The 60948-nt window shown below is 46.9% G+C and overlaps 1 protein-coding gene across 1 annotated transcript; it reads left to right on the top strand.

The window, feature by feature from the left end:
• The first annotated feature begins 229 nt into the window (after positions 1-229).
• On the top strand, positions 230-44980 carry AGTRAP (angiotensin II receptor associated protein). The gene is made up of 5 exons (XM_086921298.1): positions 230-440; positions 21925-21959; positions 40024-40132; positions 41766-41982; positions 44056-44980. The coding sequence occupies exons 1-5, from the start codon at positions 414-416 to the stop codon at positions 44154-44156; spliced, it is 489 nt and encodes a 162-aa protein (XP_086777424.1). The 5' UTR covers positions 230-413; the 3' UTR covers positions 44157-44980.
• Positions 44981-60948: the final 15968 nt, after the last annotated feature.

The raw sequence follows: 60948 nt of genomic DNA, 5'->3' as shown, positions 1-60948 counted from the left end.
GAGACCCCCCAGCTTGTTCATCCCACTTAAAGCCCAGCTCTTAAGATTGTTTATCCTCCATTGATTTCAATTTGCTCACCGGACAACCTCATAAATAGCGATCTTCATCCTCATTCACCAAACCTGGAGTTGACAGGTCGGGTTGTCATTTGCGTGGTCAGAGTGCCCTCTAGTGACAACTCTGTGTAGTTACAGGCTTACTATATTGCCAGTCCAGGAAGCATTCGCCACAGCGAAAAACTTTTGCTTCCTTTCACGCGGTTTGGGCGCCTCTCTTAGGAACGCCACAGAAACAGGATTTCTACCCTCGTACGAGCCACGTGATTGGGCATCATTCCTCCCCTGATCACATGACGACCCCGCCCTTAACTGTCACGTGAAATTTGGAGTTCAGTGAAAGCAACAGACAAACCATGGAGCTGCCGGCGGTGAACCTGAAGGTACAAGGAGTGTGTGTGACTGAAGGGGCCACCTGGCGCAAGGGTCGGGAGATAAGAGGGCGCAGGGAAGAACCGATACGGTGGCGTCCTAAGTGGCGAGACTTGCAAGTAGTCACGGCGGGAGAAAGTGGGGGATACCAATGGGTGTAAGAGATGGGAGTCTAGTTAGCTGTACCCGAGGGGCCCGGGAGACCTGGCACTGTCTGTGGAGTGGTAAGTGCAAATGGCCTCTAAAGATGCATGGCAGGTGGACGTCGTCGGCTTCCTGCACCCTCACCAATGCATTATTTTTAAAGTTTTCATCAAGCAGTAAAAGGTTCAAAAAGTGCCCCCTGGTGGCAGTCTTTCACACCGGTACCCAATGCCGCTTCTCACACAACCCACTGGTGCCATTGGCCGCATCTCTTCATACTACCGGTGTCCGCACCGCACTCTGCCCGCTGATGCCACTGCCAGTTTTTACACTGCCCTCTGGTGCTATTGACAGCATCTCATAGTGCCTAGAGGTGTCGGCCTCTCATACTGCCCTGTAGTGCTACTTACAGCATCTCATACTACCCCCTGGTGCCACTTACAGAATCTCATACTGCCCACTGGTGCTATTGACAGGTTCAAATATTGCCTACGGGTGTCAGCCTCGTACTGCCCTGCGGTGCCACTTACAGCATCTCATACTGCCCACTGGTGCTATTAACAGGTTCTCATACTGCCTACAGGTGTCAGCCTCTCATACTGCCCTGTGGTGCCATTTACAGCATCTCCTAGTGCCCACCAGTGTGCGATTCGTGACCTGCTCGCTGGCACCAGCATTGCATACTGCCCACTGGCTTCAAATACTGCCTGCCGTGGTCTTGCAACGCTCATAGTGCTAGCTCCTTGCACTGTTCAAACGTGTGATCGACGTGTATGGTCGCTCACCAGTGTGTCCTCTGCTTCTGCCCCGTTCCAGTGTCTCGTGCTGTGCACAGTGCAAGAGTATCGTGCGGCTCACATTTCCTTCCCCCTTGTGTGTGGCACTGCATCCCGCGTAAACACCTTAGATCGCCCAACCGTAGCAGCTTCACGAGTCACCTGCTTCCCACGTGCCCCACGGGTTGCCCCTCTGTGCCACTGCCTTGCCGGGGGTGTTCCTGACGTATTTCACCCGTGTCCTGCCCATGAAGCGCTCCCACCATTAGCATCACACGAGCTTAGGAAGAGGACTACAGACCCCGTGCCCAGTCAATGCATGACCTCTTCGCTGAGAGTGCAACAGCACTAGCAGGTAGCAAATTGTAACTATAGTGGCCATAGTGAAATACGTGTAGGATTACCACTTATCAATATATTTAGCAAAAAATGTGGTTGGGCCAATGGTGAGAAAGCTGGGGGCAGAGGTGCCACTGATATAGTGGGGTGGAACTTAAAAAAACGGCAAAGGGGGGGGGGGGGGGGGGGGCTGGTGGCCTGCTTTCTAAACCGAGTCTGTGTCCCCCTTGGTGTGTGTAAATGGGGGTCTCCATACCCACTAAGCCAATGCCCCTAGCTTTAGCGGCCTTAGCGGGTAGGAAGACACATGGTTAGAGGGGCTCAGGCCCTTCAGGCAGAGGTGATCTAGTGCTGCAGCTGGACCAGGGCAAAAATAACAATTGATGGACAGAATGCAGGACAATGTCATACATTCACCCCAGTACAGAGATCTGGGCCTAAATCCATTGCTTTTTTTGCTCACCATGCCATTCCAGTTTGGACCCAGCCCTGTGCAAATCAGTCTTTACCCTGCGCCCAATAGGAAGAGTCCAGCCCAAACTGCCAGGCCAGGTCCTCCCTGGGCTGGAAACAAGCATCCTAGGACCGGTTTCGGGATTTCAGCTCTCATCAGCCAGGATAGCTTGATTCCAGTGGCATGGAGAGCACAGGACCCACGTCTGGGCACACCCGTCCCACTCAGGGGGACAAATGCAAAAAGAACAATTGATGGACAGAATGCAGAACAAGGTCATACTGGACTAGGGCACCTTCCATAGCAGGGCATAGCTGGGCGCACTGAAGGTCGGGCAGTGTCCACTCAGCGTTGGGGGTTGATGTGCCTATCTGTCCTGTCCTTCTGGGGCCGGCCCGGTATGTCCTTAGGAGCCTGGTGTTGCAGAGGGCATGCAAAGTGAGCGCAGGACACCAGGCGAGGATAAAAGGATGCGGAACCTTCCTTGTGACATGGACGGAACGTGCGCTACTACATCCCGGCGGGGACGGGGGGTTGGGGGTAGGGGGCAGTAGTTATATGCTTTTTGAGAAGTTGCAACAAAACTTGTAAACCTACTTGACACCAGAGTGCAAGGCGGTTCCTAAAGATCACATTGGGGAGAGTTGGGGGGTGGGAGGGAAGTCTGGTCTGCAGCGCAGAGAGACAGGTGGGTTGAAACACACACTTGCTGTCCGTGGGGTAAGCTGGGGTGGTCTTTAAAGGTACGAGTTTTATTTTTTTTTAAAATGATGTCGCTGACCAGTCTTGGAAGTCGCTTTGAGCTCTTGGATGCACCGTGAGGTGTTCCCCGGATGCTTTTTCACATCTCCCCACCCTCAGATGCCTTCACACGCCCGCGAAATGTCTCTTGCTGTGGAGAATCCCTCCCCCTCCAGGACATAGTTCTCCCTGTTGCCCTTCATGGGAGGGTCTTCAGGAGATGAACTCGCCCCTTCCAAGGAACCGTTTCTCACCGGGCTTTTATTGTGAGGGGTTCAGCAGAACCCCCACATCGGAGACTTGTACTCACCATTAAGGGCGTGACGAGAACCCCACGCTCTACGGGGGTTGTCTCTCCTTCTCCCCTCGGGTGTCTGTCTTCACCTCACCCCCCCTTCCTCCTGATATGTTCTCGGCGCAGCTCATCATGTGAGGGTCTCGGGCTCCTCCCGTGAAAGGGCTCTCTTTCATCCCAAGTGTCTCACATGATTTTGGGCCTCACGAGGAGACCGCCGCTGCTTTTCCTGCTTAATGTTATCTAGATTTATGCCCTTCTTAACTACCCCCGACACCTCTTAAACACCCCCCCCCAACAAACACACACACACACACTTCACAAGCTGTTTACCATTCCTGCTTCTGTGTGACAGTTTTGAGGCCGCGCTTCCGGGACGTTGCACAAACACAGGCTTCACTGTTTCCTAACAGGCCGCTTCCTCGGTGCAAACTGTGTTTAAGGTCCCCGGCGACTCACGTATGCCACAGATATTCATGGCACGGGGGCTCAGAAGCCCGTGTCACGCCCTCACAGTCCAGACAATAGACTGTCGGTGTGTTTTTCACGGTTCCCGATAAGTTTCGGGTGAGAGGGTGCAGAGTGACCAGGCCAGTTTTAAGAGCAAATGGACACTTTATTAGTACTGGTGTGCTGCTGAGACTTATATACGTTGCAACATATGTCAAACCATCCCACCTCAATAATATAATGTTCAAACAAGCCCCCCCTCACCGTTAAGCCTCAGTCTCAACAGGAACCAATCCCAAACAAGCCATCCAAACCGCCCTCACCATCCCCCGTCATTTAATTCTTACATCTTTAACACATGCCCCAACCATCGCTTCATGACACCCTCTCTGCCAACGCCTGCCCTGCCAGGCCCCAACCCTCCCAGCCCATTTTGTGATCCTTATTCTGTTCTGCCACTTGTCCTCAGCGACAAACTAAAGCCTCAGCTTCACCCATAACAACAAATAAAACAAGCCAACTCAATGTTACCTAAAAAAAACAACAACATGGGGGTGGGAGGGAGCAAAGAACTGACCGGCCTATCAGGACCACAGTGCTCTATCCCTTTGTCCCCAATCTCCTGCTAAGACCCTGTCACCAGAGCCACTCCCTTGGCACCCATCAGCCAATCCAAGTACTGGAAACCACCGTCTCAAATTAAGAGCTTGTGCCACCTGGGCATGGACTGCACCACCTGCCTGAGACATCCCGGAAGTGGACATACAATAGATGCCACCCTTGGGAGCCCACATCAGGTGAGACTGCGCAGAATGACAAGGCCAATTTTAAAGAGGAAAAGACTGCTTTATTAGGACAGGTATGCAGCTGAAAGTTATAAACATCTCCCCGTATCTCAAACTACGCCATCTCATTAATGCATTGTAAAAACCATCCAAACATTTGTCACCACCCCTTATTTCATTCACTGACCTCTCACACATGCCCCAGCCTTTGCTCTCCTGTACTTTATCTGTAATGCTGGGCCCGACCCTTCTGGTCCATTTCGTGAACCCTATGCTTCTCTGCTACCTTGGAAAAACACCCTGAACAGGCGTTGGCCCCTCCTGAATAATTTCTGTATTACAGCTGTTGTCCTAACAGCCCCCAACATTGCACGACGAATAAGATGTCGCCATAACAGCCATAAACTCAATAGGTCCAGCGCGACACTGCCAACTTCTTTGCCAAGCAATCTAGTAACTCCAGCAAATATGACTCATTCCCCATGAAGGACAAATGCACCTCACCGTGTTGATAATACATGAAATCCTCCTTCTTAATGTCTCCATGCTCTACCACCCCAGGTCCATGCCTGGCAAAAACCTAGCATTTCTTTACGAATTTTCTGCCTGGCTCTTTCCACTGCACTGTATTCCATTGCCCCACGCCAAACTCGCTTTGTGTTCAAGGCTGTCCAAAACATATAAGTCCCGACCACCCCCTTCCAGTCATATCCAAATATTTTTTCATTTTTTTCAACAACCCCAAACCAGGTAGCTGCACTAAATAATTTTCCCCAAATGAATTAGCAGAGCATCAGGGCACGGTCTCGCACTCGCTAATTTAGATAAACACGGGAACAATTGCCCCCACCTCACCATACCATTCAGTCTTAATCTCTGATAATCATATCCTAAAATTTTCCCAAAAGGACCAGCTTCAGCTTGCTTAGTCACCCGTTTAATAAATGAATGGCTGAAAATCCAAATTGAAAAAATCGCCGTGCTGGGTCCCGCTACACAACCTGGAATCAAAACGAAACGTGTTTACAAACTGAACTCAGTACAACCGTTTAATATCCCTAATATAATGCAAACAACATCCGGGTGATCATCTATTCAGCCTTATAACTTCTCCTATTGATTGAATATCCTAATCTATTAGCTTTTGGTTCTTCACTAATCCTAAATGAATGGGTACCAAACTCCTATTGGTTCTCTCCCATGCGTGTCAACGCTTTCTGCATGACCACTAGCACCTGTGAAGCTGATAACCTTTTCCCATCTTTGTGACAAATTAGAATCCGCCCTAACTCTCCTGCCTCCCTGAACATCTGCCTAGCTTCTACCGGGCACACACACACACACACACTGTCCTGTATGTTTTGTCAGATTTGATCTGTTTTAGATTTTCTCAAATACAGATCCAACTGATTAAAAAAAAAAAAAAAATTAGATTGGCATCTTCCACCCTCAAACCCCCCCCCCCTTCCTGAGACCCCACCCAACAACTTTGAAATTTGAAAGGCTCCAAAAAATAACCAAACAACTTAGTTTCAAAAGAAGACAACACTCATCCTTTAGATCTCTTTCCAAACAAATCAACCTCTGCGTTGTCATAGGTTCCTGTTGAGTCCTCCTTCTCTTTTACCCACCCATGTAGCAGCTGCTGACCCATTTCCCCTGCAGTGAGTTCATATCCTCAGATTTTTTTCCCCATTAAAACGTATCCGGGTCCATTTCCATGCAATTGTGGCTGGGACTCCCCTGTCGATGTTCCTCATGATGAAACGCTACGTCCTCTTTACTAGGTGCCATATCTTTTGCGCCCTGCCCTCTTCTACTGGCCCCACTGACCACACATTCCTACCAAGCGTGCCTGTAAGCTGTTATGGTCCTATGAGCAATTACGTTCTCTGTCCATACCAAGACCCTCAATTTCCCAGATTGCCCTCAGTACCTTGGTTATCTGCAGATCTGCTCCGGGCTCCAAACCATGGAATCTGTGCCACTCTGCCTCAGTGAAAGGAAGCTGTTTTTATTAGCCTACTGGGGGGGCACATTTTCCGCACTTGCACTAGAGCCATTGACTCACTTTCATTGCCACAGACTAATACACTGTTACAGAGATAGGCAGAGGGAGAGACGGCGCTGGGCAGAGATAGATGGATCAGTGTTGGTAGAGGTGTGAGCGAGGGAGCGAGGGAGGGAGGTATAGAGGTAGAGACATCTAACAGTAAGTGGATATAAAGATGTAGATAAACGTACATCTTTTTTGTTTCTCTATTGCATCCTATCATTCTCTTTCCTTGTCTATCTCTCCTCCTCCTGACCGTCTTTTTCTTTTTAATCTATTTGGCTTTATTTAATGCAATTTCTATATAGCGCGAACTTTACCCGAAGGTGTCAGAGCGCTTTACATAAGAACCAGTTGCAAAACATAAGGACTTGGGATTACATGCGTTACATACAAGATACAAACAGAAAAAATTGCAAATGTACAAGATGTAAAGTCTCACAAGAAAGAGATACAAACAGAAAGAAAAATTGCAAATGTGCAAGTAGTAAAGTCACTCGAGGAAGAGATACAAATGGATATACTTTAAGAGTCACATAGGAATGGTAGAGAGTACAAAGGTCTACTGCATATACTAGTGATTAGAGTTATCTCTATATACATAGAGATAACTATGCCTCTATTTCCCCAATTCTCCCTGCTTGTCCATCGTGCTTGCTCTGTCTCTAACGGTTTCTGTCTCTTTCTTTCTCTTGGCCTACCTCTCCATCTTTATCTTGCCCTCCTTTCTGTCTGTGTCATCCTGGCTATCTTTTCTATGTCCCTCCCGTCTTTGATTCAGCTGTCTCTCCTGCCATCTGTCTATCCCCGACCTCTCTCTCTTTGTCTGTTTCTCTTTCTCGGTCTCTCTTTCTCGGTCTCAACTCTGTGTCCCCCTCAACACCCTTCCTTCCTCTGTCTTTTAACTGCCTTTGCTTCTTGTTCTTTCTTTGTCTTTCCAGTTCTTTCCTGCCCAGTCCCTCTTTCTTTCTCCCCATTCCTGTCTCCGCATTTGTTTGCATCCTAGCCCTGGGCAGTTCCTGTGTTATATGAAAGCATATTAGTTTCTGTGTGAATGGCCTGGGCCGCAGAACTGCAGATCTTTGTGTGTTCAGTGCTTTATTTTCTTTACACGCGGATTGAAAAGCTTCAGGTGGGAAATGCTGTAAATTGCCTTGGGCTTTCCTAGTGATGTCTGATGCATGGAGCGATTAACCGCAAATGCTGGGGGAAGAGTTTTTCAGGTGTCTTCTTTTCATGCATCTGTGGGGACAGGAGACATTTCATGGCAGATTTATCAAGGGTTTGCGCCAGGGCAGAGTCTCATAAAGGGACACGAAGAGATGCAAACTCTTGCAAGGATATTTACATTGCAGCTATTGTGCTTTACAGATACATATATCGCCCTCGAGGGTATCCGCGTGCTGAGCAGGTGTGTGTGCATAGCTCTGCCTGTGGTAGGTTGGTTAATTGAAATGCCAGGTCTTCAGCTGCTTGCAGAATTCAAAAAGAGAGTCGGAAGCTCTGATGTGGGGTGGGAGGCTGTTCCAAGCTTTAGGAGCAATGTAAGAGATCGCCGTCATCCTGATATGGTACTGTGTATGTATGTGTCAGATGTGTGTGATTGGGAGCCCTATAGAGCAGAGGTGTTTCAGCGATCTGTGTAAGGAGGTGGGACTGTTCAGGTAGGTGGTGTCTAACATGTGTAGTGCCTTAAATGTGTGTGAGTAGTTTGAAATGAGCGCGTTTGTGTATCGGAAGCCAGTGTAGCTCCCTGAGGTGTGGTCTGATGTGAGTTCTATGTGGGAGGTTAAGGATGAGTCTTGCTGTCGAGCCTTAAATGGTTTGTAGTCTTTCAATGCAAAAGGTATGTTTTTCTTGGAAGGGTGACATTTTCTCAGTGAAAATAGCATTTAGCACTTCTTTGTGCCACTTTGTCTTCAAGGGGGTTTTACATGGGTATAACTTGGGCAGAGTGCATAAAAACCCATAGTTTTTGACTCAAAGTCCAATCTACTAAAACAGCCAGACCAGACTTTCCATCAAAAAACCATGCTTCTTTAAAGCAGGTGCTAACGAGGAGAATCGTTAATTTCTACAAATATTCTGCAAATTGCATGTGTGCTGCATCATACAGCATATATGCAATGATTAGAATGCTTTAAGTGTTTGTCTAGACCCTAGGATTTTGTCCTGAATAGTTAGGTTACCAGTAAAAAAAACTATGCTACACCTCTTGCACACCACTGTACCATAGTCCAAAGGTTGTGCATGGTGGTACTTAGCATTTACAGTGCACTAGCGCAGTGGTAGCAAGCAGCAGCAGGTCATTTCTAGGCCGAGCCTACCAGACCCCATTGCAAAACAAACATTCCCAGCTTTCCAAGAACTTACAGTGGACTTAAAGCCTGCCCATTGCTTACGATTGCTGTCGCCCTCGTTTGCTTGCTTCACATTCGATGGGTTGCCTTGTCCCTCTTGCATTTGTCTCTTCTTGAAACATATCCTCTTTACTTGTGTCCTTCCACAGTGCACGTTTAGTGAACAAATTTTTTCTTTTTGCTTGAACGCTCAGAGCGTGCATGTGTTCTCCAGCTGTTGCCTACCTGTGCTTCTCTCGCCACCCCATGCTCCATGTTAATCTCGCTCATCTGTGTGCTTCCCATACCCTGTGCTCCTCGTTGCGCTATGTTGCTCTCTCTCTCTCCTGTGTGCTCCTTCCTCTGTGCTGCTGTTGCCTGTGAGCTTCTCTCTGTGCCCCAGTGCTCTTCTCTACTTTGTGTGTATTTCCACCCGCCCTTCTTGTCCCTCTCTGCCTCAAGCACATATTTTCCTTTTTTAGGTCTCGTAGAGAGACCTAATTGCCGTTAAACCAGAAAGCTAAAAGGCGGATTTTGCCGAGTGCATGTGTGTCTGTGCACGCGCACTCCATTTGCTTCCCGAGCCGCCTGCCTGCTTCACACAGAGCCATCAGCCTCCCTCCCACCTCCCCCCTAATTGCTTTCCCTTATCACGGCCGCGAGGCCATGAGCTACTTAAAAGGGATCCGCTCCCCGCCTCCCCCCCCTTTCCCCCCGCCGCTTGTCCTGTCTATTGAGACTTTCTCACCTCTCTCCTTATCTCCTTTTCTCTCCCACTAGCTTCACTTCTGTGGTTTTCTGCTGTCAACCCTCATTTCTTCCTTCCACTTTATTCCCTCCTATCTATCGTTCTCTTTCTATGTATATCCAAGTCACCAGCCTCACCTCTGCTATTTTCTTTTCTCTTTCTCCTACACCTATGTTTCTCTACCCACTCTACCCCCAGAATTTTCCCACTTTATTTTCTTTTCTAATCTCCTCTTTTGTCTAATCGCCCACAACCTTTTCACCTGCCTTTCTCCCTGTTTCAACCCTGCATTTGCTTCTCTGTCTGCCTTTACCAATTTATTTTCTCTTTTACTTTCTACATGTAATGGTTTCTATCTCTGTGCCTCTCTCCAGACTGCCAACCCCTTGTTCTTTCTGTGTCTCACTCCCCGCAGTCACTAACAGCCCTGGCTTATCGTTGCCAAAACTGTTTGCTATCGAGTATCCATTTCCAACCTTGCATCCAGCAACAGGCTGTACTAGAGTGACGTTTTATAAATCACGCAGCAATTTGTTTAAAAAATCCATGCTGTGTTTATCCTGGTCACATTTGGTACTTTTAACTGGCCTGTCCGGCTTCACAGCGGTCCCCCCCCAAACAGCCCTTTCTTGCATTGGCTCAGGGGAGTTTGCATAAACACGTTGCTTAATCAGCTGAGTGCATGTGATCTCTGGTGGGGCCTGCCTGCACTCTCTGCCTCCATCACAAGGGTAGATGGCCTGTCTCTCTATTTGCGTGACATTGTTTGCCTTCTCATTGGAAACAGTGCAGCCCATTATTCCGTTTCTCCCAGTGGTATTTCTAGCAGCGACCTCCAAAGTGTTCACTTTCCCATGCACACAGCACTCTGGTGCCAAAAATTACTTAGAAGACTTCGGAGGCAGATAGACTCCCAAGGTTAATCAATCAAATCAATCAGGATTTTTAAAGCGCAGATGCCCTTGCCTGGTGTTGCTGCATCTTGTCATGGAGGTCTTTTTATTTATCTTTATTCAAGACTTTTCAGACATCCATGTCTCTTCAGTGGATAGTTTGTGATTTTAGATTCGAAGTTTGGCTGTCGCTTGGATGCAAGTTGCATAGAACAATTTACATAAAAGTATAGTTCTGTTTTTATTATGCTCTGGCAAGTTTAATGTGTGGGTTCATGTAACTATTATTGAAGTATTCTGCTTATGAAGCTGCTGGTTGTCAGACCTAAGTTGTGGGCTATACTGCATGATGTGTTACAGCAACTGTGTTATGTTTTTCCATGCCAGAGCCCCTTCAACCAAAACTTGAAATAAGATCTAATTCATATGCTTGTAAAGAGTACATTTCTTTCTGGTGGTCTCTTAACCTCATTACTGGAACCACATACATTCACTCCATAATACACAGGTAAAATACATTGTCTGGCTCTGCTTCCTGCTTGTTTATCTCCACGTCTCTCTTTCCTTCTCTTTCTTTTCAGTGTGATTCCACTGACAGCACATCTACCATTTTGCGCTCCCTGGCAATGGGTCAATGTGCTAGTTATAGAGTACTTGTGTGTTCGTACCCACAACCCCCCCACACAAACCCCCCCCCCCACACATACAATCCCCCACACACACACACCCCACACACAACCCCCCCACACACACCCAGACCACCCCCACACAACCTCCCACACAACTCCACACACAACCACACACACACAACCACCCACACACACAACCCCCCACACACACAACTCGACACACAACCCCACACCCACACAACCAACCACATACACACAGCCCCCCCCACACACACCACAACCCCACACACACACACAACCCCACACACACACACAACCCCACACACACACACACCCCCACACACACACACACACCCACACACACACACACACCCCCACACACACCCCCCCACACACACAACCCCCCCCACACAACCCCCCCCACACAACCCCCCACACACAACCCCCCACACACAACCCCCCACACACAACCACACACACACAACCCCACACACATACAACCCCAAACACACGCAACCCCCCACACACAACCACAAGCACACACACAACCACACTCAACCACACACACAACCTGCACACACAACCAACCCCCCCACACACACAACCCCACACCCCCAACACACGCAACCCCCCACACACGCAACCCCCCACACCCACGCAACCCCCCACACCCACGCAACCCCCCACACCCACGCAACCCCCCCCCACACACAACCCCCCATACACACACAACCCCCACACACAAACCCCCCACACACACACAACCTTTCCACACACAACCCCCTACATACACACAACCCCACACACACACAACCACAAACACCCAAACCCCCCACACGCACACCCACACAACCCCCCACACACAACCCCCAACACCCAAACACAACCCCCCACACACACAATCACACACAACCACACTCAACCACACACACAACCCCACACACACACCCAACGCCCCCACACACACCCACACACACAACCCACCACCGACACACAACCCCACACACACACAACCCCACACACAACCCCCAAACACAACTACACGCACACAACCCTACACACACACAACCCCCCACACACAACCCACCCACACACAACACACCCACACCCCACCCGACGCACCCCCCCACACACACACACAACCCCACACACAACCCCCAAACACAACTACACACACACAACCCTACACACGCACACAACCCCCCCACACACACAACCCCCCACACACAACCCACCCACACACAACACACCCACACCCCACCCGACGCACCCCCCCCCACACACACACAACCAGACACACCCACACACACAACCCCGCACACACACAACCCCGCACACACACAACCCCGCACACACACAACCCCGCACACACACAACACCCCCACACACACACACAACCCCCCCACACACACACACAACCCCCCCACACACACACACAACCCCCACACACACACACAACCCCCCACACACACACACAACCCCCCACACACACAAAACACCCCCACACACACACACAACCCCCCCACACACACACACACAACCATCTATCTATCTATGGCCCTCACTCTATCCATCTATCTAGGGCCCTCACTCTATCCATCTATCTATTGCCCTCACTCTATCTATCTATCGGCCTCACTCTATCTATCGCCCTCTATCGGCCGCCCTCTATCGGCCTCACTCTATCTATCTATCTATCGGCCTCACTCTATCTATCGTCCTCACTCTATCTATCTATCTATCTATCGTCCTCACTCTATCTATCTATCGTCCTCACTCTATCTATCTATCGTCCTCACTCTATCTATTTATCTATCTATCTTTCTATCGATTGCCCTCACTCTATCCATCTGTCGCCCTCACTCTATTTATCTATCGCCCTCACTCTATTTATCTATCGCCCTCACTCTATTTATCTATCGCCCTCACTCTATTTATCTATCGCCCTCACTCTATTTATCTATCGCCCTCACTCTATTTATCTATCGCCCTCACTCTATTTATCTATCGCCCTCACTCTATCTATCTATCGTCCTCACTCTATCTATCTATCGTCCTCACTCTATCTATCTATCGTCCTCACTCTATCTATCTATCGTCCTCACTCTATCTATCGTCCTCACTCTATCTATCTATCGATTGCCCTCACTCTATCCATCTGTCGCCCTCACTCTATTTATCTATCGCCCTCACTCTATTTATCTATCGCCCTCACTCTATCTATCGTCCTCTATCTGTCGCCCTCACTCTATCCATCTGTCGCCCTCACTCTATCTATCGCCCTCACTCTATTTATCTATCGCCCTCCCTCTATCTATCGTCCTCTATCTATCGCCCTCACTTTATCTATCGCCCTCACTCTATTTATCTATCGTCCTCACTCTATCTATCGTCCTCACTCTATCTATCTATCTTTCTATCGATTGCCCTCACTCTATCCATCTGTCGCCCTCACTCTATCTATCGTCCTCACTCTATCTATCTATCGTCCTCACTCTATCTATCTATCGTCCTCACTCTATCTATCTATCTATCGATTGCCCTCACTCTATCCATCTGTCGCCCTCACTCTATCTATCGCCCTCACTCTATTTATCTATCGTCCTCACTCTATCTATCGTCCTCACTCTATCTATCTATCGTCCTCACTCTATCTATCTATCTATCTATCTATCGATTGCCCTCACTCTATCCATCTGTCGACCTCACTCTATCTATCGCCCTCACTCTATTTATCTATCGTCCTCACTCTATCTATCTATCGTCCTCACTCTATCTATCTATCGTCCTCACTCTATCTATTTATCTATCTATCTTTCTATCGATTGCCCTCACTCTATCCATCTGTCGCCCTCACTCTATTTATCTATCGCCCTCACTCTATTTATCTATCGCCCTCACTCTATTTATCTATCGCCCTCACTCTATTTATCTATCGCCCTCACTCTATTTATCTATCGCCCTCACTCTATTTATCTATCGCCCTCACTCTATTTATCTATCGCCCTCACTCTATTTATCTATCGCCCTCACTCTATTTATCTATCGCCCTCACTCTATTTATCTATCGCCCTCACTCTATTTATCTATCGCCCTCACTCTATTTATCTATCGCCCTCACTCTATTTATCTATCGCCCTCACTCTATTTATCTATCGCCCTCACTCTATCTATCGCCCTCACTCTATCTATCGCCCTCACTCTATCTATCGCCCTCACTCTATCTATCTATCGCCCTCACTCTATCTATCTATCGCCCTCACTCTTATCTATCTATCGCCCTCACTCTTATCTATCGCCCTCACTCTATTTATCTATCGTCCTCACTCTATCTATCTATCGTCCTCACTCTATCTATCTATCGTCCTCACTCTATCTATTTATCTATCTATCTTTCTATCGATTGCCCTCACTCTATTTATCTGTCGCCCTCACTCTATTTATCTATCGCCCTCACTCTATTTATCTATCGCCCTCACTCTATTTATCTATCGCCCTCACTCTATTTATCTATCGCCCTCACTCTATTTATCTATCGCCCTCACTCTATTTATCTATCGCCCTCACTCTATTTATCTATCGCCCTCACTCTATTTATCTATCGCCCTCACTCTATTTATCTATCGCCCTCACTCTATTTATCTATCGCCCTCACTCTATTTATCTATCGCCCTCACTCTATTTATCTATCGCCCTCACTCTATTTATCTATCGCCCTCACTCTATTTATCTATCGCCCTCACTCTATTTATCTATCGCCCTCACTCTATTTATCTATCGCCCTCACTCTATCTATCTATCGCCCTCACTCTATCTATCTATCGCCCTCACTCTATCTATCTATCGCCCTCCCTCTATCTATCTATCGCCCTCCCTCTATCTATCTATCGCCCTCACTCTATCTATCTATCGCCCTCACTCTATCTATCGCCCTCACTCTATCTATCTATCTATCTATCGATTGCCCTCACTCTATCTATCTATCTATCTATCGATTGCCCTCACTCTATCCATCTGTCGACCTCACTCTATCTATCGCCCTCACTCTATTTATCTATCGTCCTCACTCTATCTATCTATCTATCTTTCTATCGATTGCCCTCACTCTATCCATCTGTCGCCCTCACTCTATTTATCTATCGCCCTCACTCTATTTATCTATCGCCCTCACTCTATTTATCTATCGCCCTCACTCTATCTATCTATCGCCCTCACTCTATCTATCTATCGCCCTCACTCTATCTATCTATCGCCCTCCCTCTATCTATCTATCGCCCTCCCTCTATCTATCTATCGCCCTCCCTCTATCTATCGCCCTCCCTCTATCTATCTATCGCCCTCCCTCTATCTATCTATCGCCCTCCCTCTATCTATCTATCGCCCTCCCTCTATCTATCTATCGCCCTCCCTCTATCTATCTATCGCCCTCCCTCTATCTATCTATCGCCCTCACTCTATCTATCGCCCTCACTCTATCTATCGCCCTCACTCTATCTATCTATCGCCCTCACTCTATCTATCTATCGCCCTCACTCTATCTATCTATCGCCCTCACTCTATCTATCTATCGCCCTCACTCTATTTATCTATCGCCCTCACTCTATCTATCGTCCTCTATCTATCGCCCTCACTCTATCTATCGTCCTCTATCTATCGCCCTCACTCTATTTATCTATCGCCCTCACTCTATCTATCGTCCTCTATCTATCGCCCTCACTCTATTTATCTATCGTCCTCACTCTATCTATCGTCCTCACTCTATCTATCTATCGCCCTCACTCTATTTATCTATCGTCCTCACTCTATCTATCTATCGCCCTCACTCTATTTATCTATCGTCCTCACTCTATCTATCGTCCTCACTCTATCTATCTATCGCCCTCACTCTATCTATCGCCCTCACTCTATCTATCGCCCTCACTCTATCTATCGCCCTCCGTCTATCTATCTCACTCTATAGCCCTCACTCTATCTATCTATCGCCCTCACTCTATCTATCTCACTCTATAGCCCTCACTCTATCTATCTATCGCCCTCACTCTATCTATCTATCGCCCTCACTCTATCTATCGGCCTCACTCTATCTATCTATCGGCCTCACTCTATCTATCTATCGCCCTCCGTCTATCTATCTCACTCTATAGCCCTCACTCTATCTATCTATCGCCCTCACTCTATCTATCTATCGCCCTCACTCTATCTATCGGCCTCACTCTATCTATCTATCGGCCTCCGTCTATCTATCTCACTCTATAGCCCTCACTCTATCTATCTATCGCCCTCACTCTATCGCATCACCACAACATCACTCAGGGGCACCATAACATCACTCAGGGGCACCACAACATCACTATGCGCTACCACAGCATCACTGAACGCTACAGCATCACTCGTTGCCACCACAACATCACTCAGCGCCACCACAGCATCAATCTGTGCAACCATTCAACAACAACTGGTTCAAATATGTTCTCTCAATGTTTCAATCTTTATTACAAATGTCACAAAAAGATGTTAATATTTCACTTCTGTTCTTGGATTTTCGTTACAATAAAATACACTGAACATAATCTTCACAAAAGTTATTTACAAAAGTTAAAGCTATTGACATTATAAATTACAATAACTTTTATGTAAGTATTAATTATTTAAAAAAATTAAAAGCCATTGTTATTTGCAATATCAATACATCTAAGTCACGTAAATACAACACATATTGCATTACAAATACTATAGGTGTCACATTTGCGAAAGTTAAAACCATTGACATTGTAAATGACAAAGCCATTAATTTCGCTATTTTCAAAACCAACACATAAATAAAAGATTTGGCATTTGCAATACCAATAGCTCAAACTTTCTTAATACGAGACCTATTGCATTGCAAATGCTTGTTTTTGTTTAGTTGAATCGGCAATGCTGATGCTCCATCACATGAACCCATCTATATATGCATGTAATATAGTTCTCAAAGGTAAGACCTATTGGCTTTGACAATGAGCGGTTTTCTCCCCTTTGTGTGACGCAATGCAGCAACTTTGGTTGTTGCGTAACATTGCCTAAACAAAAAAAAAAGATATATATGTGATCACGTCCCCTGTGAGGGACGAAACGCGTCATGGCTGCTGCACTATTCTGAGAGTTTAAACTGCAGTTGGCGAGCCACGGTGGTCCACACTCTTTTTCTTTCTGCCTTATGAAGATTGCCTGAATGGGAAGGAGTATATTTAGCGAAACTCATCGTTCTGATTTGCACATGCATTTCACTTGATAGAATGAAATAAAAAATAACTTGCAACTGAAGCGCATTGGAGTGTCAGTTTCTCCTTGTACACCTGCAAAGCTGTTTGGAGAGTAACGTGATGTGTGTGTGTGTGTGTATGTATGTGTGTATGTGTATATATATATATATATATATATATATATATATTCTATATCTTAACCTTCATTTTCAAGCTGGACAGACTTTCCCTCGAAGGTACCCAGAAAAAAATAACTCCTCTGTCTACAATCCGTGTTCAGAAAGTGAGGTTAGTCCCTGATGAATAAAGGGAGGTGCAGTCGGGTGTGTCCTAGTCAGCCAGAGCCTGCGTCTAGCTGCTTCCCCAAACGGAAGAGCACGCCGCCAGGTGTGCTTTAAATTGGAAATCATCAGGTGACAATATTGCAACGTTGAATTCCTTGTTGAGCAACCAGAAGGCTACTAGATGTTACTGTAATGACACGGGATTCTGGCCTTAGGGAAATCTACAAATGTTTTAAAAATACAATGAGTTGTTAATGTTTGTTTTGCCAGAAAGTCAATTTTAGCAGGGCAAATGTTTGGGTTGTCATATGTTTCAAAAATAGGCGTATATGTGCCAATATTTATTCACTGAACTTTCGGTTTCCCTTGCTATGAGCTTTCGATTTCAATTTTGTGGAACTGATTTCCCAAGAGTTCATAGTATACACAAGTATTGCGAAATAAGGGAATTTCCATTTAGTGACAAAGAAAAACTGTGTGTATATTAATACCTAATGTCCATTGTGCTGGAACCGTTTTGAGATTAGGTGTGGTGGCCAGTGGCTTCACCACACTGAATATATAGGGTTGAGGGGAAAAAAGATCCTACTAAAATAGAAAGTGTACTAGTGCAAGGGGGGGTGGGAGGGGGGAGTAGTGCAAAGTCCAACAGTGCATTTTGGAGCAGATGTTAAACAAAAATATATATGGCTAAAATGTGAGGTGTAGGTTATCCTGTAAGTGGCTTGAATTACGCGAAAATGCCACACTTTTTTTCCAGCACAAATGTTGTCAGGTAAAACAGAATTTGTAAGTGGAACTATCTCATCCTTCTGAGTTTTGCTGCTCAGAACAAGGGAAACCTGTGTTCTTACCATGTTAATCCTCATTTGTGATGTAGATCCTGGAAGGGGTTGATAATACCACACCTGGGAGTTTCTACGCCACAGGCGTATTTACTGGCTGCGATATTACCGCTTCAAATACCAGGGGTCTCAGAATAAGCCCCACTTTGTTTCAACTCTAGTTATCTTTAAAAAAAGTTAAGATTGTAAAACAAGCTTATCTTCCTGTGTGCAATAGACATAGTTCAGCCTTTTCCTTTCGCACTATCCTGTACCACTCACTGCTAGAGTGTCATCGGAGTCAAGGGACAAAACACCTTCACGGTTGAGTCGGAGAAAGAAAAAGTAAACACTGTGTAAAAAGACTTATCAGTAAGTGGTCAGAAGGAGCCATGTCTTTGGGAAATTAGTCAGTGCTTCAGGACAAACTTGCAATGACTTCTTAATTGGTAATTTTCAAAGTGAACTTCAAGCTAATCTGGGGGTACTGCAGGACCTTCCACTCTCCCAGTTCCATTGCCGCTGCTTCATATTGATCATTAGTGGAGTGCACAAGACCCGAATCGTCTGTTCATATTTAATAATAGGTGCCTTTGCTCCCTCTGTTCACCGGGGGAAACAACCGTTACAACGCATCATGCACTGCAACACATTCTTTTACCTCGCATGCTATTACAACGAAAATGGCTTGCGTAGGGGGGGGGGGGGGCTCTAAGGTGTTTGATTTAACTCCAACACCTTCCCTACTGTTGTACAGACTGGAGTTGGAATAGTAAATTATACAAATCCAAACCCCAGCACACCCGACAGCAAGTTGGGGTAAACGATTGTGTTGTAACTGCATGCAGGATAAAAGCCTGCATTGTAACGTCATACAATCATTCCTTTACCAAACTGGGAAGGGTGAAAGGTCAAGTTATCGGCTGAGATTCAAATCTGCACAGCTGTGCAGTGGGTGATGAATTCCTGTAGCTGGTCTCCTGTGGACCTGATTCGCTCTGTTTTTGGAACATTATATAAATATCCAGCACCCCGCATCTTTGGGCTAAGGATATATTGCAGTTGGATAAAAACAAAAGTTAAAGTGCCTTTCATTAAATCTGTACGTTAAAACTACGCAAGGTACACTAAACAGTAGCGCACGTTTTTATTCTGTTTAAAAACATTATATAGGAATACAAAATCAAATGTAGATTTCCATTCTTTTTCATCCACCTTTGTAGTAGTATTGGGCGATTTTAAGTATGCTTCTAATAAATATAAAGTTTACAGATATCACTGAGCTTTTGAGACAAAATTAAGGAACAACGATTATTGGATTTTAGAGTTTAGACTTTTACCCTCCAGGAAAGGTATGTCGTTTCTCAAATTATCTGGATAAACAGTAAGTCAAATTATCCCCAAAATAATTTCGTCTGCAGTCTTCAAGTACAATTTAAAAACAAAACTCTAACTTAAGTTGAGACAATGGGGTTAAACATTCTCAGTCAACATTTCATAGTGAAAATGATAACGCTGCATATAACCCTTATGATGCAGCAAGCTGGACGTGCAGAGCTGATACAGAGTGGGAATCTAACTCTTTACAGCTGATGATGCCGAAGTACAGCCATACTTGTAATAAGATAGCTGCCTAGAGCGAATCACTTTAAGAAACACTGGACTGGCGATGGACCCTTACTGAGCAGGGTGAAAACAAGAGAAGCATACGAGCAAGATATCAAGTATTACCTTGTGGCCAGACTTGCAAAGTCTTCACACAATGCAAGCATTTTTGTGTTGCGTTTTGTAATCATGTGGCCTTTGTCATTGGCCATTGTAAGAAGTTGGATTATTAGCTGTGCAGTATGTTAGGGCTGCACAAATAGATCCACAATTGTCTGCTTAGTAGGAACCAAGCACCCCTCATTGTAGCTCTTGACTCTCTCAGGATAGTGAAGCCGAAAAGTCCAAGGTCCACATATGTGAGGTGGCGTGGGCTAGTCCCCTCCGTCTGCTGGCAAGAAATAAGAACACTCTATAAATGATTGTCCGCTTAATGCTTTTTCTTGGAAAAAGGAAAAGATTGTTTATTACACACACACTACTAAATACTATGCATTATTTTAAAAATATATCCATCAGGCAGATGGAGCTTCCTTTGGTGACCTTCTGAAATCACATTTCACCCCTAAATCACAAAGCCCCCAATTTCCCCCAAACTACACCATATCGAACTTCACAATATCAGGGAGTGGGGGTATCCCTTTAAAGCAGGCCTATTGGCGTTGTCAAGGGACCACCGCATTAAAATATAGGGCAAACCTATAGTTTTTGTCAATGGTTACCATGTTAATATATAAGGCAAGCCTACAGGCTTTTTCAAGGGGCCACCATGTTTTTTTTTTTTTTTTTTTTTTTTTTAAACAATACCCGCATTTTTATAAGCACCGTCTTAGATGAATAGACTGAGAGGTCCCATTCCATTTATCTATATGACAATACCTCTGAGAGGCTACAGGCCTTGTGTTGACATTATTGTTCACTTTTAGGCCATCCTTCTGCCTGCTTTCCATGGACGCTATTCAAAGGAAGCAAGAGGAAGCCGCCACTAGCTGTGGCTCGCCTTGTCATGCCATTGACTTCCCCTGGTCTCTGGGTTCTTGGAGGCAGAAGGTCAAGGCTCACTTGCCTGTTAACTTTAGCTTTCCGTCCTTCCGTCCTCGCCTTTTCTCTGGCACTGCAACAGAAACGGGAGGCTAGTGAGGGGATAGAGGTGAGCAAGAGGTCAAATCAATGTCCTTATTTGGTGCGGGGGTGGGGGGGTCCAGAAGGTATGCGATGTCACTTCCGTTATCCCTAGTTACTTGGTGGTTGTGTTACGCAGTATCAACGTTAATATTGACCTGCACTTTCATCGATTCCATAATACCAACTATCAATAAATTGCCAAAGGAAGCATATAGGGGGTGAAGTACAGATTTACTATGCAAAACAGCATATCTACGTACCTAGATGATAGGTTGATATCGCTCATTCAATTTAAGTGCAGGTCCAAATTAAAACTACTATAATGTAGCAGAGCACCTTTGGAGCGCTAAAAAAAACTAGGCTTTGGTTAGTGGCAAAGGTATTTAATGGATATTGTTTTCAAAATGTTTATCTTAATTATATCTTCTCGACCATTTTGTAAGATGATTGCTGGACTTTTATCTTTAACTATGTTTGATGCTTTTGACTATGCCTGTTGGACAAATTTGATGTTTTTGATTTTTACAGATTTTCTATTATTATTAAGAGTGGATATGTTTTTTTTTTAATCCATGTCACCCAGTCTTCCCTCTTGCATTTAGTTAAGCAATATTATCCATAGGGGAGGGCCTTCTCAAGAAGTTATCGTCAGGGGCGGTGCCAGAGGGCACGAGGTGACGCTACCCTTTCTCTTTTCCTGTTACAGCATCATGACCTCTACTTCCCTTTTCAGCTTCCCTGACCCATTCTTGTTTTGTGTCTCCTGTAGGCGATTGTCCTCGCTCACTGGCTCCTGACTGTCTGGTGAGTAACAGACCAATCCCAGTTCAAGTAAGAAGTATATGGTATTGCAGTAATGATGCAGCTTGCCTTTGAGGTTCATTGCTTGCAAGCAAGCATGCCACTTGTGAAGAACTGGTACCAAGAACTCCAGATCAGTTGACCCTTCTATAGACATAGCTTTCATCTTGCACATGTAATCATTACGAATCTAGTGAGGGAATGGGCAATCTATCTACACAAGAATAATCCACACCAGGCCTTCTCCTCCTCCACAGCAGGTACACGTAGTCTATGATATATAAACATCGTGTTTAATATAAGCACATTGGAAACAAAGGTTTTTCTTCCTTTTGTTTGCTTTTAAAATCGTACTAAAAGTTTGATCTTGGATCTAATGTATAAGTGTCATTTTGTTTAGATTTTGGCTTGTGTCTGAGTATTTTGTTTGAGGTGTGTATATACTGACATGCTGCTTCCCTGAAGCACATGCATATTGCTAATTTGTAGATTGTGACCGACATATGTTGACACTAACGGAATGTTGAGGCTGATACAAGTTGTCAGACTCTTTTGGGCAGCCACGTGGCAAGCAGAGATTACTGGGTCACTATTGTGGTGGTTGAGGTTTTTTACTACTTCCGTACCGTGGCATGACCTACCATGGCAGTGCAAACTGAACACCAAGGGTACCCTTGAAGCGCCCGACCCTCCGGGTAGCAAACTGAGCAGTGCAAGGCTTTTCACACAGCTCGTGTCAGGTGTAAAAACTTGGAGCTAAACGGGTTCTGTAACCAACACTACAGGGAAAACAGGCAAACACATGCAGCTTGGAGTAATCTCACAGGGGCAGGCTCTCTGTGATTCGTGTAAGCAGTGGGATGTGACCGTGGCACATAGGCCTGGGCTTCAATGCGCCAGTCACTGGTAACCATAGCTTTTCCAAAAGCCGAAAGAGTCCAGTGTCAGGTCAGCACATGTTCAGTGGTGCATGATTTACCTGAGTGTAGTAGCAGCAAGGTCTCCAGCCTGAGGCCCTCATACCTGAGTGCTTGTGCCATGACCCCGCTTCCTCCAAGGTTGTGTGGGAGCTTCGTGCAGACCGTGATGCCAGCGGATGTGGCTGCAGGCTCCACCAGGGGTACATGCCCAAAGCCTAAGCCCCTCTCCTAAAGAATTGAAGAGCCCACACTCATGTGCCGGAGAGTCTTTGGAGATTCTGCTCTTGCTGGCACAGGATGTCTGTTGTGTATATACTTCCGAAGCTAAGGATGCGGCAATGCTCTCATTCGTGGTTGGTGCAGAGCTCTGGTTATGGTTCAGACAGCAGCCGTAGGGGAGACTAATGCCAGCCCTTCAGACCAGCTCCTGCGCTGCTCACTAGCTTCCTCCTTGGGTGCTGCGCACGGATGGAGATTTAATATGAATCAGGGAGAGCCCTGTTCAGCTGCAACAACACGCCCTTGCAATACCTTATTACCCCTTCCACTCTGACACAGTGGCTGGGCTCCTTGGGCCAGCCTCCACCTTCAGGTTTTTTTTCCTATCCCCTCTCACAGAAGGCCCAGCAGGCTTCACTACTGTGCCAGTCCCACTGCTTCTTCAGCAGCTTCATGCTGACTCCCTAGAGGATGCCCCCTCACCTCTGGGAGACTGGCCTTCAGAGGCACCGGCCCAGGATCTCAGGAATGATGGTGGAAACAAGTGGGAAGTCCTGTTTTCAAAGTCATGTTTCAGAAAAGGAAAGATGATTCCGCTGTCAGGGTCCTGACACCAGTTCAAAGTGGTGGACTCTCATATATATCTCTGTTCTGCAGAGCAGATACCGTCTGTGTTTCAGATGATGGTTTTTATAGTAGGTAGTGATGAGGGGTTTCTCAAACTGGAGGACCCAAATCAGGAGCTCAGCACCTATTGGCCATCAACCTTTGGGTGGTGAACCTATGAAAAAAACAAAGTGGCAGGCCCTGAATGAGTGATTCCGTATTCATAAACAAGCATTTGCAATGAAATAGGTCTCTCATTTACACAATTTATATTGCATTGCAAATGGTAGGCATCACAAACAACTGGGGGGGGAGAAGTCACGGACAACTGGAGGGCGGGCGGGCGGGGGAGAAGGCACGGACAACCAGAGGGCGGGGGAGATAAGGCAAGGACATCTGGAGGGCACGGGGGAGAATGCACGTATAACGGGAGGGAGAGAGGGGAAAAAGGCACGACAACTGGAGGGAGGGGATAGTAAAGAAGGCACCAAAGCATGTCGTGCCTGCAGTAGGAGAACCTCCTTAAATAAAATAATGCTCACAGTCTAAATAACACGTACCGTGTAACAATCGAAGTAAAGGAGCCAGTCGCCATGGGAGGTGACAAATGAAGAGGAGGTGGTACTAAGGAAGGACTAACAAGCCTGTTGATGAATCAGAAGCCAGCATTTAGGACGAACAATGACACAAGCCAATGGTAAATATGGGTGGAGAGTGGGCGGGGCTTAAATTCCATACTCCTGTACAATAAGTTTTGCAGAGCAGCGCTTGCGTGCTGGCTCTAAAATGAGGCCACTGTCTCAACCTCCCCATAGCAGAATTTTTTTTTTTTTTTTAAAAAGGTCAAAACCGCCTTACCTCTGTCCTCCCACACTCTCTGATGCAAAACTCAAAGATGGGAAATGGCAGCAAAACACTTTGCCAGTCTGATGAGGTTGTCCTCAGCCTTGATCTGGTGTCCTGTTGTACCAAGGACGATCAAAAATGGATCCTGCTGGCCTAACAGTCGCACACTTGGGTACAACATGCTAGCATTCACCATTTTAACACCCTGTGCATAGACCCCTCACTTGGTGATGTCAGCGCTGATTTGGGGACACACGTGGTAGCCAAAATGTACCTGAGGCTTGCAGGCATCTCGCTGTTCGAGGACTGGAAAAAGGCATGCGCTGTACTACAGATCACAAAAACAGTGTGTTGTCACCACCACACCATGATTATGTCCTGGGACATGGATGGTAGTCCAGTGACCGAGGAAGGCACAGTTGGTGTGCTCCTTCAGGCCACATAGCCATGCTCTGGGTCTTGTTGCCTTTCACATGACCTACCATGCATGCACAATTCTCGTGTGCGCTGGGTGCAACAACATCAGAATAAAAGTTAAAACTAAAGTTGAGATACTCGGCACTAGGGTGCACAACTGTAAAAATATGCAGGGAACATTCTTGACTCAAAACCTGTACACTTGAAGCTTGTATATGGTTGTTGATGCATTTCTACAAAGGGAGGCTGCATATTGCGGTCTGCGTGTGCACAGTGAGTGGTTGTGTAGTCTAGTGGATACGTACACCTGCTGGCAAGCGTCATTCTACATATGCATTCTGTCTTGACTGCTGTCCTGCAGACCTTTCAAACCCACCTGGGCTCAAAGTTCCTGAGACATAGGGCATGATTACGACCTTGGCGAACAGGTTACTCTGTCACAACAGTGACGGATATCCCATCCACCGAAATATAAATCCCATTATAGCCAGTGGGTATAATGTTTCGGCAGTCTGGATAATTGTCCCCGTTGAGACGGAGTAACCCACCTGCAGGATGCATGCAGTGGTTATCCTTTGACTTTCCCATGTGATCATTCAATGAGATGAACTAACGTGAACCAGGACTACAACTTCCAGAATGCAGTATGTTATTCGAGTAAATCCTAGAAGTGGAGCACCACGTTCTTGGTGGCATTACACAACTCCCTAGTGACAAAGAGATTGGCAATGCCATCATGTGGTAAGGGCAGTCAGCAAGGTAAATTGAAAGATAAGATAATGATGGCACAATTGCGGCTGAAGCTCAGGTATTCGTGAAAAGCAAATGTTACATAAGATCTTCCGTCAAGGACTATTCCTTTCAGAGTTTTTGTAAGCTCCTATTAGGACATTTAAACCCAGTGGCATGCCCAGTACCTGAGCTCTATAGTATGTGATTTTAGATTTTGGGCAGCGCCATCCTTGAGACCAACCTAAAAACTCCTCTGCAATTTCCTAAAGCTAAACATGCAAACTATACCTGGATAGGAAAATGCAATTCGTGTATACATTAAATTTACATTAGCAATTTTTTTTACCCTGTCCCAGTATAACCTCGCTTGTGAGCAGTCATTGGGATCGTTTAAATTCATCAAAATTAGAATGCAGTTTCCCAGCAATCCATGTTAGATTCTCCAAAACTGTCATTTTCACACCATCCACATTTGCTGTCTGTCTTTCCTATACCTATCCATGAGCCAGGTATCCTCGCTTATATGCTATAAATTTATGCCGGTCATGGGTTTCCTCAAAGAGGTGGAATATGGGGTCATAACCTTCAAATCAATACATTTAACATAATTGGTGCCTGTGGTTTTACTTCTTCGGGTATTTAGAGCCTCAGCCTTTTGACTTGGAATTACTTTTTAATTGATGAGTATTTTGCATTTTACTCAAGGGGTTTGTCATTTAGCAGAAATACAATGTCTACTTTATCTACCCAGTTGCTTAATTTTGTGTCCAGCATTGACCGACCACATGTCAGGATTATTATTGTGTCGGCTCTTGCAGGGCGATCCCAAGAGTGGATCCGCTGTGGCATGCAGAATGTCCTTTGTCCCACTGAAGCGCGGAATAAGTGCTTCAACATTTCTAGATAAGATGACGAGCTCTAGTTTAATTTGCTCAAAAATAGTTGATTTCCAAATCGAGGGGGTGGTGCAGGGCATGCTTTGGGAGGGTCGGCCTCTGCGGATTGCCATAAACAAACTCACCATGGGGTGGTATGACAGGGGTATAGGGCTACCGGATCTACGCCTTTATTATCGGGCATCGCAGTTGACGGCCATTAACAGATGGGTGTTCGGACCGCACAATTACCCTAATTTCAGAACGGATCATTGGCTTATGGGGAAGGGGGGGGGGGGGTTACAACAGGGCACTTTATTCAAATTGTCATAAGCTACAATTAACTGGTCCCACTGCCCGCACGGTGGAAGTGTAGCACACAGTCCAGTGTAAGCTGGGGTGGCATAACCATCTAACTAAGGCGACTTCGTTGTGGGAACCGGATATACTGGGCCACCTCGGCACATGTCCAGGGTTTGACAAATGGGACTTGATCGGGATTTCTAGGGTAGGTGACCTGTGGATGAAGAGGAAAAAGGCCACATTCACTGATCTTCAAGCTAAATACCACCTCGCACCTTCAGAAGCTTTTTGGTATCTACAAATTAGCCACGCCAGTGACTCGGCCCTCCCCAGGGGTAGCCCATCTCCGGACTCCTCCCCGCTGGAGGACCGACTATTGTTAGATCCAGTAGACCGTAAAGCCATCTCCCTGACATAAAAAAATAGTGAATAACTGAGCTGACCCATTGTTGAAATTACGGTTGAGCTGGGAACACGATCTGGGGGAGATAGAAGATGAGGATTGGAGGGAGGCGCTCGCTTTTCCCAGGGAGGTGGCGATTCCCATGCGACTCCGGCTGGTCCAGCTCAAGGTGCTCCACAGGGTCTATTTCGACGCCAAACTATTGTTTAGGTTGGGTAGGAGACCGGACCCTCTCTGCCTCCGACGATGTAACCTCACTGGCACATTCACGCACATAATCTGGGACTGCCCCCACATACAACAGTACTGGACAGATGTCACCCAGCAGCTAACCAGGACAAGTGGTAAATCTATTCAACCATCCCCCAAACTATGTCTCCTCAATATATGGGAGGCAACTGACCTTTCACAGGCGGAGCAGTCGTGGGCCACTATGGGATGGGCCATAGCCAAACGCAATATTGCCCAAAAATGTGGGGCGGACGAGCTGCCACGTGTAAGGGATTGGGCGAACGATATGGACTATACCATGATCGCTGAAAAAGTGGTGTTCAAGGGAAGAGGCTGCCCCAAAAAATGGGACCACAAATGGGGTAGGTGGAACAAATATAGGAGTGATATTTGTATTTCTCCCATGGGGAAAGTGAGGAGGGAGAGACACACTTTAATGAACAGGCTGGGAGGGACTGTGGAGGACCCCTCACCGGGCAGCCAACATTAGAACGACCCTGTAACTGAGCTTCGTAACTGTATCCGCAGATTCTCAACCATGTAAAGATGTTGTAATTACAAAAGACGAAATAATCTCTGGGATTAGTAGAACTATGTATCCTTGATCCTGCGAAACACTGTCTTGCTATTGATTTGCCGGGCCAAAGATGAATGTAAGCGGTCATGAACCTGATGGTTTTTTTGTCAATAAAATTTTTTGGAAAAAAAAGTTGATTTCCTCAATGAAAGAGCATGTGTTCATATGCCTGCCTTAAATTTGACTAGAGTATTTGCACTATCTAAGAACTAGGCAGAAGCAGCATAAACCAAGACTGGAACGAAAGCTGGTTTATAAGCTCGCCAGCATTGCAAAACAAACAGCCATTGTACGGCACTTGCAAGTTTATTTATTTATTCATTAATTGGCTGCTGTTTCAATAGGATGTTTCTTCACATTGACACGAGATCCCTGACCGTTTGCAGTTACTTGTGGAACCCTAGTAATATTACTTGCCTACCACTTCTAGAGTGCTACCCTGCCTCTCCACCTTTACGTTCTCTTTCCGATGCATCCTGAGTTACCAAGTATCGTGCATCTTGGTCTAAATTGGTTTGTTTGGGAAAATTAATCTTTTGGTCATTCATGTCACAACCATTAAGTGAAACAGATCGAGAGCTTGAGTGTGCTCCAAGAAGATCATTTGTCACCATGGAACAACTCAGAGATGTGATTCTGCTCAAGACTTAATCAAGTAAGAAATATGGACATTACATTAAATAGGGATGAGAAGACCCAATCCTGTCACTGACACATTTGATGCTGTTTATACTAGTACATTACCAGTCGTATGTGTGTGTGTGTGTGTGTATATATATATATATATATATATATATATATATATATATTGCATCAGTCTTAGAAGGCCACAGGGATACCCAATTCGTACAACATTGCCTGCAGCTTTGATTTGCTGTGTTGGAGGTCGTGGCCAAATAAACAAAACCTTAGTATACCATGGGACTGTTCTTCGAACGAGATTTTTATGCTGCATATTTGAGATCCATGAGTTAATATATGCAGAAGCAATTGCTTCAGTCAGTCAAACAAGCTTTATTCGACATGGTCATAAAAGCATTACAGATAAAAATGTGTTTTTAAAAATAAAGTTAACATTTTTACAGAAATTTAAAACAGTTTTAAATTTAAATTGCTTCATTTGTACACTTGTCATTGTTCTTTTGCCCCTCATTTTTGTCGATTTCTCTGTTTGGGAGAACACTGCTCTTTACCACTGTAGGGACTTCACTTTTACTGTGGTTCAAATTGGACAACTTTAGGTTGTGAGCGTCTACAGATAAATGTTTTCTCCGAGGAGTGTCTCCTGTCGTGTATCTGTCTATGAACTTTTAGCCAGCGCCCTAAGTTTGATTCTATGAGTATACATGAAACCATAATATTCTGTATCCCAACAAAGGTAATATGAACCGTGGTGCACACTCAGTGCAGTTGCTGTCTTTGTGATTGGTTGAGGCACAGAGGGTATGCAAGCTTCATACTTCAGGGATGGCGTTTAGCCCATCCACCATATTTCTAATTGTCGACTACTTTTTTTCTTGAGTTTGGTGCTAGTGAAAACCAAGTTCTTCTGCGATGGCATTTTATTGCTCTCATCTGACCGTGCTAATAAGTCAGGCACTCAACGCTATTTTCGATCTTTCGTTTCCCATTGCAAAGTTGCTGTGTATACAATCAAACATCCGCTGTGAATACTCACAAAAGCAAACTAATAAAAAAAGTTTAACAGGCTGGCACTGTAGAAGAATGTTTGAAAGTAGCAAACCTGTATAATATACGTTAAATTGCCCACATCGTAAACATCAAATATTGATCCACCGTTGAATATAAAACCTGCTGTTGTTAATGCATACAGAATATAGTGCACATCTAGGATTGCCAGTTCCAAATATATAAACACAGCCTTTCTAGGGTTTGTTTTTATTTATCTAATCATGGTCTTATTGGATTTGTGAAATTTGTTTTTTTCGGTTAGATGAATGACCTTTTTGTGTAAATTAAGTGTTTTGTCCATCCCAAAAGTGACATGCTGGTTCCTATGATATAGACATGTACTGAATTCAAGTGCTGCATGTGTAGGATTACATCAAAGAGGCAAAACATGAAAGGGCCTAGCACCATGCAGCATTGTATTGATAACCTATGGTGATCATTCCAAGGAAGGAAAGGTTTGAATGGTGATGGAGACCATAGTCTTCTAACATCCACCGGAAGTGATTTTCCAAGAGCTGAATCGGCATTGATGCTCCACTGCATGTGATTTCCTCCACAGAATGGGTTATTGAGTAGACCTGAACAGCCCTGCCAAGTACCACGCATCAGGCGTGATACTAACACATTTCAGTGTGGTGGTCCGCATCACCACACTGAAATGCATTGTCACGCATTTGCCTCAGGCTGTCTGCAGCGGCGCTGCTATTTGGCACCTCCAGTCTCCACTGAATGCCAAAGCTCTTAGCTTGGGGGCTGGCTCTGCTCGCAGCTGGCTACAATGTAATGTTTCACACGATACCGCGCATTCACTGAGGTAAAGTCATGAGTCTGTCCCTTGATTACATTTGCCCAATCACCATTGGCGCCATGGGCGGGCGAGGGCTGCGCGGCATAGTTTTAGTTCTTTCGCAGCCAGAAGTCTTTGGCCTGCCGCTGCAGGTCTCAAAATGCAGCCGGCCGGCGTAATGATTCCGCCGTGGTGGTGGTGCATGAGCATGACTACTGCCTCAGCTGCCGCCTGCAGTCCAGTCGGTCAGAGACTGCGGAGTGTCTGATCCAGACTGCGGCCGCGGCGCTGCCCTGGACTTTGCCAGGGCAATCGTCGCACCTGTACCACCAATGGGGTCAGCGCTGACACAGAGTAAGTGAAGTGTTTCTTTTTGTCTTCTGGACCAGCAGGCATTTTGGCAACTTGCACCCTGCACGCTCCCGCTCCTTTTAAACTATAAACCCCCATGCACCCCAACCCGCCTTCCTTCTCTCTTCAAATCCTCCTGCAGTGCAAAATTGTTTGGACGTGCATCAGTCAGTGCAGCATGATTGGTGGAAGAGTAAACCTTTCTAACTCTGGGTGGGAGTAAAGTATGCTTCCACCCCCACACAAAAGAAGCAGCACGGACCGCAGCAGTGCAAAACTGTGTGTGGGAAACGCATGTCCTTCACTACCACCCACACGCTGCCTCTTTTTGTTTATTTATCAAGTCGATTCCATACTCGCTAGTCTAAATGATTGGCGCCAGCCTCTCTTGTTCTAATATCCGCATCAAGAACCCACAGCTATCACAGCAAAAACACGCACTTAAATCAGGAATGGATGCAATTTAATAATGAAGTAAAATAGTCCAAAAGAAACAATCACACACTGTTCTGCAAGCATTCTTATTGTTGACGTTTTCTTGAGTCCACGGAGCATGGGCTTCGGCTTCTGGATGTACTGTTTTGTGCAGGCCACGTCTGCCCTTTCTCCTCTATATACTCCATTCTGATTAATTGTTGGTTCTTGCATTAATTCACTGCTTGTCCCACTTTTGTTTTCATATCCGATCTTTACCGTGAGCTGTATTGTATCATGCTACTTATTGAAATGCGTCTATAGTGGCATAGATGCCATGGTTTCAGATCGCTATGTATGGCAGTTTCGTAATTTCATTGTATTTGAGTCAGCCGCCACATTCGTTTGCACCAGTTTTAAGGTCTTTTAGAGTTTCTCCTTACTCAAATGAGTCTTGTTTTTGATATTTTTATGTTTCCCTCCTCTTCATTGCTTGATTTTTAGTCTTTGAAATGTCACTCATAATTACATTGAAATTATGAAAATGTCACACATAGCAATCTGAAACCTTGGCAGCTATGCATGTAGTCTGATTCTCCTCAGTACCACTGAAGCAACCATGAAGTCCACTCCTTCTAGCCCCATATTTGGTTTTTTTAAGGAGAAAAAGGCAGCCCTTCCAAGTGCCTGCAGGAATGGGAGATTACTCCTGGAACTCGCAGCAGAGTAAACACTACCAGCGCCATCTTGTGCCCCCATTTCCTGCCTGTACATGGCTCATGGCCCTGACATGGTCTCCAGCATGAACATTGCATTCTCAGTATTATTGTACTGTGTGAAGGCATTTTATGGTCTTTTTTTAAAAACACTATTCCCTATCCAGAATGTTTGATACAATGGCCCAGCAAGGTCTCGCATTCAAGCCTGCCTTTTCAGTAAGTTTGTCCAATATTTCTTCAAACATGCTCTTTTTATGGCCTTGCTTGACAGCACTGCTGTCGCCAGACAATTATGGGATCATTCCACTAGAGGGGCTTCGGCTCCATCCACATGTTGGGGAGCAGGAGTGCATGTTTTGATTGGGCAGACGCTGTGTGCTCCTACAATAAAAGTGCTTCCCCCCTTGCAGATGTGATCATTTTGTTTATTTTTTCAGCTATCTAAGCTTGCACTTTCCGGAGCACACACATGACATTGAAGTATTGAGTATGTGTCTTAGATAACTAGTTCATTTATGTTGTTTTTCTCTGGCAGCTGCACAGATTGTAGGAGGGAAGTCCTTAACCTACATGGATTTTTTTTTGGTCTGGTTTCACAGTGCAACTGTTACTTAAACTTTAAGCCTACACCAATATTATTCTACAATTCTTTGCTTCCAACATATAAATATGTATTCCCATGCTACTTGCCTGCAATGCTTCACATTACCATACAACAGTCCTTCGAGGCCAGACCTGTTGGTGGGGCAGAGGGGTGGGCGCTTCCCTTCCGCTCCCACCCATCATTTAGTACTCCTAAGAGCATGCTCAGGCTTGTCCCCATCCAATAGTACCCAGCAGGCCATCCTCAGATTTGCCATCCTTCACACAGCAATCTTCATAGGTTTGACAAATCCCCTTCGAGTGCTATCGGGTTTTGTGTGCACAGTTTTCCTTTTTACTTGATCACTGCATGGGCCTGGAGAAGACAGCTTCCCATCACCCAAGAGAAGGCCAAGTATTGCATTGTTTTTCACATTCCTCTATCCCCTCCACCCAAACACCCCATATTATTTCATTTGCAGAAAGGTTAAATTTCCTGTCACCAAAGGGGACTGACTATTTTTGTAGCAGATGTGTACATTGTGCATTCGAAGGACTGACTCCGAATGGCTCAAGTTGACCAGTAGAATAAGAGCAGTTTGGGAAATTGTTACAGATGGAGAGACTCCATGAACGAAAGGGATATGGCAACTGTAAGCTGCACTCAAAAATATGATCAAATAACCAAAAAAGCACCATAGAGCCCAAAGCCATGAAAGACACAAAGGCGTACGTAACCATAAAATCAAGGCCAGAGGTATTCGAGGTAAAGCACTCTGAAGCAGCAACGAGCAATCATTATGCATACAAATGTGGCACATTTACCCATAGGACGCAAGCAGAACAAGCATTTACAATGCAATGGTTTTGCCTTTGTTAAAGTTAGAGCTATTGGCATTGCTCTTGACATTATTTTTATTTATGTTTTTTTACATAAATAAATGGCATTGTCATTTACAATGCCACTAGCTTTATCTCTCGCAAATGACACACACAAACACACACAGAGCCCCCCCACACACACACCCACACAGAGCCCCCCCACACACACACCCACACAGAGCCCCCCACACACACAGCCACACAGAGCCCCCCACACACACAGCCACACAAAGCCCCCCCACACACAGCCACACAAAGCCCCCCACACACACAGCCACACAACTTCCCACACATACAGCCACACAGAGCCCTCCACACACACCCACACAGAGCCTTCTACACACACCCACACAGCACAAGCAGGCAGCAACAGGGGCACATGGAGGCACAAGCAGGCAACAGGGGCACACGGAGGCACAAGCAGGCAACAGGGGCACACAGAGGCACAAGCAGGCAACAGGGGCACACGGAGGCACAAGCAGGCAACAGGGGCACACGGAGGCACAAGCAGGCAACAGGGTCACGAAAACGGAGGCACAAGCAGGCAACAGGGGCACGAAAACGGAGGCACAAGCAGGCAACATGGGCACACGGAGGCACAAGCAGGCAACAGGGGCACACGGAGGCACAAGCAGGTAACAGGGGCACACAGAGGCACAAGCAGGCAACAGGGTCATGAAAACAAGCAGGCAAAAGGGTCACAAGCAGGAATTGTAATTTAGACGGGGCTGAAGTGGAGAATGGTCAGTAGGGAAGTAGTGCGGCTGGTGCAGTGGTACCAGGCCGAAAGGTGAGAGGGGCTGTCTGCACCCCAGTTTGGACAGTTTCCACTACCTAACAGGGATTGGGGGGAGGGGGGCGTACTTCTTGCTTGCTTTAGGGCTGTTACATCGGGGACGCAGTGCACGCTCCTGCCTGCTGTCGCCGGGACACGACAACAGGCAGGGAGAGGACAGGCTGGGAGAGGGCAGAGAGGGGACAGGCTGGGAGAGGGCAGGCTGGGAGAGGGCAGGGAGGGCACAGGCTGGGAGATGGCAGGTTGGGAGATGGCAGGTTGGGAAAGGGCAGGTTGGGAGAGGGCAGGTTGGGAGAGGGCAGGGGCAGGCTGGGAGAGGGCAGGCTGGGAGAGGGCAGGTTGGGAGAGGGCAGGTTGGGAGAGGGCAGGTTGGGAGAGGGCAGGCTGGGAGAGGGCAGGCTGGGAGAGGGCAGGTTGGGAGAGGGCAGGTTGGGAGAGGGCAGGTTGGGAGAGGGCAGGTTGGGAGAGGGCAGGTTGGGAGAGGACAGGCTGGGAGAGGACAGGCTGGGAAAGGGCAGGCTGGGAGAGGACAGGCTGGGAAAGGGCAGGCTGGGAGAGGGCAGGCTGGGAGAGGGCAGGCCCGGGAGTGGGCAGGCCCGGGAGTGGGCAGGCCCGGGAGTGGGCAGGCCGGGGAGTGGGCAGGCCGGGGAGTGGGCAGGCCGGGGAGTGGGCAGGCCGGGGAGTGGGCAGGCTGGGGAGTGGGCAGGCCGAGGAGTGGGCAGGCCGGGGAGTGGGCAGGCCGGGAAGTGGACAGGCTGGAAGTGGACAGGCTGGAAGTGGACAGGCTGGGAGGGGACAGGCTGGGAAAGGGCAGGGAGGGGACAGGCTGGGAAAGGGCACGGAAGGGACAGGCTGGGAAAGGGCAGGCTGGGAGAGGGCAGGCTGGGAGAGGGCAGGCTGGGAGAGGGCAGGCTGGGAGAGGGCAGGCTGGGAGAGGGCAGGCTGGGGAGTGGGCAGGCCGGGGAGTGGGCAGGCCGGGGAGTGGGCAGGCCGGGGAGTGGGCAGGCCGGGGAGTGGGCAGGCCGGGGAGTGGGCAGGCCGGGGAGTGGGCAGGCCGGGGAGTGGGCAGGCCGGGAGTGGGCAGGCTGGGAGAGGGCAGGAAAAGGACGTCTGGCTAATTCTGGCCTAATGTCCTTGGCGATGAAGTAGCCTCCGCCTTCCTGGCCCCCCAGGGACAAAGGGGGGGGCAGAATAACAGCAGGGATACTGAAGTACCTCGACAGCCGTTAGAAGGAGCGGGGAGGAAAAAAATAACAAGCATTGACATAGGCAAAGTCTTGCAGCCAATGCCATACCAATTGGCTTAGCCAGTGCTGGTTTGGTCCACCGGTGGAGGTTCTGTCTTTCATTATGAAAGTAGCTGGGGGTCTTCAAAGCTGTAGAATGCTGGCCCTCCGTCTTTGACACATCCCAGTCTGCACCTTCAGATGTATATTTATTCCAGAGTCAAGATGATTTTCGTTAACGTATGTTTTTTCACAGAGAGACGGCTTTATCAAAGGCAGCAGTTGGAAATTAAGTTGTTCACGTCGTGCTAAGGCCTGGTCTGCTGTATTGGTATTTAGTCAGTAAGGGAAGGTTGTATACAGTATCCCGAGCAGTCATCTGAGGACTATCTGAGCGTGCTACCGCCAAAATATCTTCCTCACGAAGCAACACAGCTGGAAGTCATCTAATCATGACTAAGCAAAAAGAATGTGTGCCCCTAACTTATTTTTGTCGAGTTTTGGTATTGTGCTCTGTGACGCAGATGTTGAATAAGATGAGCACAGCAGTGTCGTTGTCCGTATTCAAAGCACGTTCCACAAAGGCACACTCGGGTCATATTGTGAGATTGAAAAAAGTTAACAATCTTACAAAATACATATTAAGCTTTCCAGTGTATGCCGAAGGAGACCACCTGGCAAGAAGGCAGATTGGGAGCACTGACTGGAAATTCAGAGCAAAAGGTTAAAATTCAGGACAAACAACGAGCGGGACACATTGACTCACTGTGACCCTGGCCAACCCCGAGCACCTGTGCGGTTCAGAGTCTGCAGACTCAGCCGGGCTGCCAGCGGCCTCTCGGGCCGGTCTCATCTGAGGCGGCTGCAGTCAGACCCCCCAGCTGTCTCCGGCCTGGCTACATACAGCGCCCCCAGTTTGCTGCCCCTGCAGCATCACTGCCGTCGCCTCGAGCTCGGCTCTCTGCCACTCCTGGCTTCTCAGCCCGAAGCTCGAAGGATGCTGGAACCTGTAGTTCTAAACCTCCCCCCGCTATAAAGTGCGTGTGGGCGGGGCCCAGACAGTAGGGGTCTCATGCGTGGGGCGCCTCGAAAGGAACAAGCGCCTTGAGGGGCCCAGCATGAATGAAGTGCACGTGTGTGCGGGCACGCCCCCGTACCCTGGTATTAGGGGAGGGGGGGCGTGACAGGAGCGCGCAAAGGTGGTCTTCAGGGAGCCATATATCCCGCTCCTGTGTTTACGGAATGTAGCGCCTGGGGATGGAAAGGCTGGTCACCCCGCGAGGAGCTATGAAGGGAAGGATGGCGCTGACACGAGGCTGCTGTGCGGGGGCAGGGGTCTCGAGACCGGGCTTCAGATCCAGCGCCCAGAGCGGGCTGAGAGGCCTCTAGGAGCTGGCTCTGTGGACCCCCCCCATCAGACCCTGGCGTGCACTATAGGAGAGTCTGGACCGCCCACGCCTGGAAGACCGGCCCAGAGCGGGTTAAATCTCGTCAAGAGGGGGTTAAATCTCACAGCGGGGACGGGCACTCGCACAGCGGGAGTCGGGGGGGGGGGGGGCCAACAAAGACAATGCCGGGTGGGCACCGGCTTTAGAGGTCAGCAAAAGTGCTCCACGCGCTCTAAGTGAGGCTCCTTCTCACGGCCAGAGCAGGAAGGCGGGTGCCGGCAATGCCGGACCAGATTCGGGGGCGTTCCCGGCTTTTGGCTGACGTAGCGTGACGTCGCCAAAAGCGAAAAATTCTCGGGAACGCCCCCGAATCTGGTCCGGCATTGACGGACAGAGCCCTCTCCCAACGGCTAGCCTCCATTTATGGAGCTAGCCAATGGGAGGAGGGGGCGGATACCCGACCCCACAGAGAAAAACACAAGGTTTTCCTAGCGCATTCGTACTTCGTACGCATTTGCTAGGCAAAACCTAAAAAGGTGCTTAAAATAGGCTTGATCTAGCACCTATGTACAAACAGTGACACATTATCACCACCGGAAATAGCTTCTCCTAGAAATACTTCTGGATTCACATAATGGAGATTGATGCAACAGTGCCAGACGAGCTAAACCTCGATAATTGGTCAAAGCGTACCTCAGTACCCAGTCCAAAAAAATGCAAAATGTAAGGGACAGAAAACCTGTCCGAACGTACCCGTACACTCTTAAGACTACTAAATAAAACCCGCTCTCAAGAACTTCTTGAAGTCACAAGTGCCTGTGAAGAACTACTCAGAATGATCTAAATAAAAAACAAGGAGCAAACCGACAGCGTGGAAAAATACCTCCAGAGAAACTCGATACCATAAATGATTCAAGCCCGGTGTGTGAAAAAATACTCCTTATTTGAGAGTCTGAAACCAATCCAGACGAAATGGGGACACTTGATGTCGGTAAAGACAAAGGCGTCACACCACCCGATAGAGAAGGGACCACTGACTTTACCAAGATCTGAAGTCTTAGGCTGCTAGACTATGCTAGTCAAAGAAAACTAAACGAGGGAAGAACTGAATAAAAATGTTACCCTAGGCAATCTATTCTGTTATTGGTTTCTTTGAATAATTGATCAGAGATAAATTGTTCCATGATGCACACTTATAGGATACGACACAAGTGGCATCTACTTGTTGGTCCATTCATTTGATCATTTGTTAACATTTAGCATGTAAAGGATTTCTTTAGGAGCATCATTGTGTTACTTTGCACTGTGGATTGGCCACACCTTATGCACATGCGTTGTTTAGGGTTTGCCACCGACAGGGTTTTCTTAGAGCGCTGTTTCAGCATTGCCTCCATATATCTTGCTTCTGTTTTTCAAGGGCATCATCTATTCCCTTTTAGATGGAACGTGGTAGCTAAAGAATTCTTGCCAGCAGTCTTAAATTAAATTATCTTTGCTGCTTGGGTATTTCTTAGTTGTATAGTTCAATAGATTTGTATGCTAAGATGCCAGGGGAGGTATACGGAAGATCTGTTTTAAAAAAAAAAGTATTTACGTCTGTGCGTAAACCTTACCTCCTGTTTTCAGATTCTCCAATTTTCTTGTACAAGATGGTCTATGCTAGAGATTTTTAAATCTGCAACTCAGTGAGTTTCTTGCCTTTGTGTCACTAGCACTATCCTAGCATGCCCAAGTGTTATGCCTACAGTGCCCACGTTTTTGGCGAAGCTTATTCATCGCCATCGCCATCACAGTATGTTCATTCTGTTCAAGAGCCTGGCTGATAAGCCCACGCTTTTCATTTCAAGATGTAGTCCTGTGCTGGGTATGGATATGTAACATTTGCCTGAGCCTTCCTTTATCACGCCAGTGAAGAATGATGTTGCTCTGACCTCTTTACTGTTTGTGCCCCAAATCATTATTTTAGTTTTCTTTGAATCATTTTTAATTTTTTTCTTACTTAAGAGGTCTCTGTTGGTGCAAGTAGTCCCTGCAGCAAATGGGTTTCTGGCTAAGCTATAATCGGTGGAGGCTGGTAGGGAACTATGGTGGGGGTAGGGGCAGGGGTTGGGAAAAAAAGAAACAAAAGCAAACTTACCTGGAGGTCGCCGTCGCAGCTGCTGCTTCTTCTCCTCCAGCAGGAAGAACCCAGCCTTACAGAATCCCCTGACCAATCACAAATCTGCCTTGAGCAGCATTGTGATTGGAGGCTAGGCATGTTCTCCACTAAGGCTGAATAATATTGCCTGTAGAGAACATGCACAGTGCGCATGTCGGTTTGGCCGCCCCGAGACGACTGGTGAAAGCCTCGCGCACACTTTAGATGCAGCCATCACTCCTCCTCCTGCCATGACATCAGGGGAGGCTGGCCCCGCCCCATCAACGGGTCTGCACTGTGGTGCAACTGCAATAGTAAAAATAAAATGCCAATAATGGCCGGCTGTTATTATCGTTCGATTTGGACTTTGCACTGCTTTAAAGCAGTGGGGCGACGCTCCTCCGCCTTAGTGGAGGAGCGCCCCTGCTTATAATCCATCAACATCAAAGAGGCTAGGCATTGCTGTTTTAACCTTTTCTGGGAACATCTTCTGTGAAGCAGAGTAAGATCTCTGTAAATGCTTTGTTTACAAGCGAGGAAAAACTTGAAATGAGCACTTCCGTCAGAAAGATCTGAATATTCTGTTAATGTTTAGTGGCTGGCACCTGTTGAAGACAGGCAGCTATGAGGGAAACTCCGCCCCTCCACAGTAGCTCGTTTTCATATCCGTGTAATCCTTCCTGGAGCCCTCTGCTGTGATCTTTGAGACACCTCACTTCCCAGCACTAGGCTCCACAGAAACCTCCCAAACTCTGTGACATTTGTGCAACCAGCCCTGGCCCATTTTCACACCCTTCTGTTCTGCATTCATTTCCTCTTTCACATCCTTTGGACTCTTACACATATGATCAAGCAGATAAAATCCTTACAAACTGCAGCGATTACAGACTCTACCTACAAAGTATACAACTTGCGTGCTTGGTCGGGGTCTACTCTAACCTTTACTCTGTCTTCTCCCTTGCAGGGGCTGCATGGCTTGGCTACCGCCGTCCTATGCCTGGGGGAACTTCACCGTGCTGGCCCTTGGTGTTTGGGCCATTGCCCAGAGAGACTCCCTTGATGCTGTGATTCTGGTAAGTTGTGCTTTCTACAAGAGGTTGTGGTAGTGTAGAGATGATGCTGATGGCAGGCGCTTGACTTCTCTTGAGAGGTTGCTTGATAAACTGCCATTATACATTTCCTTCTCAAGTGGCTTTTAGAACTCAAGATTTCTTCTTCCGTTTAATAAATCCCTTGGAACCGGCCATGGTTGGAGTTGCTTGCATTGGCCGATGAATGTTAGTGTGGGTTCACTGTTAGCGAAAGATACCTGCAGAGACATCCATTTATATATGTTCTGATTTTGAACACCATGGGCCTTATTATACATAAGGCGCATTTTCCATGGTTGTGAGTTGGCACACCTTTCAAAGGGTGCGTCAGGCGCAAACGGGGACAGTGCACCCTATTACAAAAAATGCACTGCCCGAGGGCATTCGCAAACTTGCGCTGCCCAGATTCAAGCGTAATACCAGTCGGCTGCTTCAAAGCTGCTCTGTGTTTCACCGTGCAGGCAGCAACCCGACTGTACTTGAAAGAGGGATTGAAGATGCCCTTGCAGGCCGGTGCAGTCAGTGACTGTACACGTCTGCAGGGCTGTGTCTTGGAAGGTTCATGAGACCCCGTTTCTCCCCTTCAGAGGGCTGCCTTTAGCGTGCCATCTTTTTGTGGCGAGCTCACTGCACCTAAGGGCATGTTTGCCTCTGTGCCCGCTTGCATAATCTGGCTCAAAGGCAAAGCGATATGATCATTTACATGGGGCCACTGCGCATGATCACATGGCATGACACACTGGCTATATTTTTTTTACCATTCCAAGATGGCGAATTCCACTTGGAGTAGCAAATAAAAAAATGATTTAAACATCTGCAAAAAAATTGCTTTTTAGAAACAGAGTTGTTGGGCAGTAAATAACTGCATCTGGCTATCAAAAATAAATTGTAATTTGGGGGAAAGGAGGAAAAAAATAAAACCTAAAGTAGATTGCACTGGAGAAAGAGGAGGAGTAGGTTGTGTGGGAGAAGTCAGTGGGTCAGGGTTGATCAACAGTGAGGCCTAAGGAATGGAAGGGACCTTAGAAATAAAAAAAAATAATAAACTAAAAAGACTGGGTGCGTGAGTAACTTGGAACAGTGCAAAATATTCTCCACAAAGTTGCACTCGCATGGTACTGAATGTGGTGTTGTGAAATAATGCAAGTTCTATTTTTATTTGGCCTGCACAATTGCAAACATATGTTAATGCTAAATTACACCTGCTTTTAGACTGAGATTTACATGTATTATACAAAAACTTTTAATTATTATAATCTATTTGGTGCAGACTTCACACATGATGGAGATTTTCTACTTAACTAGATACTTTATTGAATTCTGGAAGTAGTGCTGCTAAGAGAAATACAGAGCTGTCAAAAAGGCCATGTGAGAGAACTCCAGTCCTCCACTATCAATTTCTAAAATGAGGGCTTTTTTTCCCCTATATGCTGTTGTCAATTGCAGGCCTTTTTACTGGCAATTTATTTACATGGTGTGGTGGGTACAGGTTCCTGGCTCTAAGCGGGTATGCCTCAGAGTTGATTCAGATACTGGGATGCGTTCATTGCGGAGCAGTGGGGGAAGAGTCTGTAATGGCTACTAGACTGAGTAATTGACTGTGTTTTGTTTCTAGTTTTTGGTGGGGCTCTCGCTGACAATCCTGACGGATATCATCCACTTTGCTGTGCTTTATGCGGCTTCGAGTAATGCGGCGGAGCAGGGACATGTAGAGGACTTCTTCCGATTCAGCGCTGGCATGGCAATCCTCAGCCTCATTCTCAAACCCCTTTCCTGCTTCCTTGTGTATTTCATGTACCGAGAGCGTGGAGGAGAACACAACCTCAACTTTGGTGAGTGGCAGAGATCTGGGAGCCAAAACTGTGTGAGGATAAAATAGATTGCATGTGCAGGTTTTGGAAGTCAGACTGGGCAGAAGGCCTCCAGAATGAGTGTAGGTTCTTATCAGATATCTGGGTTCATCCAATGACCGCCCATGCTGTGGTCCCCATTAGAAAAAGACACACAATTGATGAATGGAATGCAGAACAAATCAAAACCTTCACCCCCAGTCATGAGATCTGGGTTAAATCCCTCATTCTTTTGCTCACCAAACCACCCCAGTTTAGACCTGGCGATCTGCAAAACGGTCTTGACCCTGTGCCTCGTGGGAACAGTCCAGCTCGAACTGCCAAGCCAGTTCCTCCCTGGACCGGAAACAAGCATCCTAGGACCGGTTTTGGGGTTTCACCCCGCATCAGCCAGGATAGCTTGAATCCAGTGGCACAGTGAGCCCGGGACATCATATCTTTGATTCTTATGAACTTCAGTGTGGTTTATTACAGCGGTCCTATGACTGGCCTCTGATTCCTTCTTGTGCACCAGTTCTGGTGGTGGGGGTGAGTTACCAGTGCCTTGCAGGGCTGTGTGGGTATGCTTAAAACAGACCTGTATGCCAAGAGGAGAATTTTGCAGCAGATAACAGATAAGTAGAATTAGACCATGGACGTGCTTTGGATTTAAGGTAATTGGAAGAGGACAAAAAAAAATTGAGTGTTGTGAGAGAAAAGCGTTGGATTCGAGGAGAAATGGCATTTGCAACTAAGGGTGCCGCTGCTCAGCCAACAGCACTGAGGTGCAAGGAAGGTGGCATTTGTTCTAAAAGTCTTGTACACACCAATAAATTGGTGCAGGTTTATGAACGTCTACTTTTGCATTGATTTTAGTAACCTAGTTAAATGTGTCCTCCTTGCAAATCACTGGATACTAGTGGCCTATCTCTTTTCCAAGCACTTTCACTGTTTTGGGCCCTAAAAAGGTTGTGAGGAAGCCATGATTAGAACTTCCTGTGGTCATCGTGCACTGCCTAACCACAAGGCTACATTTCTTCTAGTGAGGTCCTCAAAACCAGATCTAGTAACCCTCCTTTACCTCTTCCTTCTGCTGGTTCCTTTCTCCTGTTGTGATGAGCTGTCTGCTTCCTGTTGTCTCTCCCTTGTTGATCATTTGTTTGTCTGTGCTTTACGTTGTCTTGTCTTGTGTTTCCCGTTTCCTCTACAGATCTGGAGTCTTCGACTGAAAGCCGCTTTACGTGTGACAGCATGGACTCGAGAGCACCCCCGGCTGCCTTTCAGCAGTACTGAACTGCCACCCTTTCCTCTCCCTCTCTCTCACTCGTTGTCAGCTCTTCCTCTTCAGTGCTTTGGAAAGGTTTCCTGTCTTCCCTTTTTTGTGCCTTCAACAGCGAAGGGTAGGCTGCTTATCCGTGCCGAGACCTGGCACTTGGGCATGTTGAGAGCGGGGTGGATCCAAGCGAGGGATCTCAAAGTACTGAGCTGGACCGTACCTCTAAGTCCTACAAATCTGAACCAGAGGAGAATACAAACGTGGAGAGCAGGTGACCTCTTGTTTGTCCTCCACTCCCCTCTTGGTGGTATACGTAAGAGATAGGCCTTATCGTGCAACCTTACAGTCACACTCTGGGAGGAATTGTCCAAGTCTGTACTTTCTAGTCAGCGATTTAAGAGCCGCTCAGTACTTTTTCATCACCAGACTGAGCATGAAAGCTGCTCTCCATAACTGACTGGGAGTACTGTGCCATCTGGAGATCCTCTGTAAAAATTCACATCAGCCAGAATTGAACTCACTCATAAAAAAGAACTGGCTTCACCTCTGCTTTCTTTTTATAGTCTCATGTTTTCTATGCCACGTTTGGGTCTTAAGGAACATCTGTGTCCTGTCCCTTGAACTGTACAATTATCCATCACCTCTGGGGTCTCTGTGTGCTTTCACGGTGTCTCTTGTTTTGTAGACTAAACATCGGCTTATGGTGTTCAGCTATGGATTGTTTTGATTTACCCAGACTTAGTTTTGGTTTCTGTTGCTGCTGTGATTTGACTTGTTTGACATTCTCTTTCTCAATGCAGGTTTCTTCACCGTTGCCCAGGACCGCAGTGCCTACCAGAGCATTGACCAACAGGATCCACCAACAGATCAGGATAGCAAAGTGCCGCAACGCCAATACTGAGGGCGCCTCGCTTGCACAGTTTGAAGTGCAGTATCCCCCGCCCCCTCCTTAATATGGTGATCCTTGTGACCAGGAGCACTGAACTCATTCGAGGTCTCTGGGTGACGCTCTCAAGTCTGGCCTTAATTGGCCAACCTTCCGCAAGAGGCTCTGGATTGGCCCACTGCATTGCCGGGCCGCTCGCTCTCGTCTTCTGCTCTCCCGTTACTTTGAAAGCACTCCGGGGAATCTGATGTTTGCCAATCTGTGAGTCGACGCAATCTTGGTTGGGCGTTCTGGAGTTCTAACTACTTAGGTACAAACTCCAACCCCAAATGGAGTCTGCTGTTTAGAAGAGATTCCTTGTTTCATTTTTGGAGGACAACGGAAGCCAACTATGTGTTCCTCTCGAAGGACCACCTGAGCTGCTACATCTTCCTCTTGGATTACATGCTTGAGTTCTGGGGATTTACTTGCATTCACCTTGCCTAGGTGCTGCTGCTTCCAGGTCACACTCTCTGCTTCCAGGTCACACTCTTCTGTAGGCCACTGAGGTGGTGACTGGTTTCTCTGAACTATTTGTGTTACTGTTGAGTCCTTTTAATGCACAGTGGTAGCTGGAGGGTCCAGAAGTCACCCACTGTGGTCCATTTACTGCAGAGACTGACGAGGCCTGAAATGGACCCCTGGCTGTTTTGCTACTTGAATGAATTGTATGTAATGTGCAGGTTTGTGGGGACGAGTCTCTTTTGTAAATATTATGTGCCTTCTACTGTTCAGTGCCTTTTTTTCTGAAGAGTCTACGATCACCTGTGCACTCTAAATAAAAAAATTACAAAATCCTAGGTCTTTTTTTGAGAGGTCTGTGTTAAGCACTGTTGCGGCTTCTGATGCCTCTTGGAAAGTGTATTTTACTGTAGAACTAATTCCAGTAATGTGCGTTAGTCGATTAGTCAAATCAAACTTATGGTTAATGTTAGGGTAGCGTTCTTATTACTCCTGCAACCCTGTTTTCCCCACTAGTGTGCAGAAGCCCACTCTGGGCGACTCTCCTCTGTATGGGACCGGTTGGCACTAACCTGTACACGAGGAGACACAGTGCTTACTCTGTGTTTGTCATGCACGCCAGGGAAGCGCTATGTTTCCCTAAGCCTGTATTGTGATTGTGGATCCAGGAATCCTCCAGCATGCCTTCTTCCAAGATACTCACTCACAAGCTGGCTCGTGCTGTACGCAACAGAGTAAGTAACAACCACAGCTGTCTGTAAACCCGGAGACAATACACATTCTAGGTACGCACAATCGCTCACATTCAATATGTTTCTCCCTCTCATGCCTAGTGGCTCACACTCTCTAGTGCAGCAACACCACTCCTTTCACTTCATTCAGATAAGACACTAAAGCACACCAAAGCACACCTATTGTGTAAATTGGTTGAGTAAACGTGAGGCACAACTCCTCTTGCTAGCTGATGTAAGGCTGGTTTCCCAATATGGGCCTCTTGGGTCCATCTGCGTATACTTCTAATACTTCTTGCCCATAGATGGCAAGTATAACCTGTGTGCCAATGTCGATGGGCAGTAGCCCGATATCATCTGTGTACTCCTGATACCATGTCACTCACCCGGGTGCTTATATGTAATTAGACAAAGCATCACCCACTTAACTGCCCACCAAGGAAATACTAGAGTTCCTCCAGCAACTCCTCTGTTCCTCCATGCCTTGTAAAAATGGGCTGAATGACATAGGAAAACCAAAGGGGATGATGGACGTAGTGTTGAACATTGTAAGCACTCGCCCCCAGTCAACTGTGGAGTAAGCTAAAGAAGGATGATGGATTAAACCCCGATCAGTTGACTGGGGGTGAGTGCTTGCAATGTTCAACACTCCGTCCATCATCCCCTTTCGTTTTGCTTTGTTCGCCCTAAGTTGGCAGGGTATGCCCAGATGTGGGTCCCTTGCTCACTTTGCCACTGGATTCAAGCTAGCCAGGCTGATGACGGCTGATTAGCCAGAAACCGGTCCCAGGATGCTTGTTTCTGGTCCAGGGAAGACATGGCATGGCAGTTCGGACTGGACGGTTCTCATGAGGCACAGGTCAGACTGATTTGCATATGGCCAAGTCTGAAGTGGGGTGGCGGAGTGAGCTAAAGAATGATGATGGATTAAACCCAGATCAGTTGACTGGGGGTGAGTGCTTGCAATATTTAATACTCCGTCCATCATCCCCTTTGGCTTTGCTTTGAATGACATAGGGGCATTATGGAATCCGCTTAGTGCCTTGTCGCCCAGATCTTGGGATCCGCTAAAGTCTGATCCCACCCGGTCAGGCTGGGGTACATGGCCTAATATCAGACAGAGACCCTCGAGGCTAATCCATGGGCAACACCCATGAGTGCCGCTCTACTCTGTCGTAAGGGCTTGACTCCAATAAAGGACTTAACTGGAAAATTCTAGTTGTTGGCTGTCAATCACACACTGCCAGCCAGTCCAACAGTAATTTCACCGCTCACAAAAACCCATCCCTGTGCTGTCTTGCATCTTCATTTCCTGGATCAGATACACTGTCTGCTTTACCCAGGCCTCCCAACACATGGCTCGTCTGGTGCTCAGCTACCAGTGCATCTTCTGCAGTCCTCCAACTCCCATACACACATTAACGCTTATTTTTTTAGAGATTGTAACTGGAGACCACTCTTACAATCCACTCCAGAATCACCAGCTCATAAAATTTGTCCGAAAGATTCATGGTTTATACATTGACCCCAACCTATTATGAGTGGATAAAGTTACCAGGTCTCTGAAAAGTATGTGGGATATCATTGCTTGAAAATGGCCAAACTTTACTAACCTTCCATCCTCAGAGTTCAGTAAAGTCATCTGCTTCACGCTGCACTTTTTTTGCTGTCTACAGAGTCCTCTTTTGGGGATCCGGGTGGCTCATGGGCCAGAACATTATTCGCAGGTGACCACAACTTGTGTTGGTCAATGAATGAGTCTGTTGTGGATGTTTACGCCCATCACCGGCAGATCCCGCACACACGGTGTATCCAGAACTGGGCGTGTACACCCTGGGGCCGCAGTGTGTAGTTGGTGTAGGTGGGACACTGTGACAGATTATTACACTTAAAAGGGTTGTATACTTTGCGGCTGACATGGAAGGACATACTGATCTTCATCTGTGCACCCTGTGTCTGAGCTTACACCCTACCTCCCTCTTCCTGCTTGGCACTGATGAGATCCAGCGATCAAGTTTCTAATCGGGTCAGAAATCACAAAAGGAAATGTTAGCGCAGGAAGGACATGAAACTGTAGCCTGCAGTGTGTCTCTAGTTTCCTGATCTCCAGCCTACGCAGCAATGTGGCTCTTTCCTTTGATCATTATTTCTTGCTCTTCTTCACATGCTTGCTCTCTATCCCCATTTTTTTCTTCCTCCCTCTTGTTTCTGCTCCTCAGTATTTGTCGTTTAACTGTTTCTAGTTTTCTATTTCCTGCCTCGCACCTCTGTTCCATTCTCTACATTGCTGTGCCATTGTTTTGACAGTGCCTGCCTTTTTTCAAAATCAAACACTTTATTAAAATGACAATGTATACTTTGCAATGCACAACAAACAGTTATGTCAGTCGACGCTATGTTCAATGATCTGGTGCTACAAGGCGTTAAGTGTTCTCGGGCACAAAAGAAACTGTGTCCTCTCTAAAGAATGAGATTTTGGTTGCAGGTCGAGAAAGCTAAACAAAAGCCCCACATGCAGGGAGAAAACTCTTTCTGTGTCATTCGTTCTGAAACATCACCCTGCTTTGGGGGTTGTCTTTTAACAAGGACAAAAATATTGAACAAGCATTTGCAATGCAATAGGTCTCGCATTAGGAAAGTTTGAGCTATTGGTATTGTAAATGACACATTTTTATTTATGTTTTGTTTTTGAAAATAGCAAAATTAATAGCTTTGTCATTTACAATGCCAATAGCTATTACTTTTGCAAATGCGACACCTATAACATTTCTAATGCAATATGTGTTGTATTTACGTGACTTACATGTAGTGATATTACAAATAACAATGGCTTTTAATTTTTTCTAATAATTAATACTTAAATAAGTTATTGTAATTTATAATGGCAATAGCTTAAACTTTTGTAAGTAACTTTTGTGAGGATTATGTTCAGTGTATTTTATTGTGACGCAATTCCAACAATAGAAGTGAAATATTAACATATTTTTGTTACATTTGTAATAAAGCTTGAAACATTGAGAGATCATATCTGAACCAGTTGTTGTTGTTGAATGGTTGCACAGATTAATTCTGTGGTGGCGAACGAGTGATGCTGTGGCGTTCAGTGATGCTGTGGTAGCGCATAGTGATGCTGTGGTGCCCCTGAGTGATGCTGTGGTGCCCCTGAGTGATGCTGTATACTATCCTATGTTTTGTTATGCTATGTTTTGGTATCCTATGCTTTGATTTGTTAAGCTATGCTGTGTTTTTTTTGTGTTTTGTTATGCTATGCTATGTTTTGTTGTGTTTTGCTGTGCTTTGTTATGCTATGTTATGCTATGCTATGTTATGCTATGCTATGTTTTGTTATGCTATGTTTTGTTATGTTTTGTTATGCTATGTTTTGTTATGCTATGTTTTGTTATAGTATGCCAAGTGTGAGGGTGTGTGATGGTGGGTGAGGGTGTGTGATGGTGTGTGAGGGTGACTGAGGGTGTGTGATGGTGGGTGAGGGTGTGTGAGGGTGAGGGTGAGGGTGTGTGAGGGTGAGGGTGTGTGAGGGTGACGGTGTGTGAGGGTGTGTGAGGGTGAGGGTGTGTGAGGGTGAGGGTGTGTGAGGGTGAGGGTGTGTGAGGGTGAGGGTGTGTGAGGGTGAGGGTGTGTGAGGGTGAGGGTGTGTGAGGGTGAGGGTGTGTGAGGGTGAGGGGGTGTGATGGTGAGGGTGGGTGAGGGTTAGAGGGTTTTAGAGGGTGGGTGAGGTTGTTAGAGGGTGTGAGAGGGTGGGTGAGGTTGTTAGAGGGTGTGAGAGGGTGGGTGAGGTTGTTAGAGGGTGTGAGAGGGTGGGTGAGAGGGTGAGGGTGTGTGTGAGGGTGAAGGTGTGTGAGGGTGAAGGTGTGTGAGGGGGTGCGAGGGTGAGGGGGTGCGAGGGTGAGGGGGTGCGAGGGTGAAGGGGTGCGAGGGTGAGGGGGTGCGAGGGTGAAGGGGTGCGAGGGTGAAGGGGTGCGAGGGTGAAGGGGTGCGAGGGTGAAGGGGTGCAGGGGTGAGGGGGTGCGAGGGTGAGGGGGTGCGAAGGTGAGGGGGTGCGAGGGTGAGGGGGTGCGAGGGTGAGGGGGTGTGGGTGGGAGGGTAAGGGTGAGAGCGGGTGAGTGAGGGTGAGAGAGTTATGAGGGTGATTGAGTTTGAGGGTGAGGGTGAGGGTGTGGGTGTGCCCTGAGAAAGAAGACTGAGCTCCGGACACTGAGGAGTACGTAAGCTGGAAAGCTTGATGCCTCTGCCAATATCTTTAGAAGAAATTCAGCAGATCACAGAATGCGAGCACTGCTTAATGGTGGCCATCCATGCAGTGAGAGGCAGGCGGTGGGCCTCCCTTAGTAAAAACTTATTCCAGAAGACTGGGGAAGTACAACAAATTCAGAGGTCCCTCCTTCATGTTCATTTATGAGCTTGCAGAATCACCAGACGAATGCCTCCTCCATGGTATTTGACCAGTGACTCACAACGAGATGAAAATGCGAGTGGTACACCTTGCCAACAATGGTCATCAGGGTACAGTTAAGACTAAGAGCCTCATTCAAATCAAAAACAGGGTTCCTCATCTATATGACAAAGTGGAACAGGATGTGCCAGGCCTCCAGCCAATCAGCATCTCCATCGTTCGTCATCACTGAGGCAATACTTGAAGGCCCCTGGATCAAAACCAGTGCTGACTTTCGGAGTTTGCCTGACAGCAAACCTGTGTTGGTACTAATTGATGACTACTCAATATACCCATAACTGGAGGTAATGAACAAAACTGCAGTAGAGGAAACAATCCCCAAAATAGAAAAAACAATAGCCATGTGTGGCCACTCCACAAATTCCTCACCGATGGATTTCTATTCCAGAGTCCGGTATTAGCAGACGACTTCCGTCGCAATGCATCAAACACCACAGTATCACACTCGGGTGGCCGCAGGGAAATGTGGAAGCAGAAAGGTCTATGCAAACCTTAGTCAAGGTGGTCTGCATCACATAAGCCAATTCTTAGCATGCAGAATGAACGATACACCGTTCTTAAAAGAATATCACCAGCCACCTCACAGTCCCACCCGAAAAACTCCAATTCAACAGTGCTTTGGGTGGAAAGAGACTCAACATCACACCACTCCTGCCGAATGCCAGATCTGATGGAGTACGAGCAAATTACCAAAAGGAAATGAATACATTAATCAACAATGTCGAGAGAAGGCATCCAGTCTGACAATAGGAGACTCTGTGTTGTTCCAAGACTGCCAGGCAGACAGCAAGTTCTGGTTGTCCTTCGAGTCCAATCTGTGGGCGGTATCCTGACGATGGGGCATGATGGTGACAGTGAAAACGATTTTGCCATCACCATTGTTCCAAGAAATAACATGGAAGAAATACCCTGCAACATTTCATTATTCTGGAGGTTTAGAAACCTGACATCCTCCCTGGAAAGTCAAGCTGAGGAGGAGCATCAAAGGCTGCAGGGCAAGAGAGCACGCCAACAGCCAATGAGTGAGCAAGACATGAGTGGCCACCGTGATCAATGGCCAACTCCACTAAAAGAGGAGAGGGACAAGACCGAGTGGAGCAGAACACAATGCGGAACCTGACCGCTCAGTGGACTTTGTTGTTCATAGGGCGGTCACCCAAGGAATTTCCAGTGGGCCAACCCTACACTTCCCTAATAGTACTGAGGCCATGAACAATGTGGGCTCCTGAGGGTGGCATCAATATGGATGTCCACACAGAAAGGTTTGGATGGTTTGTTGGGGGTTTGTTCATTTTGGTGGGGGGGGGGCTTGTGAGGGGATTCGTTGGAACACTATTAGTGAGGTGAGGTAAGTTAACATAAGTTATAAAGTATATCAGTTTTAGCTGCATACCTGTCTCGATAAAGCAGGCTTTTGCAGTTATATTGGCTTGGTTAGTCTGCGCCATCTCACATTGATGATGATGGTGGAATTGAGATGACACTCCTTTATATGTGCCAACAGACCTGATTCCTGCAGGATACTCCTGTTTTTTTAATGTATTTATTTTAGCTATCACTGTGACCCGTCCGGTTTTGCTTCAAAGTATGTCAATGAAGAAAATAAGTCCCCAGATTTCTTTTCAAAATCTCCCTTTTTTAATTTTAAAATGTGGGCCTGTATGAACCTTTAAAGGTTTGGTGCAAATTATTGCTATTTCTAAATGTGTGTTGCGTTGGGGGGAACGTAATGTTGGAGAGTGTCGAATTGTTTTCCCAATGATGCAAGTGGGAGAACTCTAATCCCCCCCTGCCCCCCAATAAAATTATTCACATGATAATCGAAATATAATAATACAAAAAAAAACAGAGAGGCCGGAAGCCCGTGCACTGGTCTCTAAGATCCAGGCGTGACCCTGACACTGTTTGTTGTGTTGCCCATGGCCCAACGCAGACCACATTCTCCTCAGCACTGTGCATCATTTTTAATGTGTTCAACTCAGCATATCTCGGTAGCAATGACAGTATAGTGACAGAATTATAGGCGAGGTGTCAGCGGGGGGCTTTAAAGATCTCGTTCGCCGTTTAGCAGGAAAAGCAGCAGCGTTTGGAGGAAAACAGGAAGTGGCTGGGGGATTAGCAGGAAGCCGGAAATGGTTAGCGGAAGAGGATTTCAGGAAGTGGTTCGGGTTGGCAGAAGTCGCTGAAGGACAAAGTGGCACGTAGTTAGCAGGACACTGGATGGATTTAACATGGAGCAGTGAGAGATTAGGGCTGGGGTTGGCTGGAAGCGCTGTGGTTTTGGAATTGGAAACAATACGCAGTACATGAGCAGATATAAACATGCCCTCGGCTGAAAAAAAAATATTGAGGGGCTATGGAGGCGGATTGAGGTAGCAACGTACTCATTAAAGTACAGGGCAGACTGGAAAGAGGTGAGGGGTATGTATGATGGTAAGAGGTGCAGTGCAGATATGCACCGGAAACTAATGGGGGCAGGGTAGCTGGTCGTAAAGTTGATGCCAATCTGCAGGCAGACTAAAGTGAAAGTGAAAAGTGCAGGGCATGCGGGCGATGCAGAGGAAAAGAGCAGCGGTGGGAAATAGATACAGGACAGAGCCCAGGGCAAACACTGCATGGCAAGGTCGGGCAGCTTGCAGTGCAGAGAAGGAGGTACAGGGCAGGCAGACGGTTAAAGGGAAAGTTTGCGGGGGAGACTGACAGCGCTGAGGATAAGCTGCAGAACGGACAGACAGCGCACAGAATGAGTTACAAGACAGACTGACGGTGCAAAGAGGATAAACTGACAGATGATGGCGTGAAGGGCGAATGGATACTGCAGAGAAGCATGGCTGCTGGACAGTGCAAACAAGCTCTCAGCATTGCTGTGGCAGAGGCGGGGCAGGAGCGCATTCCTTTGAAGTCTGATGCCGAGGCACAGACAAATGGTGGTGTGCGAGTGGCTTCCTTTCAAGTCTTGGGGGGGGGGGGGGCAAATGGTGAGCGCGCGCGCCCAGAGCACATGCACTGGCCATAATCTGCTTTCCAAAGCCCTCTTGGCAGCCTTTCCTGGAGCCTACATAATTCTCGCCGAAGCAATGTGCAAGGGCATTGGCTCAGCGAGACCTAAAAATGGGCCAAAAAATTGAGCTGTGCTCGAAATTCATCTTTGCCTCACCAGCAGATTCAGTAAAAGAATCCATGCCAGGCTGATGGCAATCTGTAACTACAGTTGCCTGCCCATCAGTAATGTCATAAGCGGTGCTTAATTTGTAAATTATATATGCTATGATGGTTCTAAACATTTATGATGCTAATCCTCAATGCCCTGAAAACAGAGTTCCTTCTGATCTCACCTCCAGCGAAGATCTCCACCACTCAAATTTGGCTTAAACACCTAACCGCACTCAATGTCCAACCCACCATCGTGGACTCAGCAAAATCTTTAGGCATAACACTCGACACCAATCTCAACATGCAGCAACATATCAGCAAGGCAACTAAGGGAGCGAACTTCCGGATCAATACTCTGAGGAAACTAAAGCCCTTCCTCCCAGCCAAAGACTTCCAAACCGCAGTACAAGCAATAGTCATCCCTCGAATTGAATACGGTAGGACCGCCCTCTGCGGACTCCCCCTAACCACAACCGCACCACTAAGAGCTTCCCTAAACGCTGCAGCGAGACTCATCACTGGGTCAAAAAAGCACTCCCATATTACCCCTGACTTGAAAACCCTGAATTGGCTGCCGTTTGAAGCCAGAATACACCTGAAAATCGCCTGCATGACACACAAGGCGGTTCACCTAAACTCACCCGGCTACCTCGCTCAGAAACTGACAATCTCTGGCGGAACCAGAAACACTAGAGGCACAAACAATTTTCTGCTGAAACCGCGAAGATTTCGGAAGGAAAAAACATATAAGCGCTCCTTCTCGGGAATGGCACCTAGGATCTGGAACTCACTCCCTCCAGAAACCAGGCTTATCTCTTCCACTACACTCTTTAAAAAACAAGTAAAAGCTATCCTCATGGCTAAATACACTTGAACCAGTATCTAGAACTCTGTTAATACTCGGCACCGATCTGTACTACATGCTTGACCCCTTTGCCTACTTGTATGAGTTGTCTCATTACCCACATGATTGGCGTTGCAGTCACCTATTTGTACTGTTTGATTTATTGATTTATTTGTATGACTATGCCCCTCATGTACCCCTCTATGTAACCTATTTGTACTGTTTGATCTATTGATTTATTTGTAGGACTATGCCCCTCATGTACCCCTCTATGTAAAGCGCTCTGATATCTGCAAAGATCTTGTCCGCGCTATATAAAACTTTTAAAATAAAATAAATAAATAAATAGTAAATCGCTGTCAGTCCAAGTCCAATTCTGTCAACACTCACAAAAGTCATTGACAAAGCTATAGAGAGAGGCACCATTACAAATGAAGGATCGACATATCTCACCATCAAAGCATATATCCTTTACCTCCAAGAACATTATGTAACTGAGAATGTATTGTTAGCAGGTTACTGTTCAGACGGATCATTTGTACTAAGAAGACCAGTGAACACTTTATTATTAACACTTTCTAGGTAGCACAATACTGCACCTAGACGATCGCACATTTAACAAAGTATTCTTTTTCCTTATTACACAGGGGGGAACTTGCATACAGCGGGATAGTAGGAGCTCCCCTTAGAAATTCCCACACACGAGTATCATTTTTCATACAAACCTTTTTTACATTTGTTTACACCTCGTTACTCCATACGGTATCGTTTTACATTTTTCGTTCCGATACCGTCGTGTTTTGAGTTGAGCTGATTCACTCGTCACTTGTAGCTTTTCACTTCTGGGTGACAAAGCGATTTATATCCGGTTCTCCACATATCGGAGAAAGTCAACCATTACACCGCAGGAATCGGCTCCGTTACACTCCAAACTTACCGGGTAAGTTCTTAGCTATAGTACGGCCTCGTACTCACAATTGCCTGTCTATTGCAATAAGTTGGTGATACCAATTGTTGTACCTTATTTTTTTTAAAGACAAAACAATCGGACACAATTGTGGAGAAGTGTGGCTCAATGGTTAGAGTGGCAGAGCCTGATGCAGAGGTGCGGCTCGGGACCAGGGTTCAATTCCCGCCTCGGCGGGTCTTGGGCTCAATTTCCTCAGACCTCGTAATTCTTGTCTCGGTGCCTATTCTAATCATGGGTCCCACTCTGCAACTCTGGGCAATAGCTTGCTTAATCTCCACATCGACCACAACAGCGCTGGAATGCCTGGCTTCACCTTGGGGGTGCCCAGGAGTGGACATTTCACAGGGAAAGGCCAGGAAGGGTTCCACAGCGGTATGAGTTACAGCGCCAGGACACCCCAGTTGGGGTATAAGTGCACTTTACAAGTACAAATTTCTATTTCATTTCATAGACCCTTGATATGCAGAAATAGATTTCTGTGAATACTAAGTCACATTTGCGGTGTACGGTTCACACCATCATATTCATAAGGATTGAATCCAACGGTTCACAATGGTCTGCATCACACGAGGGGTTATAGTTACTTACATGAATGATGAACTTATGAGGATACATTCAAGGTCGGTTCGGCACGTTTCAATTTACCGGGCGCTATTTTTAACTACGAACTTTCAATAACGAGTTACGTCCCACAGATCGGTCTCATTACAAAACACATTTCTTTCTTCTTTTGGCTTTTTCATGAGCATGCTTTTACCGGTTATAACATCCAGGACCTTTTCAGATCAATGATTACTAACCCACACCAGCCAATGGCAGCCATCACTTTTTCATAACCTGAATAATTTGTGGGAATATAAACAATGTATTGCATCATACTAAGTTAGGGTTTCTTGTAGTTTCGCAGGATTAAGCCCCTGATGGAGGGCATAGCCCTAAATGCATTTGGCAGATTTAAGTTCTGGATACATGAGTTTGGAACTAAAATGGATAATACAATGTAAATAAGGATATAACTGATGGAAAGAACATAAAATGAAAAGAATTCTACTAATTACCTCAATACAACTTGAATAATTTATTTTTGTTATTGAAAACTTTGTGTGTGGTTTGGGGAGAGCGCATCTTTTTGCTGATTAATCATACCTCGTGCTCAATAGGACATACCAACCAGCACCATTAAATAGGCTTACGCAACCACCAAGTTTACCAGAGAGTGCGTGAGTCTTACCACTCGTTGGGTTGCGTATACTGCCTACTTATTGCCCAGACTCCAGCAATGGGTAGATGGTATTTTTCCACATGTATCATGCCTATGTGTGCATACGAGACATATGGAAAAATAGTCACCACTGCCGCAAGATCTCTGCAGCCACACCACTGGTACTGTGGTAAACTCATAATTCGGTGGTGTGAAGACTACCAAAGCTGTGGTCTACTGGCAGACGCGCCATTCTGGAGGTCAGATTGCTTTCTCGTAATCAGGCCATTTTACTGGAACTGCTGTGACAGTGCTTCCTACCAATGTTTGAAGTTGTCTGCAGGGCTACGGACAACTCTAAATTTGGTGGGTGGAGGACTATCTAAAAGACGGGAGTAAATTACTCCACCATACAAACTGACTTATCGCTGCCTGCCAAACTCTAAATCAAACCCTATGTGTAGAATGCCAGGTGTCAATACCCAGTGCAGAGAGGGCGTGCTGAGAACTAGGTAGGAAGGCCATATGTGCTAGCCACGTACTAAGAATTAAGTGTTGAGACCCAGGTGTGCAGAGCCATGTGCAGAGCAGGTGCCAAAGAAACGGAGGAAGTCATTCCGGAGTGGAGAGCCAGTGGTGCAGAGGAATATGTGGAGAACTATGGTGGGGGCATAATGAGATTATGAGGCTTTGAGAGACTGCCAGCAGATGCTCTTTTGTGAATAATAGGAGCATGTTAGATTCTGGATGTTGTGGAAAAGCGATTCATTTCCCTTATGTGGGAATTTGCTATTGTTGTTTAGGTTCAAAAGAAGCTCAGAGTAATATTTCTGTCAAGCTTTATCTCGGCTGCTGTGACTCTCGCCTTCGGTCAATAGTACCTCAAATACAAGGTGGACGGAGAAGAGCAAAACGCCAATGGATGGTGGAATCTGTGAAGAACAATGAAGCACGAGTGCTCGTCTTGTGCAACCCAACATCTCTGCATACCGGGACCTCTGGGAATCTGCAACATACAAAAAGAACACCCCTTTCGAGCAGTAACATAGTCTTGCTTCTGCAAACCAAAAAAACAGGATTGGTTGGGCATATCATAGAGAGAGTCAACACCAGTGCTTGCGCCTCTAGGAGCCGACTCCTCATCAGAGATCCAAGCCTGTCATCACGCCATGTGTCAAAGGGTTGTATGGATCCTGCAGTCCTGATTCTATGATGGGATCGTCCAGGGAGAGGAAGTGAACGCAAAGGAGACAACCTTACATTGGGACCAATACCAAGAATGCAGCAGCAGTCTCAGATCCCGAGGCCTTGAAAGGAGGTGCCAAGATGCAGCCATAAGAGGTGTACAAGCAGGACAGGGTTCAACTTCTGCATGGGCTCATTCTGGCACTTCTTGGGTTTCTGTAAATTCATGCTCACGCTCTCCACAATTCTTGCAATCTTTTGATTCTGTACTTGGGCCACTAGAACCTCTGGGTGAATAGAAAGTCTCTTCGATGTCGCAGAGCCTGGATCAGCACCCTTGCTTGTCTTAATTCCATACTGCGACTCGTCCATACTCTTCTGTTGTGCGTAGCCTGCAAGACTACATACGGACCTGTGGTAGCCTGCACTGCTGTCTTCACATGATGGAGGGAGAGTTCAAGTAGTCATCTTCCAGCCCCCAGGAGCCACTCGAGGCCTCTGCCAGCCAGCAATGCTGCTTGCATAGAGTGCAGAAAGAGGATCTAAGTGGAGCACAAAGTCTGCTCCAGCCCCAGCAGATCTCTCCAACCTTCATTGCTGCTCAGGATAACTGAAGAGACTGACTGTATAGATCAATGCTTTTTCCACTCTACGCAGACTTCTGCCAGCCAGATGGCGTCTTACCAGGCCTCTGCCAGCCTTAGCTGCTGTGCCCATGGGATGAGGCATTCGACTCCCAATCTAAAGCAATGCCTTGCCTTCCTCGGTCATCGTAGACCAACCTGCATTGCTTCCTCCATGGAGTAAACAATTCAGCTACCAAACTAAACCTAATATAGAATCTACCATCAGAAACTTTTGGTGGTCTATAAATTTGCCTCAATGGGGTAAAAAGTAGTACTCCCAGTTTAACCCATTACCTGCTTCAGCCACCAGAGACCTCGGCCAGCCTGCACTGCTCCTGCCACAGTATTAATCGTATTTTCACCAGACAGGGTCTTTGTCTGCTCCTCTCCCAGACGACCTCTGACAGCCTACAAGAGTTGGCCCTGTCTATCACCACCCGGTGGTGCTACCTGCACCCTGAGACCTGTCCTTCTGTGCCTTTTGATACCCTTGGGTCTAGGGCCATCAGCTCCAGTTCGGTGCCTGTGCGTGGAACGAGTTCTGGAGCCGGATCCAGGCCCAGCGGCAAAAGAGGAATTAAATATGAGAAGGAGGCTGCTTTGCCAGTGGGAAGAAATTGTGATGAAGCTGAATATTGCCCCATCCCGCCAAGGTGCAAAAGTGCAGTGGCAAAAAAACAACAGATCACTTTGATGGGTGATGTACCAGAACCTGCCCCCGTTGATTATTCTATGGCCTCAAGTGAGGAAGATTTGGAGCTGCCTTGGGACTGCTCTTTTCAGCAATAAAAATACAGAAAGAATAGCCCCTCCGTGGCTCTCGAAAAACCATGCCCTACCCCCAGGCTGAATATTGAATCCCCTCACGGTTAGAAGGTACATACTCCACCTCTACGCCAGAGTTCTTAACCCCACCATAGTCTTAAATATCACATCCATCACTTCAGGGTAGAGAGTAAAACCCCCACCTCAGTGTTGGATAAATTAACCCCCACATACATGTCATACAGAAAATCACAATTTCTAGCCACCACATCAGAGTCAATTTCCACACCCTCGATTTCATTTTTGTCAGATGTCACTCCCCTCCTTGGTGTTGGGTTTCACCGCCCCCTCCTTGGTATTGGGTTTCACCACTCCCGCCTTGGTTTCAGGTTTCACCGCCCCTCCTTAGTGTCAGATTTCACTGCCCCCTCCTTGGTGTCAGGTTTCACCTCCCCATCCTTGGTGCCAGGTTTTACTGCCCCCTCCTTGGTGTCAGGTTTTACCGCCCCCTTCCTTGGTGTCAAATTTCACTGCCACACTTCCTTGGTGTTAGATTTCATCGACCCCTGCTTAGTGTCAGGTTTCACCACCACTTGCTTGGTGCCAGGTTTCACCGCCCCCTTCCTTGGTGTCCGTTTTCACCGCCCCGCCTTAGTGTCAGGTTTCACTGCTCCCTCCTTGGTGTCAGGTTTGAACGCCCCTCCTTGGTGTCAGGTTTCACCTCCTCCCTCCTTGGTGTCAGGTTTCACCGCCCCTCCCTCTCCTTGGTGTCAGGTTTTATTGTCCCCCTCTCCTTGGTGTGAGGTTTCTCCGCCCCCTCCTTAGTGTCATGGTTCACCACCCCTCTCCTTGGTGTCCGGTTTCACTGCCCCTCTCCTTGGTGTCCGGTTTCACCGCCCCCTCCTTGGTGTCAGATTTCACTGCACCCCTCCTTGGTGTCAGGTTTCACCGCCCCCCCCCCCTCTCCTTGGTGTCAGGTTTTATTGTCCCCCTCTCCTTGGTGTCAGGTTTCACCGCCCCTCCTTGGTGTCAGGTTTCAACGCCCCCCTCTCCTGGGTGTCAAGGTTTCGCCGCCCCCTCCTTAGTGTCATGTTTCACCACCCCTCTCCTTGGTGTCCGGTTTCACTGCCCCTCTCCTTGGTGTCCGGTTTCACCGCCCCCTCCTTGGTGTCAGATTTCACTGCACCCCTCCTTGGTGTCCGGTTTCACTGCCCCTCTCCTTGGTGTCCAGTTTCACCGCCCCCTCCTTAGTGTCATGTTTCACCACCCCTCTCCTTGGTGTCCGGTTTCACTGCCCCTCTCCTTGGTGTCCGGTTTCACCACCCCCTCCTTGGTGTCAGGTTTCACCACCCCTCTCCTTGGTGTCCGGTTTCACTGCCCCTCTCCTTGGTGTCCGGTTTCACCGTCCCCTCCTTGGTGTCAGATTTCACTGCACCCCTCCTTGGTGTCAGGTTTTGTAGCCCCCAGCTTATCGTTAGATGTAACTGACACCTCCTTGGTGTCAGACTTCATGTTTCAAAGTATTCACAGAAAGGCTATAGTGTTTTTCACCGTTCTTTTTCTGTGGTATACCTCCTTTTCCCAGTGGAAGTACAGATGACCTGCCTATAGCTGCTTCTATGCATCAAGATGGCAAAACTCTGCACAAAATGAAAACAGAAGACATTTCTGACAGGGATCCCCTCATCCCATAGAACAGATTGTGTTTGGATAAGTACAAACGTATTTTTGTCTTTCACTGCTGGATTGAAAGAGTGCAATGCGTGTCTAGAAAATGATTCATCCTAGTGCACTTTACCCAGTTTTTATGGCTGATGATTTAGAAATCATTCATCACTGATTTCTGTCACACTTTTATTGTTTGTAGAGTCTCCATCAATTAAGTGGATGAGCCCAGAGGAGGATCCCACACCCGCTGTTTGAAGAGACACAAGATGCACTTCGCTGATGAAGTAGTGAGGTCAATACATACCTTGCGTATTTTGTGTCTCCTACAGGGAGAATATGGCCAAGCTGCATAGTTTTTGCATGTTTTACACCCCTTCAGTGATGGCTCGGATTAGCCCAACACATGGCGGAAATGCTACACGGCTCAGACCTGTGATTCAGAAGTATTAGCTCAAGCATTTCCACCACATTGCATGTTCTCTAATGTATCATACAACATACGAGGTGTCAATTGTAACTTCCTCGTATGTAACCTAATAGGCTCAGGTATGGCCTCTGCTACTTCCCGGATCCATGTAGGTCTCCTGCCATTATCATATCCATCCACATATGATCTTGGACCTGTGCACTCGTGTTAGGCTGATTCAGGTTTTCAGTTGGTGTCCCAGGCGCCCAATAAACAAAGCTCT

The sequence above is a fragment of the Lissotriton vulgaris genome, chromosome 5, assembly GCF_964263255.1.
Source record: "Lissotriton vulgaris chromosome 5, aLisVul1.2, whole genome shotgun sequence".
Classification (NCBI taxonomy): Eukaryota; Metazoa; Chordata; class Amphibia; order Caudata; family Salamandridae; genus Lissotriton; species Lissotriton vulgaris.
The sequence above is the reverse complement of the archived record's forward strand: the minus strand, read 5'-3'. Positions and strand labels throughout refer to the sequence as shown.

Excerpts from the sequence above, each read along its gene's own strand:
- AGTRAP (XM_086921298.1), top strand. The coding sequence starts at position 414 with ATGGAGCTGCCGGCGGTGAACCTGAAG. Across the intron at positions 40,133-41,765 it reads CCCTTGATGCTGTGATTCTG|TTTTTGGTGGGGCTCTCGCT; the intron begins GTAAGTTGTGCT and ends TTTTGTTTCTAG. Across the intron at positions 41,983-44,055 it reads AGAACACAACCTCAACTTTG|GTTTCTTCACCGTTGCCCAG; the intron begins GTGAGTGGCAGA and ends TTCTCAATGCAG.